The 71,102-nt window shown below is 40.0% G+C and overlaps 3 protein-coding genes across 3 annotated transcripts in view; 1 reads left to right on the top strand and 2 right to left on the bottom strand.

The window, feature by feature from the left end:
- The first annotated feature begins 12,959 nt into the window (after positions 1 to 12,959).
- CCDC93 (coiled-coil domain containing 93) lies at positions 12,960 to 45,424 on the top strand. Its single transcript, XM_059852601.1, has 23 exons — positions 12,960 to 13,109; positions 14,136 to 14,249; positions 15,954 to 16,048; positions 18,545 to 18,656; positions 21,114 to 21,212; positions 21,907 to 21,963; positions 24,046 to 24,146; positions 25,253 to 25,292; positions 26,570 to 26,662; positions 27,130 to 27,180; positions 28,131 to 28,217; positions 31,224 to 31,340; positions 32,766 to 32,828; positions 33,010 to 33,083; positions 33,638 to 33,719; positions 34,092 to 34,163; positions 35,269 to 35,340; positions 35,610 to 35,718; positions 38,183 to 38,265; positions 41,321 to 41,358; positions 42,252 to 42,336; positions 42,996 to 43,109; positions 44,255 to 45,424. The coding sequence occupies exons 1-23, from the start codon at positions 13,068 to 13,070 to the stop codon at positions 44,306 to 44,308; spliced, it is 1,854 nt and encodes a 617-aa protein (XP_059708584.1). The 5' UTR covers positions 12,960 to 13,067; the 3' UTR covers positions 44,309 to 45,424.
- LOC132330381 (5-hydroxytryptamine receptor 5B-like) lies at positions 41,953 to 57,734 on the bottom strand. The gene is made up of 2 exons (XM_059852602.1): positions 56,693 to 57,734; positions 41,953 to 49,930 (listed from the first exon to the last, which is right to left on the bottom strand). Exons 1-2 carry the CDS (start codon positions 57,464 to 57,466, stop codon positions 49,598 to 49,600), a joined length of 1,107 nt encoding a protein of 368 aa, XP_059708585.1. The 5' UTR covers positions 57,467 to 57,734; the 3' UTR covers positions 41,953 to 49,597.
- A 5,469-nt stretch (positions 57,735 to 63,203) lies between these two features.
- Positions 63,204 to 71,102, bottom strand: part of DDX18 (DEAD-box helicase 18) — a 10,138-nt gene continuing 2,239 nt past the window's right edge. The window contains exons 4-15 of the mRNA XM_059852600.1: positions 70,917 to 71,051; positions 70,258 to 70,393; positions 69,848 to 69,948; positions 69,551 to 69,750; positions 69,349 to 69,463; positions 68,377 to 68,516; positions 68,016 to 68,177; positions 66,986 to 67,138; positions 66,212 to 66,325; positions 65,710 to 65,766; positions 64,553 to 64,730; positions 63,204 to 63,933 (exon numbers count right to left, since the gene is read on the bottom strand). Of these exons, the coding sequence (XP_059708583.1) occupies positions 63,791 to 63,933; positions 64,553 to 64,730; positions 65,710 to 65,766; positions 66,212 to 66,325; positions 66,986 to 67,138; positions 68,016 to 68,177; positions 68,377 to 68,516; positions 69,349 to 69,463; positions 69,551 to 69,750; positions 69,848 to 69,948; positions 70,258 to 70,393; positions 70,917 to 71,051 (1,634 nt within the window). The 3' untranslated portion in view covers positions 63,204 to 63,790. The remainder of the gene's footprint in view (positions 63,934 to 64,552; positions 64,731 to 65,709; positions 65,767 to 66,211; positions 66,326 to 66,985; positions 67,139 to 68,015; positions 68,178 to 68,376; positions 68,517 to 69,348; positions 69,464 to 69,550; positions 69,751 to 69,847; positions 69,949 to 70,257; positions 70,394 to 70,916; positions 71,052 to 71,102) is intronic.

The raw sequence follows: 71,102 nt of genomic DNA, 5'->3' as shown, positions 1-71,102 counted from the left end.
AATATAAGTGAAAATTGCATTCTGCAGTAGCTCCAGTCCAAATACATATTTGTAATACAAGCCACAGTCTCCTTCACATTTGCAGCATAAAAATAACCCTCAAACAGAAACATTAATTGAACAGTAACTCAGATTAATGTTTTGTAATATTAGTTCACAATTATTACTCTCAGCTAAGGTCAAGAAGTATATAGTTGGATATTCACAAAGAAATGACTGATTTAAAAACAAAGAGCTCTAATGGAATTCAATAGTGCTTTTCAGTCATTCCAGTTGGCATCTCTATTACCTGAAATGATTCACAGTCCATTATGGGAGCTTCCATGCTAATAGAATGTCTATCTTCTGTAATACAGACACATCAGGGCACTAACTGAGAATCTGTCACAATGAATTTCATCTAGATTTCACTTCATCTCTTCATGGACTGTAAAATTTGCTCTTGTACAATGCCTAAATTTACTGTGGGTAATTGAGAGAGATCTATAGATGCAGCACACAGTAAAAAGCAGTATCCCAAAGATCTATTGTAAATTGTGCAGATTTGGTTCAGTTGGGAAAAGATTATGAAATGCTGGACACCACTGGCTGCTAATTAAATGTTTTTGGTGAGCTCTGAAAATATTTTTAATGGATCACGACGAATAGAAAAGTGAAAACAGCAGCCTGGGTAAAATATATCTCTTGCAGCTAGAAAGGCAATGAAAAAGCTTTTGAAATCTAAGAAACCCAAAAAAAGAGATAGGCAAATGAGTAAAAGCAAGCTCCATTACCCCTTGTAAGACTTATGGATCATATCAAGTAGACCTATGATATTTTTTATCTCTCTTGTGTTTACATAGTGCAAAGTGGGATATTATCCACTTAATCTGACTTCTTCTAGTTCTTTAGAAAATCCTTCTTACATAGGCAGGCAACTCCATTTTATTTTTGCAACTGAGAATATCCATCCTATCTGAAAATGTTGATGTTAAGTTCTGTGCATGGATTCTTGATAAAAAATTAAAATAACGTTTAATGCGCGGTTCATTTTTTTTCCCAGATGAATACTTGCTCCTCTGCTCATGAAACAGATATTCTGAGCATTTTCAACCATTTCTATTTTTTTTAAATTTTACTTGTTTCCTTTAATAGCTAAACAAAGTTATTGGTATCCTTCCTGATGACAGACTTTAATATTTGTTAGCCAATTGCAATTGTGATATATTCTATAGCTTTTTTCCTAAGCCACAAACAGAATAATAGCATCACGCTTCACTGCAAGTGAAGTGATCTCAGCCTTTACATTAGGAGAAAATCAGAATGGTATGACTGCAGTTCATTACTGAAATAGGTAACTGATGAACTGAAAAGACAAAGGGCATTGTTAAATGAAATGTCATTATTAGAGCTGCTCATGTTTAACAAATGTACTGTAAGTTAATTCAGTGGTGTTTTCTCCAAAGTTCTCTGTAGGACATTCACCATTCATGCTTATGTCTTCACATGTTCAAAGTATTTTTATTTTCTTTGTGGATATAAGCATTAACTAAATCTTTAGTAAATACCAGTTAAACTGTTGTTAGAAACACTACATCAATTTTTGTCCAAGGTTTACTTCCAGAGCTATGGCTCACCCAGTGAACTCTGAAAGTCAAGCATTTTTGAATGTTTTTGAGTGTTTATTTATATTATGTTTGAATAAATGCCTTGTTTTCCTTGAAGAAAAATAGAAGGTAAATCCAGAATTTCATAGGAAAAAGATTTAGTCTTTAGACTTCCATTCAGCAATTTGTGACTATGCAACAAAGCACTTTGGCTCGTGTTTAATGTCAGGACCTGAAGCATCTGTTTTAATATGTTGCTGAATTGGGACCTTAAAGCACAAGCAGAATCTTGGAGCTTGTATTTTAAGAGCTGTGTAAAAAATGGTGTTCTGATATCAAATAAAAAACATATCATACTTTCAGCATCTGTAGGAAACTGTTTGCATTGCCCCAGAGGTGATAAAAATAATTTATGGACTCGGTATTTTTCACAACAAGGAAATGACCTCAGCTTTGGCAATCTGAGGTAGTTAGTGAAGCTTTTCTGCAACATTTATAGATTTACTTGAGTTACATATTCTTTGACCTGTATTTGAGATTTATTGGCAGATACAGAAGTCACAGTGAATAACCTAAAAAGAAATTGATGCTCTGTGCATTTTGTGCATGGATTGAATGACAGATTATGAAGGGCTGCTTCTTCACAAGTGATTGAGGCCTGTGCCCTTGCTTGTTATAAATATGTCTGCTGGGGTGTCATGTGAATTTTTTAACTAGAAGTTTAAATACAACAGGAAGATTAAAAGCATATTGAGACTATTGGATGTGTGAATATGAGCTTGAAAAGAGGACACATTCTATGGATGCCACAATAAGGCATCAATCCATCCAACTCTTGGGAGCAGCCCTCTCTTCTCTGAGCAGTCCCAGTGTCCTGGCACCTCTCTTAAGAGCAGGAGTGCAGAGTCCAAGTCTGTGTTGCAGAGCATTAGTGATCCAAAAGAGCAGGGCAAGAAAGAGTCCTCTGGTTCCTCTCCTCCTGCTGTATCAGTAGTGACACTCAGGTCAGCCCTGAGAACAGCCAAGGCTTCACCCAGAGCTGGCTTTGTCTTGAAGGGGTTTTGAAATGAAGTTCTGGGCCTTTGAGGTACATATTCATGGCATTCCTCAGTGCTCTGCATGATCCTACAGGATTGAGTGATTACCTTGGTATGTGAGGGAGGGAGAGTCCTCCTGGCTTTCCTCAGGTGGATCGAGCACTGAGCAGTAAATAAGGGAAGTAGATTCTCTATTTATGTTGTGGTCTAGCATCTGACTGGAAATCACCGACCACACAAACACCTTTTTTTCATGACACTGCCATGGAGCCAAGCTATTAATGACATTATGTAGATATCCCTAATATCTTTTCATCCCTTTTTCACTTTGGGCAAGGAACTTAGAAGCTGCAATCAAATATCTGTACTGACAGTTCCATCATTTGCCTGATGGAAATTGGAAAACTAACAGCCCCCTCTCCCATCCTGCCGCCAGAAATGAGAATAATCTAAAGTGCAAGGCAAGAGTGTAAACAAAGTTTACTCTCCGTCTCTGTTCTTGTGGCCTTAATAACCTTTTCACACAGTATTTTGGCAGCAAAAAGTAATTGGCAATATAAAAGTTTTAAAGAAACCCATGGTGCTGTATCTTCATTGTCTCAAAGGAAGCACAAGACATAATAAAGAGTAGAAATTTACTCACTTGAAACTGAGTTCATCCTCATATGTTCAGCTATGCATAGATTTTAAATGTATGAAAGAGGGATGTAAGAAAGAAACTATAACAGATTCTCTCTGTTCTGCTGTCACCAAAGACATCACAAACAAAATAAATTACTTGGACTACAAACAGCTATGGATGAATTAATATTTCTGCCTTCTGAATGTGCTTCAGGAGATCTCTGCATTGGAAATCGACCTTGCACTGTCTGAATATGCCCATAGCTCTCTGAGCTATCTGCAGCAACACTAGCTACCAGGCAAAGCATATTTTCTCGACTTATTTCCACTCATTTGTTTAACTTCACTGCCATCTGCTGTTAAGGAAGAGAACCTGGCCTCCAGGCCTGGGAAATAGCTGTGATGTGCCCAGGTCTGGCTTGCCAAAGCATTTCCAACTCTTACCCAATTTTACTGTATGGTAAAGGCAGGAAGGAAGCAGTTGTTCTTAAGGTTTGTGCCCTGTGCAGCCTTACCTCATCCAAGGGAGTGTTCTATCCCTGTCACACCTTGTGAATACTCCAGCAGCACCAAGCTAAGTCATGCCATCATTCTTTGGGCACGTTTTCCTTCTGCATCTTCCTCCCATTTTGCTCATGTTCTTTTTGACAGCACTATTGCCCTATGTTCCTTCAAACAGATCCTGGAAAATCCCATCTTTTCCACCCAACATAAAAGTACATAGAATAAGGGCTTGAAAAGTAATCAGTAATTATCAGTAATAAGCAATATCTCTCATTTTGTGCAATGGAAGCACCATCAGTTTATCAGGCAGAGAGTGCTGGAGCAGATGGATCATCAGCTTCTGACATTCGGTATGTCAGGAAGTTCCTTCCAGTGTAGTCACTTCATCCTGGCATTTTCACTGCATCTGAAAAATAACACTCAGTGTGGATAATGGGTTGCATCCAGGAAAAAAAAAAAAGACAACCAACTGAACAGCACCCACTCAAAAAACCCCCAGAAATATATATATATATATATATATATTTAGGCCATGAATTGAAAAAATAGTCTGCTTATGGAAAAAGATGTCAAAAGTGGAATATATTCTGCTACTGATGGGTGGAGTTAGAGACAGGAAGTCTGTAAAAGCATGACATTTTCTATTGCTTCCTATGTACATGTTTCCAGCTTTGACTCAATGACTTAATTCTTTGGCCTATTGAATAGAAAACAACAAAACTTTCCTTTGACCCACAGCAGGCTTTGGCTGAGACTTCTAGCAAAATCACAGTGGAAGATAAAGTGATACTTGAAGATTAACATAAACGTTGTGTTCAGATAGTTAACCTAATGGCCTTAAAAGGTTATTACAGTTATGCACATTTATTTCAAACAGTATATTTTTATTCTGCAATGTCAAGAATAGGCTCTTGTCTGTGGCAGTTTACTACTCTGATATTAAATCTTTCCTCATGGCAATGCTTTCAATCTCCTTGCTTTTCTGATTTTCTTTTTTTAATTACTAAAAGGGCTGATGATCAGTACAGATTTAGAAAAAGCAGGATACAGTCTGTGTCCTCTTAAGTCCAAACAATAAAATTGCATTTCAGTCCTGATCTCAGAATATCTGTCGCTATCAAAGCTAAATTATGAAGTAAAATTGTAGTTCATTTTTCAGATACTGTGTTAAGTGCAGACCAGGCAGTTAGAAAATTTTATTCTGCTTTATAAATGGGGTGAATTTGATATGGAGTTCAGTGAAGAAGCATCAGAATGGAACACCAGTGTGTTGGCTCCTTAGTAGAAGAACATCCCCCAGGGAAACAAGATGTATGTGAAAAAGTCTTGTCCAGCATTTGGTAACTGTTAGCACAGGAGTGTGTTCTGGTGGACAGAATGCAGTGACAGTCAAACTCTTGTCCAGATCTCCTGAAAAACCTCAGAATGAAACATGGAACGAAAGACTCTGAAAATGAAAGAGTTACAGAAAACACTTTGCAAAAAAGTTGGGCTAGAGTTTACCATGGTCTAAGGCCAGAGATGTTGCATTTTTTTTCCCTTTATGCTTTATTTCTCCATAAAATATTTCAAATACTTTTTCTGAACCTAACCCTTTCCCATGCATTTCTTTGTTTCCTCAGTTTCTCCTATGAAACAAATGGATGCTCAGCTGAGAACATCCACTCTTCTGCACAACAACCAAGCATATGTGGAGGCAGAATTCATGAGATAAATCTCTTCAGAACTGGCTCAACATTTGAAATTCTGTGTGTTGGCAAGTTCATGGAAAATTACTGGTACTTGATAGTTTTGACTTACTGCATGGCACAAGAGCCACTGCTGTCCTTCTCACTTTGGAGCTCCCAGTTCACTTTGTCTTCCTGATAGCAGGCTTGGCTGTTCTGTCTCACAGACCAGCACAGACCTGTTTTCTCTGAGCCACTGATAGGGCATATGCACTCCATAAAATGCACTGTCAGATTTTTCTTTAAATCTGCAGTAAAAAGGGAACTGGGAGGTAGTTTCAGCAGAAGAGATGAAGACAGAGAAATGACTTTAAGCTGAGTATAACAGTAGGCAAGGTAAAAGGTTAATTATTCCTTTGGTGGAAGTGATAGTCTCTGAATTAATGGGAGTGACTTCATCTCCTCCCTAGAAGCAGTCCCTGGATTCAGTCATTTCTGCTTCCCATGGCTCCAGTTATGGCACTGCTCCGTGCTCACTGCTCAGCTTCCCACCAGCCCCAGGATTCCCAAAGTGGAAGGAAATCATTTCTGCTGAGTCGATCTGTAGGAAATGAAGAGTTTGGCATGGCTTTTTAGTTTACAAAAAGTCTGAGTAAGAGAAGCAACACATCTCTACAACTGCAGGACATCACAGCCTGGAGTATGGTAAGTTGTCAGAGCAAGGCCAAGAGATGGGAAGCTGGAAGAGGTTGTATTCCCTCACAGAGACAGATTTAGGAACCAGGATGTAGCTGCATGTCTATTTCTTATAGTGAGTAAAACTAACATGGACCCCAAGAAGGAAGGCAGCAGCAGTGGGCAGCAGAGCTTGAAGGAGTTTGTAACACTTGCCTTGTGACTGAGCTGTGGCTTTAACAGCCATTCCAAACAAACTGTGCTGGGCCAGCACATGGTGCTGTGTCCAGGTGTGCCTCAGGTGTTTGTGTACCTGTAGGGACTTTCCTCCTAATTTCAGAAGTCATGGAAATTACAAGGTATCCTTTTCCACCTTGTTTCTAGAAGGCATAGTTCCTGATAAGAGGGCATGCCTTGGAGATAAGCAGTGTAACTCCAAATGTATTTCTCCCAGCCTTTCAAAATCACGAGGATATGAACTACTGGAGACAGTAGAGGAATTGCTAGGAGAATTCTACAACAAAAGACTTCATTAGCCTTGAACTGTAAAAAAATCCAACACAGCCACTGGAGTCAGCCATGCTGCTGCTTTTGAGGTGACTGATAAGGAAAATGCTGACAATCTTAGAGGTAAATCTTTCTCCTGAGTGGCCCTGCATAAAGGATGTGAAGTTGCATAGTAAGGCATTGACAATTCTTATTTTTATTATGAGCCTTGCAATATTTGATGTTTGTTTATAGCCCAGCTCCCAGAATCAAGGGATTAGGTGAAAGTCTCTGTTTAATCATGAAACAAAGGTTTTCTTCCATTTTTCCACTCACTGTTATGAGATGCTGGGAGGAAGCACAACATATCACTTTTCTTTCATGGTAAATATGAGATACTCTGTGCTGACTTATTCAGTTTTATGCTAGGTGACATTCTGAGGATAATCTTTACACTTTGGAGATTATCTTACTAAATAAAAGATCAGTATTATGTGGACCAGATTAATATGATAAATTAAAAAATAATTTGGTAATTACATGACCATTTTTTCATGAATTACATACTGAATTACAATTAAGAACTTTAATGGTTTCAACATTTTTTACCTTTACCTAGTTTTTGGCAAGGTTCCCTGATGTTTAGGGAACAGCTTTTGAAGGGTAAGAGAATCAGTCTGCAGAAACTCCTGCCTTAGAAAATCAGTTCTTTGCAGACTTAAATTCCAGAATGTGTTTCCTAAAGTTACTATAAACACTAACTGCTTTTATTAACTCCTGATGAAGCTCACATTAGCTTGCCCTTGGAGATTAATGAAATGGGTGCCATCAGCATTGAGATGAAGAATCCATTCAGAAAAATCATGTATTTTATTTGTTAGCATATTTGGCTTCTATTTGTGCTGAAATGAGCTATGGTTTGCAAATAATAGTTAGGTTAAGATCCATCCTTTTTCCTTGCTTCTGAATAGCTAGAACAGCAAAAGGTAATTCATTTTTCTTAATAATTGTTTCTGTGGAAAAAGAAAATCTTTGAAAAGACAGCTCAGCCAAGTTTCTTGAACACTGTAAGAAAACACTTGGATCACACTCTGAAAAGCCTTGAACTGTCCAGTGCAATAAAACTTGGGACTGCATTTCATGGTGCCCATAAAACCTGCTCCAAAGCCTTCTAAAAAATGTCTCAGAACAATTCAGAAAATGTTTGATTCAAATTACAAGAACTCGGTGATTTAAGAGACAGAAGTAAGGTCACTGTCATTCCTGATTTGTTTTCAGGACGCTCACTCTTGTACTTCCCTACGAATAACCGAATAATGAATTAAAACCTACTCAATAAAGTACATCCAGGCGGCTTTCCAGAGCCCCGCCCGTGCTGCAGGAACGCATTTCCTGCTGGCAGCAGAGCACAGCGTGTGCCTGCTGTCACCAGAGGGTGCTCTCCCACCATTTGTCACAGTGGCTGCCTGAGTGGAAGCAAGATTTGATTCTTAAAAAGACTCGTGTTTCTACTGGCAGTTTTGGATTACGCCAGAATCCCCTGCTTAGAAGCAGTCTGAAGATGGAGGGAGTGGTAGTGAATGGCAGCAAAGTTTGCTTTTCACTTAGAGTTAAGTTGCAGTCAGGCTAAAATTCCTAAAAAACATTGCTTGGTAGGACTGTTTCATTTCAAAATGCACACATGTATAAATTACTCATGTTAAACTGGATGTCTATCAAGATGGTACACAGCCATTTTTTTTCCTGCAGGCTATTTTTCTTTTTGCTTAGTTCTGTCCAAGGTTACACTTACAATGCTCACCTCGAATCTCTACAGTTCTGTCTTTTTCATCTCTACATCACCGATATTTTATCTTGCTTCTCTTACCCTCATCTGCCTTTTCAATTCTCTTTCAAAAATCAACATGGAAGAAGAAAAGCTGAAAAAACTCCTCCATCTTAGATCATCATTCTCTTGGGAGTGTGGTGTACCTTTGAGAGGTCTGTTACTGTGTCAGACTCTCTCACTCCATTGGGAAATCGACTGTTCATTCTTACAACTATTTTAAGTGAAGGATGTGTCATAGTATTATGGCATGTAGAAGGTAAAGTCTAAATCCACATATTTTATTTTGGCCTAAGAATGCCACAGTGAAAATATACACCTCTCTGCCTCTTTGTAAGGATTTGTAAATCAGTTATCCAATGACCTGTAGTCTCTTATTCTTTGAACTTCAAGTAAATCTTACTAGTGATTCTGTTTGGAGAAGTTTTACCTTTCACAAATATATTATAAGTGCCTGGGCATTTTGTTTTCCAAAAATTCCATATCAGATTTCCTCAGTCTCAATATAAAAATGAAGGAAAACATTTCTTCACAGAGCTGTGATCTGAAATTTAATATCCTGGCCCAAAGCAAGGAGTCTGTGATGCACTTACAGTACAAAGGTTCTTATTTCATTTGTTCCTTCCCAGGTCGAGGCTCAGTGAATCAGATTTAATTAGTTGTTCCATGGATGATATGTGAGTTAGAAAGACCCATGTCATTCTCCTGGAGATTAATTTATTTTGAGCACAACAGCTACAGATGACCTGAGACTTTCAGAAAAGATGTGCAAAGGCACTGTCCCAAACAAATCTCTCTGTGGGTGACTACTCTGTGTCAAGGTGTGCTGTGCCTGTCCTTGCTTGGACTTTGTTATGCACACTCATGTAGAAACTGAGAAACTCCTCAGCATCCTGGTTTTCAAAGAGAGCACAGTAACACTCTCTGAAAATCCAGCCTCTCAAAAATTGAAATACCCAAAATGATTGGCTACTTCCATATGGTGACTACAGTCTTTGAGTCATGCGATCAAAATCATGACACTGCAGAAAGAAAAGTCTGGTGACAACTTTATATTCATCACATACTTAGTTATAGTATTCTCATTTCTCTCCAGGAGACTTCTAGATTTGGCACAGATGAAATTATAGAGAGGACTGGCCACCAATTCTGTCAAGTTCTGTCATGTAGACCATGAGGGAGCTGTGATTTTTTTTCTTACTAGAATCTCAATATTTCCACTATCAGATTACCTTTTCCTCTACAAATTTCACAGGCCACAAAATCTTTCCTATGCCAAGTAAGTGAGCTAAAAATGTTTGTATTCATATTGCCAATCTTACAAAATAACATTAAAATTACACAAACATAATTTTCAAGAAAAATATGTCTTCTTGTCTGCCTGTATATTTTAAACTATTAAGTGCTGAAAATAGGAATTGCTCAGAGAGACCGAACAGGACCTTGGCTGGACTGGACCTTCTAAATGTCACCCATGGGAACAACAGTGAGCATGTTTAAAACACTACTCCTTCCTGTTATATGTGAGTGCTGAAAGGGCACAATACCTTGCAAAGAGCATCAGCTGGTCTGATGGGATGCAATGGTCTGCTGCAGCCCCTAACACAGTGGCCACTGTAACAGGTCTGTGACTTTTTCATTTCACAGTGCACAGCCTCACTTTCACTGACAATAATTGGGAATTTGCAATTGCCCATTGAATGGTTCTCTATGCGTACTACATCTCAGGAAAGAGATGAAGGGGAACTGGGTAACTGTAAGGAGATGGGATACAACCAAGACAACAAATTAAAAAAAGTAAATGCATGCAGAGGAAAATATTTGAGCTGTAGCAAACAGTACTGCTGATTCCAGAAATCTGGATGAAAACCTTTATCACAGGAGTAATTTAATTAGGGAGCAGGATGGAAGGGATCTCTGTGCTGGGGCTGCCAGGCAACAACATGGGTTGAAAAAAGAGCCCTCCCAAATTATGAGCCACAGAAACTAATGCAAAATCTGATACTGAGTTTGGAAGGCTTGGGCTTAGTTCCTTACAAGTGGCTTCAGCTTCTCCTATAAGTAGGAATCCAACTGGGAAGATGCAGTCATGGCAGCATGGATGTCCATGGCCTGATGCAACCACTGAGATCCTTTCCATTTACTCTGAGATCTGTCTGTTACACTTTATGGTATCCTTACAAGAACGTTGCACCCTAACAAGAAATGCTGTACAAAGGACCATTGCACAGGAAGTTATACATACTTTATTTTATCTATCATGCAAAATGGAAATAAATCTCTTTTAGGCCTTCTCAGAATAGTGAACATTGGAAAGTTACTTAAGTTACTTTGTTTGTGTCTGCTCTACAGACAGTGGAGCCCTTGCTGTTGCTGTCAGGACTCCAGTTCATGCTTTTATTTTTATTACAAGAAGAAACAAATATGTGCTAAAAGATACAGTGAGATCGACTGCTACATTTTCAGTGGTGACTGAGTTTAATGTTGTCACAAGTCCAAGCTGAGCAGCAAAATGAATCACATGGCTATAAAGAAATGAGGAAGCTTTTTAGCTCAGCTTTGTGGGATCAAGATTAATGAAATAGAAAAATCAAGACAGGATTGCTGAAAGCAGCTGCACCAAGAGCTAGAGCTCACTTACCTTCACAGATCAAAATAAAGTAGGGAAAGGGAAAACTAAGCCTAAATTGAAACTGCTAGAGATTTGCAAGCACAAAATCTAAAAATCTGAAGGAAAGGAGGTTTTTCTTTTTTTGATGGTACCCCTCTGGGGACTCCTTTTAAAACTAATTGGTATTTAGAAGATTGATTATCCAAATTTCATAGGGGACAGCAGCTCTGTCTGAGTAACTGAGTGAATTTGCATCACAATGAGGTGTTGGGAAGCAGTGCTTTCGCAAAATATTTTATTGAGGTTTAAGTGATCCAAGATGAGTTGTAATAACCATAGATTTTTGTATTTTCATGCTTCGCTCTTTTCTTTCCTAACTACATACCAGATGAAGGAAAATTCCAGCATATAAAGGAGAAAAATGTTTCCAGTCTTTGTTGTCTCATAGACATAAAGCAAATGAAAAGAAACTATTATATTTCTGTAAGCACATCATTTCAAGCCAGCTATGTGATTTTGGGGGTCAGATGCATGAGTTTTAAAGTTCATAGCAGTTAATTAGCCCTGTCTCCCTCCCTTGCCTTACTGTGCTTTAAAAAGTCAGACAAACAGTTCCATTTCCCAGTGTAGGTTAGTTCCCTTATCTGATACTCAGTTACTACTTAAGCCCCTAGTTCATAATACCTTTGGCTTTTATTTATAATTTTTGTTTATTTCTGCATCTACATCCCTCCCTAACATTCTCCTGTTTCAGCCCTTGCCTTTGCTTTTTGTGGGCTTCAGTCTTCCTCTGCATGGCAGTCAAATTAGAGCCATGCAGTTCTCTGTGAGGAGAAGGCAGACAAAACACAGAAAGCCCATATTGCTGTGGTAACCACATTAACCTCTGGGGCTGTGGAGCAGTGTTCTGCAGCTCTGTTTAAGATGTGGCCTGTGGTTACACCAGTACATGGCCTGAGCTGGTCTGGTCTATTTTTGATCATAGTAGATAATAATAATAATAATAATTCCATAATGGACTGGCTCATGTATGCTCTGCTGCCCTCCAAAGGATGGGAATGCTGCACTCTTGTTCATCTTATTGAGATGCTTCCAGCCACAGCTGAGTGCAAGGTTATTTTTTTTTTTTTTTTTTAATATTCTGTGTGTGGTGAAGAATCTGGACACAGAACATCTGTGATAGACTTGAAAAAACACCACCGTCAGGTATTTCCTAAGCCATCACCAACAAGCCATCACCCATGAAATGCTGCCATGGTTTTCTCCAGCTGTTCAGCCCATCAAATCCCTGTGCTTTGGTGTGATTTTATTGACGAACACAACGTGCTTAGGGAAGTGGTGGAGCCACCGTCCCTGGAAGTGTTTAAGGAAAGCCTGGAAATGGCTCTTGATGCCAAGGTCCAGTTGACATGGTGGTGTTCGATGCTGGCCCTGCTGATCTCAGAGGTCTTTTCCAACCTAATGGATTCAGTGATTCTTTGACGTGTGTGCAGGGGAGAAAAAACAGAATTAAACCCCGCTTCAGTTCTTAGGACACCAAAGGAAACACGGCTGACAACGAAGAAGTGTCAGCGCCCAGCGCGGCATGAGCGGCCGTGAGGGGGCTCGCAGTCAGAGCACTCAGTAATTTGTCCTCCATGCTGGCGGGAGGCCTCAGGACCCCTTGCAAGACGAAAAATAAGGAGAAAAGAGCGGCGGCCGAAGGGCAGCAGCGCGCAGGGGAAGCGCCCGAAGCCCGCGGGGAGGAGCCGCGCTCTGAGGGGCCGCGGGCACGGGGGCACCCGGGGGCGACCCCAAGGGCGCAGCCCGCGGGCGGGGCCGCGGCCGTTGCGCTCCGCGCAGCCAGTCAGTCACATGAGCCGCCGCCCTCCTTCCCCGGCACCCCTCGGCCGTGAATGGCACGGCCCGGATGCGCTTGTACGCAATGAGGGTGCGGGCGAACCATTGAGCGGGGGCGGGGGAACCCGGCAGCCGCCGGCCGGGAACACCCCTTCGCCGGGGCGCTGCGGCGGCGGGGAGCGGACGTGACAGCGGCGCGGCCGGCGGCGGAGGGCGATGGGGGTCCCTCGGGGACAGGAGCGCCAGGCCCCGCAGGAGGTACCGGAGCCGCGTCTCTCCCAGCCCCCCGTGCCCCGGGCGCTGCCGAGGCGCGGCCGCTGTTCCTCCGGCCCCGCTGCACCGGCGTCCCCGGGATCCCCGCCTGCTCCTGCCCCGGTTCCCGGCCCTCGCCGGCAGCGCGGGGGTCGGTGCCGCGCTGGGCGCGGGGGACGCGGGGAGGCCTGCGGGGCTGCCGGCAGCGCTGTGCGGGTCACCTTCGGTGCACCATCGCCTTGCCGTGTCCCCGCTGCAAGCCCGGCTGGCCGGGTTCCCGTGGCAGAGAGCGGAGAGGAGGAGGGTGGCCAGAGGGGTGGAGGTGGGAAGGGTGTGCAGGTGGGTCCGTGCAGCCCCTCGGGGCAGACCTGGAGCGCTGTGAGCGGCTCTCCGGCCTAGGGCCGAGGTGCTGGGGAGCTCTGTGCCTCTAGGAAATCGCGTGTATCCCCGGGGCTGGGGGGTTTCACCCTGTAAGGCGGGGATAAAAGCCCTGGGACGGGCTGGCTGTGCTGGTGAGGCTTCGGAGCACTGAGGCTCTCCGGGCTGCCCGTCACAGTTTTACTTTTGTTACTGCCGTGCTTTGAAATTGCATTCCCCAAAAAGTGGAATTCCGTGTGAGCGTCTCCTCCTGTTCTTGTAGAAGGATTAGAGAAGCGTGTCCTGGTTTCGGCTGGGAGAGGTTAAATTGAGGTGTGTGAGTTTATGAACCCTGAAATTGAAAGAAATGTGTGAAATGGAGAATAAGTTAGCTGGCTTATGGCAATAGGACAATCTCAGTAACTAGAGGCAAGCAGTGGACCAGGAATTTGAACAGCAAAAGCAGATTAAAGTGTTTAACTGGGTGAAAATATATGATGTTAAGCCCATGTAGAAATGTGTTACCTGTTTCTTTAACATCTTTCAAATTGACAACCAATTTGCTAATGGAAGGCAGGTTTCCCCTCGTATGCGATCTGTGCCAAGGCTCGAAAAATGCTCACTCTTCAAATGAATGAGAAAAACTGAATTAGTGTTTTGTTGTTTGTTTGTCAGGTTGAAACAAGAGAAGATGAGGAACAAAACATCAAATTGACTGAAATCTTGGAACTGTTGGTGGCTGCTGGGTATTTCCGAGCAAGAATCAAGGGGTTATCACCCTTTGACAAGGTGAGGCCATTACAATATTTCAAACGCTTCTTTTAAGTATAAGAGGCTTATACGTTTTGCTGGTTTGCTTAGCAAGTCTGGGTGACTTTATAAAAGACAGTTGCAACCTATGAGGCTTCCCTGTGTGAATAATTCTGCAAATGACCTAGTTTCAGACAGACAGGACCTCCTCAGTCTTGGAAGACAATTTTTTGCAGCAAGGCCTGTTTTAGAGGAGACAATTGGATGCAAACTTACTGCTGTCTGCTTTTTTGGGGTGCTATGGCCTATGCTAGAGTTGTGTGCAGGGAATTTTCCTCTCTCTCCCAACAGCAGTTAGAATAGCTAGTCTTTGGATACTTGGAGTCTTTGGATACTTGGAGATAGCATGTTAATTTTAAAAATAACATTGATGAGAAATGAGGAAGTATTTGTGTGAAGGAACAGTTAGCCTGGTGAGATTATTTTGAGGCTGTTTTTACATATCTTTAGAATGTCATATTTGTTAACCTTTCATTGTTCTAGACAGGAAGTGTGTGATGCTAACAGTGAGCAAAGTTCAGGTTGAAGAGAGATTTCTGAGTTGCTTTAATGCTGAGTCTGTGAGAAATTCCTGGACCAAGGTTTGAAAACACGGAACTGCAGCAGCCTTGAAATGGATTCTTCTGTTTTCTGCTCTCTGTCTGATCATAGCACAGCCTTACTTTGCAATGCAATTTTATTTTATTCAATCTCCTTGGTATTGCTAACAGTTGCTGCTCAGGAGTCTGTGCTCACAGACAGAGAAGTTTCAAGGAGACTGCTTTTGGATGTAACATTGTTGCATTTATGTGTAGAAATCACTTATAGGTACTTAAATAGAATTGCAAAGTTACCATTCTATTGCAGTGCCCAGCCTCGCCAAAATGAGCCTTGCTACTGAAAATGATCACACTGCTAATGCAAAAGGGATATGTAGGTTATCACAGAGGGGAGTGTGAGAGGGGGAATATGTCAGAAACCTTGTTAGAAACCAAGGTTCCTAATTTGTTGTGTGATAATGGCAAGTTATTCCACTTTTTAATCCCTTTTTCTCTTCTTTGCCTTTGCATACATTTAGGTTATTTTGCACATGTTTATGCAAGGTTGTCTTTAAATATTTATGTAAAGTTGATGAAATGGCTCAGAAGTTTAAATATGCTCATGTCAGAATAGGGCCTGAAATAGAGATTTCTGCAGAGCTGGGGATTTCCATTGCTGTGCTGATACTGTGTCTAGCACTTAGTGTCACATGTGTCAGCGAGCAATAAATAATAGGAGCAAAGATGTATATAAAAAGGTAAATATAAGACTGCAGTAATTATGATCCTTGATAAAACTTTGATATGGTCCCTTTTTAGAGGTCATGACTTTTAACATACTGTTGTGTTTTATCCTTTTGGTTGGTTGGTTTTCTTTTTTCAATCTGAGAGCTATTTCAAAACTAGTATATAAAGCTAAGAGAGGAATTCAGATTGTCAATAACTGCTGGGTTGGTTTCTGTCTTCTTGTGCACATGTATTGTGTATAGTATTGTATGAAGTTGGTATGGTTTTGTTATCTGAGTCTGTCCTAGAGCAGAGAGGATACTGAGGATGGTGAGATTACTGAGATGTAGTTTCTAAAATAAATAAAGCCTCAAAGATGTATTTGGGTTTACCTCTTCAGTTTAAAATGGCCCTGACCATGCTGTTGCTCCTTTGCCAGGTGGTGGGAGGCATGACGTGGTGTATCACTACCTGCAGCTTTGATATCGACGTGGATTTATTATTTCAGGAAAACTCTACTATTGGTCAAAAAATGTGAGTTAATTAAATGGCATGGGGGGGATTTTTCTTCTTCTTCATCTTAAAAAATAAAAAGTGGGTGGGGAAGGGGAAGTTACCTGCTGTGTTTCTAAGAAAGAGTTTTAGTTCAAATTTCCTGCTTTTGAGGACTGCCTGTTTACAAAGCATTGCACTGGTTTTTGGGTTTCTCAGACTGTAGTTCCACAAATTCTAAATCCCAAAAGAAGCTTATCTCAAAGAAGGCAGGGCTGTTCCCTTTGGGCTGCCATGTTCTTATATCCCAACTAAGCACTAAAAGTATTTATGTGGCTCCACATTGAACTGTATTGGGAACTGATCCAAATTAAGACCTACAAAAAAAAAAAACCTTGAAAACCAAAACCCAAAAGGAAAAAAAAAAAGAAAATAGTTTTAACATGAATGAATTCCTGGATCCAGTTCTCTGTGCAGCTGTACAGATGCTTGTGCTGGCACAAGGGGATGATGCAGAGGCCAAAGCAAAGGGCAGAGGGAGACCATGCTGCTGGAAGCTGGAGTGCAACATTAGAAGGCCTTCCCTGAGTTCCCTGTGTCTGCAGTTCTGCTGTGTAAATAACCTCTGACTCCCTTTTATGGTTCTGGGTTAGAATTGTAGGCATCAGCAAACAGAATTTAAAGCATGTCACTGTTGCCAAAATAGTTACCTGCCCCATACTGAGGGGGAGGATTTCCTTCCTCAGGGTGACCCAATGAGAACATTTTGTTTTGATTCATTTCTTATGCATGGAATTTGCTCATAAGCCAGCTAGTTCCTGTGCCAGGGAGCTTATAGACATTGTTTATGCTGGGAAAGGGAACACATTCTAAACTCCATTATTTCTTTATGTATATCTATGATAAAAGAGGCATAATTAAAATTTGCAGGAAGTAAGTTTAGCCTGATAAGTTACAGTGGCTTATTAAGAGACTTATTTACTCAGTGTAGTTAAAAAGAGCATCTTCCTGTGTTTTCTTGAAAGTCATAGAGCATTGGCAAGGGTTTTCAAAATAAATATTTGTGGGTATTGCAATTGCATTTGGAGACACTCAAACCATCATAGATAGCTAACTACATAAAGCATTGCTGAGTGCAAAAAATTAATTAGAGACTAGGAATGAAAATGATAGTGATAGTTTTTTGTTTTTGCTATCCTTAGGAACAACAGGGTAGGAACTGGTTAAGTTGTTCTCAAAATGTTCTGTTATTTTTCCAGCTGACTGGATGCAAAACTGGCAAAACAAAAACCAGGCCTCTCCCAGATCAGCAACAATTATTTATTTGTAAATCTCAAGTGTTCATAACATAGGAGCATAGGCTGTTTTGATGTCCATGTAATGTTTGTGTTGGTAGAGGCTCAGGGCTTCTGTGGTGTTTTCAAGATAAAGAAAAGTTAAACTGTGTTTTCTCAGTATTATTCCAAAGTGATGGTGTTACACCATTGTGATGCTGTCCTGTTATTTATTTGCTGGGCTGAAATAAACATGGAAGCATACATTAGGAGAGGATCTTGCATCTGTTGGATAAATAGCTTTTTGTTTTAATGGCATCTGCTTTGATTGTGCTTCACTTCCTTTTAGGATGTAAAGTGTTTCAGGCTCTATTCCCATATTTTGGTCACTGTCTCATATCTCTTGATCCCCTTTTTTTCTTCCAGGACCTTAGTTGTCCATTTGGACAGTACTAAATATCAGTGAGGTCAGTACTGGACCAGTTAATTTTTTTTCCTTCATGGGAAAATAGCTTTGGTTTTCCAAGTAAAGTTTTCTTTCTCAGTGGTTACACCTGCTTTAAAAATGTACTTGCCAACATTGACAGCAAAAGAAAATTCTTGCCCTAAAATTAGGTATTCAGTGGAAACAGGATGAAGTTCTTGCAGATGGATCCCTTGTGGCAGGGTAATCCTTTCACTTAACCAGCTCTTACTGAGCTCTAGAATGAGATTGCTGCCAGCAAATTCAATTTTAGTCACTTGAAAAGTATGTGAAGTGCACTGTGTATTTAGCTTTTAAGTGCAGTATGTATTTAAATTCAGAAAGTTTCAGGAGTAGCATCAATATTTATTTTGAGAGTTCTGCTAAATAAAGTTTTAAGTCTTTACATTTGTTTCTGGACTTCTTCTCTTACTTAATATAACTGTAAAGTTACTCTCTCTTCATGTTGGGTGTACCCTATAACATGCAAAGGTGTTTCTGGTGGTGTATTTTATGTGGATATTTTATCTGTCCAGACATGCAGATCTTGAAATTTTCTGTAGTAGTTAAATGAATTTCCAAGGTAGGAGCCTGTAAGTGGGGCTTAATCACCTCTTCACAGACTGGTGATATAAATAGTGCCTGTAAAAGCTGTTTTGTAAATAAGTTTGATTGCTTTTCATTATATATAGTGGAAGTTACTTGCGGGAATCTTTGATCTACTGTGTTTGCAAAAATAATCTGTAATTTACAAAAGAAAATTGTAGCATACATACATCTGTATTTTTGTTTTTATATTAGTGCCTTAACTGAAAAAATCGTGTCAGTATTACCAAAAATGAAATGTCCACATCGTTTGGAACCACATCAGATCCAGGGTTTGGATTTCATTCATATATTTCCTGTTGTACAGGTAATAATTTCATGGTGTATTGATACTTTGCTGAAAAAGTCATAAAACTTGCATAAAAAATAGAACAAAGCTTTGCATTATTGTTTGGCTCTTTATTTATCTTTGGAATAAATAAGCACAGAGAAGTAGTTTGAATTAACGTTTTTAAAGAATGAAGTGACATTATGGAAGATCGAATTCTTAAGTATTGTTTGATCCACATTTAGAATGTAAACAAAACAAACTCTGAATTCTTTGCAGTGGAGTCAGATTGTGCCTATTGTGCAATGCCTGCTTAAAGAAACTGAAGTTTAATCTTGTTGTGGAATTTGATAGTCTGCTTTGTTAGATTAGGAAATAGAACAAATACTTTCCAGTCTGTGTTTAAGCTTATGGAGTAAGTAATGCAGGTAGATCTTGAATCAGAAGGATATGAATAAGGCAAAAGTCATTGGGGTAATTTCTTTAAGCATAATTTATCCTTATTTCCTGTCACTTAAAACTGAGTTCTGACAAGTGATCCTCTTACTGTGTATTTGTTGAGCACCACTAACTCACCATGTGCCTCGTTCTCAAGTTTATTATGATTTAAGCTAGCACTTGATGTGTTCCAGTTACATGTGGTATTTTGAGAATCCTTGGCATTTTTTGATTTTCCTTTCATCTGCACACAGAAAGATATCTTTGACAGATAGGGAAAATGAAAACTATTAAGCAAGCTTCTTTTCCATTAAATATCTCCTTACCTCATGCCTGTGAAGGAATTTAGCAAGTAAGAAGAATCTAAATTTCAGTCTGTAAGAAGTGGGGAAAACTTCCTGGTGCTCTTTCCTCTTATGTTCTAGTTGGAAGCTCTTGAAGAAAACCACACTTAACTGCACTCCCCACAAAACATTCTGTGGTGTGTGCTGCTCTTATGCAGCTTTCAGGCTGTAATCATGCTGCTTAAGGTGGAAAGTTTGTATCTTGCTAATGTGAGTTTTTGCTTCTGAACCCTTATTTCCTACACAGAAAAAAAAAAAAAAAATCAGCCCAGGTGAGTTTCTTGCCCTGGTCACTGGATGGCAATGAATGGTTACATTTATCAAATACTAGGCTTCTTTCATAGGAAATGTATTCCTCCTTCTGTAAAAACAATAGCACTAGGTGTTCTTTTTTCTCACCTGCTTTATCCCAAATCCTGGTGTGGAATATTACTTCTAGAAAGGAGAACTATTAATTCTAAACAGGGAGGGAATCTAGTTCTGGGTTTCTCTGAGAGCAGTGACTCTCAGTATTTGTAGCTAGCCAGTAGGTGGTAAAGCTGACCCATACAAGTCTATTTTGATGAGCTTAGTTTTTGGTATGTAGAGGATCTTGGTTTAAAAATTGTGGCTTTCTGTCAGGTCCCTGTGAAGTTCTGCCTGCTCCACATACTGCAGGTTTCTCATTTCATCCGAGCCAAGACAGACTTTCAAGAAAAGTTGTTGGTGTCACGAGAATTCTGAAAAAGACCATGCAAAATATAAAATGCTGATTACACCATGTAGGAATTATGTATTTGATAATGGCACTTTATTCAATGCCCTGTTAAAATCAAGATTCCACTTGCTATCTGTGAATCTCAAATCAGTTTTCAAATACTACATATACTTGCTCTTAAGTCTGGCATTCTGTCCCATTAGCTCTTGCAATGTGCAAGAGTTTAGATGGATCCTTCCCTACAGGAAGAAATTAGGCTGAGTTGGCTCACTGCCATAGACTGTAGCAGAACTTAAAAAAAAATAAATTTAAAAATCTTACAAATATTCCATTGGGCAGAAATGTCATTGTTCTTCCTAATAAATTCTGCATATGATCACAGGCAGAAGTATGTACACAGTCTTGTGTTGAGATGTTCTTGGTAATTAATATTCTTCATTTTCATCTCTTGTTGTCATCATGTTTCTTTCACTTTCCAGGGGTTCATGGTTATAGCACAGGAAACAGTTGTTGGTTCAAACTTGAATCCCACAACTGATCTCATCTCTTCTGTGACCTCCTGCACAGGCTGTCAACAGTCTGTAAGATTTATCTTCTCCAACATTGTTTAAAATGTACTTCAGTACTTTGTGGCTTTTTGTGTGGTCTTATAAATGTCACAAGAAGCCTTTTTTCTTGCATAGGCATGTGGTTCTTCAGGAGCACTTCATAGGCTTGAAGATCTGTCTGTTCATGGTGGAGCTGTAGTCTTTTAAACCAGTAATCTACAGTAGGAAAATTTCATACAAGAAACGTATGCACAAAAGAAAAAGAAATGTTTATAAAGTAGCAAATACTGACACATTTTGTTAGGGTTAGGCCAAAGAGTTGCCATGTTTACAAATAAATCACATGCTCTTGTTTCCATGCCTAAGAATGTGCTTTTAGCTTTTATCATATATTAAAAAATTAGGCAGCAGTATGGTGCTTGCTGCTACTATTCTTTTGTTTTCAGCTAATACAATTTTTTTTTTTCAGTGGCTGGTGAAACGTGCAATAGAAACAAGGGAAGAAATGGGAGATTATGTCCGTTCTTACTCTATATCACAGTTTCAAAAAACTCACAGACTGCCAGAGGTAAGACCAAGGCAGTTCTTGTTTCTGTTAGCTCAGATCTTCAGTTGCAGTACCAGCCTCACAGCTCTGAAATCTGCACACTTTACCAGAGTAAAGTGCCATTGTTTAGTGAGTGTTAAAGGAATCCCCTACAAATTTATCTGGGAAAAAATTGAAGCATTATTGTGACAGAAATTTTGTAGATTCTGGTTAATTTTTGCCCAATGATTGCCCTAGTTTTTCTGCAGTATTTGGTATTTTTTTTGTCATTCTAACTGTTCAGAAACACTCAGCATGCTTTGGAGAACCTAATGTAGTTAATTGAGAATTTTTTAAAATAATTATTATCTTTAATGCTTAGAAACTAAATAGTAAAGGAAACTTCTCTTTTTCACATCAAGTCTATCTCAGCTTAATTTCTTAATAGTGTATTAAAGATTAGAGGTGCCAGTAGTGGGCTGGGACTGCTTTTGTGTCAGGTACTGTCTGAACAGAGAGCAGCCAGGCTGCTGATCTGGACACAGTTTTGATGACCTATCTCCCATCTGAAGGCAGAAGCAAGTACTTTTCTTGTTACAGCAAATCACTAACATTTCACCAAATCACTGGGCAACTCAGAAACTGTTTGGCAGCTTTGTTTCACAGAATCATTAGAATGTTTGAGATTTAGTGTCCATTCCTTTTATTTTTAATTACCTCCACTAATGTCTTTCAGGATGATGAATTCATGCAAAGAAAAGAGAAGGCACTCAAAACGGTTACTGATATCTTTGTAAGTATAATAGATTTCTTTTTTTTTATGGCCAAATGAGTGGTTTTAATGCTGAAATGGAGGTGGTTAATTCTGGTTAATTGGGTTTTATCATGAGAAGATCCCAATTAAGTTACATATTGATCTTCATCCTTAAGACGGGTCTCAAATGCCAATATATCACATAGGTAGGTCAGCACTGTATGAGGAGATAAACCATATCCTCTGCCTGCATGGCTATGTGGAATCCCACACTATCAAACAAAAGTCACAGGGTAGCCTACAGACTATTAAACCCTCAGCAGACCTAAATATGTGTTTGAAACTATCAGCAGTTGTGCTATTTGTCTTGAAATTAGTTAATATGGTGATGATCTCAATTATCTGCATTTCAGAACTTGACTTTTTCACTTCTTGTAATTAGCAATGAAAGTAAACACCCTCCTTCAGGACTGTTTTCTTCAAGTAGCAGATGTTGGTTGGGAAAAGTGGTCTCACCTGTGTTCTCTTTTCACATGCAAATCTTCCAACTCTTGGATAAACTGTATATATTTTTTGAAAGCTTGATCATGAATGCTACAGAGAAGTAAAGTAGTAAAATACCTGGGCTCTCACTGTCATACCTGAATTCAGCTGTCTGGCTGGCAACTGGAGTTTCTGTCCTTGCTTTCTGATTTCCTCTTTGCTTGCGTCCATCAATTCACCATTTCTGACTCACTGTAGTTTGCTACTGCTTTGGGGGTTTTTTGGACCATCTTGATAAATTCCAGGGCAGCATGTGACAAGAGAGGAGAAATCTGGGTTTGCTTTGAATGGGACATTTTCAAGGCTCTTCAACAGAAAGTGAAACCCCGCTCTCCTGAGAAAATCACTGTTTTTTCAGACAGCTCTAGCCAGGCACCCTGAGCTCTTCATGCATAGATGGAGATGTTCAGTGCTGGTGTAAGGAGCCATATGAGAGGTTGTATAATGGGCCAGACAAGTCACCTTACTCTTTTGTCAGGTTTTGGAGGGAGGTAGTTGTTTTTCTGTACAAATGACCTGATTGCTGCTGAGTGTAATATATGTGGTTGAATTACACCATGTGTTTGTAGAATAACATTGCAATGTAAGTCTCCAGGTGATGACCAATGTAGGTTCTTTGTTAATCTACTTGAATAATTGTCCTTGCTTTGGAAATCTCAATTAGTTTCTAAAGTGTTGTTACCCATGTTTCATTGTGTTTTTTAATTATTGGAAGGCTTACAATGAGTCTTTTACTCCAACTGGAAACACTTGCCTTTCCAGTGAGACATGTATTCTGTTTTACACTTAGCTCACCCTCTGTCAATTTGTACTTGTTTGAAATCTCCATTTTGGGATTCCATCTTTGAAAAAGATGGAAAGGCATTTCAGCAGTTTTATGTTGTAGGAACTGTTTGTTGAAAATAATAGTTTGTGTGGTATGGAAAGCCAGATTTAAAAAGAAATGTTCTCCCTTTTGTTTTTAAATTGGAAGCAGCTCTGTCAGTACAAAATAGTAATTGGGAATTCTTGTTTTATTTGATGGGCTGTTGTTGAACTATTGGATTACCCTTGGATAGCAGGAGGTTAAAGTCATTTTACTACCAAACTCCTTGAGACTTTTTTTCCCTTAAATTGTAATAAAATTTGCTGTAATTCCATTGTAACCCGTGATCATTGAGTAAATAATAATTGCACTTAATTATCTAATCAGAGTTTAAAAATAGAATTAACTCACAAAGAAGGTAACATTTCTAGACACTGACATTAGCCAAATCATTTTAACAGATGTTGAGTGTGTTACTTTTTATTCTTCTTTCAAACATGACAGAGGAGATGGTTGAGACATTGTTTCATGTTGAACAGTCATTTATAATGTTTTTTTAAACTTAGAAAATTTCTGTAGCAAATTGCTTAGAAATTAATTCAGTAAGGTTTTATAATGTAATTCCAGAAAGAGAAAATGAAGGATGTTTATTTGGGTAAGTATATTGAGTTGGAAAGCAAACAGTGTGTATATCACTTTGGATGACAATTCCTCCTTTATTTTTTTTATAAAAAACCCTTTTACAAGCTCTGAACTCATTCACTGTCTTGCAGGAGGTTTACAAACCCCAGAGAAAATACAAACGTCAGACAGGAGCTGAGGAACTGCTGGATGAGGAATCAAAGGTTCATGCTACACTTCTGGAATATGGCAGGTGAAAGGCTTCATTTAGCTCTCTCTGGGTCTTATAGTGTATATTACAAGCAGTACAGATAAAATTTGGATTGTGGTAGGGTTTTCCTACTGCTTCAGAATTGAGCTATTTCAGATTTACTCCTGTTTGGTCTCAGATTTTGTTTCCTTACCCTGTAAGTTCTCTGGGGACTGGACAGTCCTCATATTTGTGAACCATATTTTGTTCAATGGGAGACCAGGCTTTATGCTCCTTTTAGGGTGTGTTTTTTTAACATACCTGTATTTTATAAAAACAGCTTAAATACATCATCCTTCCAGATAGTGTGTGTCAATCAGTATTAGGTTTTTGCAAGCAATCCACTGAAAATTTGATGGAAAAGGACCTGCACTTGCTGTTGCTTCTGTTTCTCCCTCTCCTGTGGTTGCTGCATCAGGAGGCTGAATCATGGTTGAATGTTTTGTCTTCTCACTTTCCTGCAAACTTTCATTCAGAGACAAAGTTACCAAGGCTTTCAATTTTCCATTATCTCTGAAAGTCCCTCTGGTTTACTGAGAGCTCTCCAAACACATAAAAATGAAGTTACAGAGCTTCTATGTCTAGTTTCTATTTCCTGTTTTCTTTTCACAATTTAGTGGTAAGAACATCTTGTCTGCTGTCTGAGCTCTTATTACTTAACAAGTGCAGATTACATCTGAATTCCATTTTGTATCTTCTGGGGCTTCTTTTCCCTCAAAGTCATAGATTTTTTGATTTTTTTTTTGTCTCACTGTTTTGAGTACTTTCCTTTTAACAGTAACATGGACTGCAGTGTAATAGCTCAGGATTAATTTTCAAATGGGAAGAGAGCATTGCCTTTTTCTCTCATGAGATTGACATGATAATATTTTATGGAAAGTCAAGATTTGCAAATCTTGATGGGATATGGAATATTCAGATAATGGATCTGAAACCATTCTGTAAATATGCTCCAGTACATGCTTATTTAGTTTAGTCAAAACATTCCAGAACTAATTTGATCCTGGCTCTTGGTGCATATCTTATGTTGAAAACTGATAAAAATTTAATGTATTTGTGGAAGTCATAAACAACAGTATTTTTCCTTCATGTTACTATTGTTCTTTTAGGAGATATGGATTTAGCAGACAAGCAGGAAAAACAGAACAGGTAAAAAATATACTAATTTAAAATGCTCAAATTGTGAGAAGAACTGCATTGTTGAAGTGTTGGTTACTGTTAAATCTTAAAAGAATACAGCAGAATAGACAGCTATAACTTCTACTATTAACAGATTTTAGAAATGGCTAACTGCATTTAAAAATCTGCATGCCATGAAAGGTGTAATTGATTACCCTTTTTAAAGGATTTCCTTCATCTCTGCTCACAGATCACATTTGCAAAGTGCTTTTTTTGTTTAGAAGAAAGAGGATTGGGCATTGGGTTTGTTTTGGTTTGACTTTTATTATTAGGTAATGACATATTTTGTCTGTTTACATTTTTCAACTCAGTGTTCTATAATATGATCATTAAAGGGTTTTTCTTTTTAAAGAATCATTCAACTTGGTAAGAAATATTGTAGACTTTTATTACAAAACACTTTGTTTAATGTGATAGAGAAACATATACATCAGTAAAATTATAAATAAATCATTGTCCTTCTTGAAAATTAGCATCCTTGCTGTGCTTTTGACGATTATGGCATCTTAAAATGTTCATAAAATGCAGGGTGTCTGCAGTTTTGTGATTTCAGTGCAGATATTAATTTTGCTACAAGTCTTTATTACAGAAACAATGAAAGTAATACATTAAAGTTGCTCTTCTTCATTATCTCAATATTCCACATACAAATGTCACATTTATGTTTTTATAAATGGAGATATTTCTCAATCTAGGCATGCCTGTTTTCCCTTCAGAGTCACCACTAGTCATGTTTATAGGGTTCATTTTGTTTCTTCAAAAATTCTGTTGCCTTTGGGATATTGTGTATTAGATGTTCATCATGGTTGCTGTGGAAGCTGAGCCTCCAGTAAGGCAGAAGTGGACAGTGAAATATGTTAGTGGTGTGGTAGGGTGACCTAGAAATTGAGTCTGACTGTCCCCAGTTCTCTTTACTTCAGTGGTGCAAATTCTTCTAACTAACCCAGGCGTGTTTGCAACTTTTAAGTTGTATGTTTGTTACACCAATATTAAGTTGCAAAAACGATTTATTTAAAAAAAAATATTCAGATAGTCCCTAGGAAGCCAGAGACACAGTTGGGATACTTGTGAGAAATCAAGAGGGCTTACATTTCAGTTGGCATGATTTGGAGGGTGAGGGCGTTCCAGCAGCTGAAATGTATTCATGTAAACAGAACAGCTACATTCCAGTTTTCTCCTTGATGTCTTTCTTGACACTTTAGAATATTTGAGCTAGGTATAATAATGTCTTAATTTTTGTTTAAAAGGCTGAAGATAAAAAAGCAGTGCTACCTCCAGGGCTTGCAGCAGCAGGGAAAGCTGAGCCTTGTGATGAAGATGACCTTCAGGCTGCTGAAGAGGTGAGCCCCAGACACAGTAGGCATGGGAGTTACTAACCTGGGGGGAGAGCAGCAATTTTCACTGCCCAGTCATTCTCCAAAAGAAGAAAAATGTCCATTCTTAGTTGAAGTGAGAGTTGCATCCCACAGGAGAATACAGAGCATGAAACTGATCAACCAAATTAATGCTTGTTGGTGTTTAACACCCAAAACCTCTTTTTTATTTCTTGAATCTGAGCATTTTTTAAAAAGATTGATTTTTGGTTGACAGTGGGAGGTGAATAGTCTGAGTGAAAATTTACTGTTACAAGAATTTTTCCTTTTATTTGGTAACTTTAGCCACCTCTTCTTTCACAGACTTAGGGCCCCGTTGCATGTTTTAAAATACACATCATATGATAGTAATTTTATGTATGTGTTCCTGGCAGAAAAATAGCTAAATAATAGAAGTTAAATTGTTATGTATAATTCTTCATGTTTTGCTGTAGCTTCGCATTAAAACTCTGATGACTGGAATGGCTGCAATGGCAACAGAAGAGGTCAGTAGCTGATACAGCTTTCTTTACATTATGGTTGATTGTGGTAATTATTCTTAAAATCAGGCTGCTGATTTGGGTCTGAAGTCATGGAATGACTGTGTTTAAATTTTCATCGGGAGAGTGCATAAAAAATGGTTGAATTAGGAAGACAGTAAATTTTACAAGGCTAATTAGTTCATCATTTGCCTTGAAATGATAATGACAATATAAATGAATACCTATTTCAAATGGTTTCTATAAGAATTCAGGGCAAAGATATCACTCTGCAGCTACCCAAGATGCACTATCTTACTTTATTCATCTTGTGAAATTATTCAGAGGGTTACTGGGGAGAGTGCTGGAAAACTGTGCCTTTCAAGGTTCTTTTCAAAGCACTTATAAATACAACATTAGACTAAGACACAGAAAATACTGAATATGCATCTTCTTTTCTTAATTCATTGTATTTAATGATATAGGAGAACCTGTAGTCTATTCTTTGATTTCTGGGTGAAAGGACTGGAAATAATTTCAGCTGTTAAACCTTGTTTCTGTTTATGCTGGAGTCATGAAAGAAAAGGTAATAATTAGTCTAGTCTCAGAGTTGACTGACATGCTTTCTACTGAAATCCACTGTAGAATTCAGTTCTGTTTGAAAACTGGCTTTATACATGCATGCAGTTTAAAGGTGAATTCTTGCACCTGCCTGCTTGTTAAGCAAATGCAAAATTCAGTATAAAGAATAAAAATTAAGTTTGTAAAATAAGAATAATTTGCTAAAAAGATTTAAGTGAGAAATTTCTATCAGCAAAATTACGTTTGGAGGGTGGAATGTTTCCTGGACTTTTCCTATGATTAGAGACTTTTAGTCATTGTGCAGATTTCTGTTTAAAATTAGAACTTACTGGACATTACCATGTGAAAGTACAGGCTTCTCCAAAGCTCCAAGCATTCTCTTGATACAATTTCAGGGCAAACTGACAGCAAGCACAGTTGGCCAGATTGTTGGACTCCAGTCAGATGAGATCAAGCAAATTGTGTCTGAATATGCTGAGAAGGTAAGTGTGTTACCTGAGTGGGTTTAACCACGTGGTATTTGATAGCATTTTAATTTAGGCTTTAAGCTGCCAACTTCATTGCCATGACTCTCTTGAAACTCACTTTTTAATACATGCTGTGGGCAGCAGCACAGCCAGAGTTCAAGAAAGTACTTTAAAGAGACTTAAACATACCCAGGCTTTTGGTGGGGTAGTACATATCCCCGAATTGCATTTGTGACTGATTTGGGTTTAAGCACCTGCCTAAATGCTTTCATGGATGAAGAGAGGCCTGAGTTGTATCTATTCAAACTAGAGGCCTAAATTCTTGATATGCTCTAAAATGTTCAGTGTTAAGCACAGAAATACAGTTCTGTGGGCCTGCTCAGAGAAAAGTCTAGGCCTCCTGCACTCAGATTTCCAGATATTTGTGCTGGACTCCACTTCTCAGTCATGCCCTGGATCTCAAGTTTTGAATCTCATCTCATCAAACCCAAACCTTTGTTGCTTTGAGAAGTCAAAGCAATTAAATGTGTGTTTGCTCCAGTTACTGTGTTCAGCTGTGATTGTTTTTTGCAGTAATGTGAAAAGAAAATCTGGCTCTTCAAGCAATTAATGCATCCAATACATCACTGCCAGATAAGAGTTATAGGTCGTTCTTACTTGTCCAATAGTCTTCTCATATTTCTTCCTTTTTGTTGACACATTTGAGGTATGGAGCTTTCCCATTTTGGAGATAAACCCTATAGCTCAACAGCAAATTCTTGGCCTTTCTTTATTATAAAAGATTGGAAGAACAGAAGCCCAAGGGTCATATTTCAATGTTACATTTCTTCTGTTCTGAGAGAAGGGAGCAGGACCTTGACTATTATAGTAGAGCAATGATTAATACTCTGAAAAGTAAGAACTGATTCAAGTCAAACCAAAAATAGATCACTTTTCAAATCTATGGGATGTGATAAAAAAAATAGAATTTCTGTGCACATATGCATGCACCAGGAAAAGAATTAAGGATGTTATCAAGGAGTTTATTGAAGTATCAGCAATGTTTGGATGTAATTCTAATAGTCTTAGCCCCTGGTAACTGTGCATAGCCTGAGAAACACAGCAGTGCTTATTTGTTTACCAGAATCTTAATAGAATCCACAAGCCCTGTAAAGATACCTGACAAGCCACATTCTAGGTAGGAGGTCCTGATGCCAGGGCCTTTCTTACAAGAGGCATTTTTGCACAAGATCAACGCTTAGAATTTCCTGCATTTGCCCCTCCATTCTGCTGCCATGTTAACCTGCAGAGTGAACTGGAGGAAGGATTGTAGTGTCATTCCTCACCTTCTGAAAATACTGGCAGAAAATTATTAATGAGTAGCAAATTGATCATCTTTAAACAGCCAGAGACATTAGTGATGGTTCTTTCACATTTTCAAAAAGCAAGCTGTAAAGTTCACTTCTTGAAATATGACCACTTTTTTTAATGGCAAAGTTGTACTGCATGGATTTTTACTATTTCTGCAAACATCAGTCTCGGGCTAGTTTAGCTCGTGTTTGTTTCTCTTGCATTTCCATTTTTCTCCATTTGTATCTTATGCATGTGAGAGGCTAAATGTGGTGAGAAGGGTAAGGTTTTGAAATGTATAAGATGATGAAGGAATGTGATTTGAGAGGAATAAGTAAGACTGAGTATATATTTGTTAGTTCAGGGTCACGGGTGTTGCTTAGAGGCATTTCTTTCTTTCCTAACAACAAAAGCAAAGAAAGCCACTGAATTGTTGGGTTAAGCCATCAGAATTGGGCTTTTCTTGCAGTGGATGTAGAAACATAACAAATCATTAAGCTGCTCTTCAATATGAATTACATAGAAAATGTAGAGGTGGAAGACAGGCTTTGCTTCTTATTTTCATTTAAAATTAAGCTGCTTACCCATATGCCTGGAGTGGAACCAGGAGCAAATATGAGTAAAGAGTATATCACATTCCTTGTAGCATTTTAGCTAATTATGCATTGTAGCAGTTGTCAACATTGGGTAATTATTCAAAAAGCACTTAGTATTGAAATCTTTGACAGACTATGAATTAGCACTGGAGGTACTTGAAAATTAACTGGTTTTCTAGTGAAATATTGGAAAATGGATTAAGTGAAAAAAAGAAGTCTGAGTGCATGAAGCAAATTACAAAAACAGATGGATGTAAGTATCAAAGACTTTCGAAAGGTACAAATAATTTTTAGGCAAATACTCCCTTAGAGATCAAGATATCACTGGTTTTTAATTATTCTTTTGACTACTGCAAATACACAATTTCTATTCTACATGTTATTTTTTATAAAGAATGTTTCTGTCAGCTTTGCTTTCACAATTCAGAGAGACGAGGAGGCTGGATCCAGATTGCTGTCTCTGTTACGCATTTATGAGACGCTCTTGGCAATGCATGCTGGATGGAGTAGTTCTCAAAGGCTGGTGTCAGCAGTACATGTGCACACACAAAAAAACCCCCCAGAGTGGTAAATGCATCTACCACACTGAGTATGTCATTGTCATTCAGCATGGAGATGCATCCAACCCTCTCTTTCAGAATACATTATTATCAAGGCTTCTGAAAATTCTGGAGCTACTTGTTGGGGTATGGAACATCTCTGATTCAACAAGTTCAGTGAATACCATGGCTTAAGGTGTTTTTTAGTATGCTTGTATTTTTTCCATTGAAGAGCTCTACCAGGTTTAACCATAATGCTGATACAAAAAAAAAAAAAAAAAATCTGTCTTCTAGTACACTGTAGTACTTACCACCTGTCCCAAGGCAACTGACTTTTTTAGCTTACTTTACTTGCAAATTTTGGAATATAATTCAGTTGTTCAGCTGCTTCCTTATTTCGATGTGAGCTAAATCAGTAAGTCATTCTTTTGGATAGTGAGACACAGTTCTTGATAAGGGAGATCATAGATGTGTCCCTCTTTGGTATTTCCTGAGCTTCTGAAGAAGCAGAAAACAGTGCTGTGAGGTCCAAAAGGCTGTTGTTGTTGGTTTTTCAGCAATCTGAGCTTTCTGCTGAGGAGCGACCAGAAAGGCTTGGAGCTGCCCAGCAACACAGAAGGAAGGTGGCCTCTCTCAACAAGCAGATCCTGCAGAAAACCAAACTCCTCGAAGAGGTAAGTATTGTGTGTGTAGTAAAGAAAAAAACATTGATAAAAGTGGTTGATAACAAAGTCTTTGCCATCCAGAAAATACCTGCAAACTATCTTCTGCACCAGCAATTTGTCATGCTGAACACTGATTTCTCTGCTTGCATTGTCCTTGGATTGTGAGAACAGGTTGTGTTCCTGGGGGCAGTTAGCTCAGCCTTAATTTTGGGAAGGACCATGATTTTAACAGTTGAGGGCCCTTTAATTCTGTGCAGCTTGTTTTCAGTACATAACAATCTCAGTGCTGTTTTTATATGGGGAAAAAATGTACTGACAGCTGTAAGCCAAATATAATCCTTTTATCACTTTACTAAAGTAAGAATTTCCTGGCTGAATTTCATTTACCACTTGCCAAAAGCAGCTTTTGAAATCAGTGACAGTCAAGAACCCTGTCTTTTAAGAAATATTTATGGAGTTCTGGCTTCAATACTGCAGTAAGTTTTGGCAAGATTTCTCAAAACTAACAATTCATGTCAGTTTTCATGAGATGTGGACTTCAGACTTAAATTTTTTTACTTAGTTAGAATAAAATTTGTTGGTGAACTATTGGTAAAAATTCTGAAAAACAATGAAAAAGCTTTATTTTTATAAATTTGGAAAGGGAAGAGTGGAGCATTATGTCACAGCTCTGTGTTGTGAACAGCACACTAAAATAGCATGAAAGGAAGTGGAACTGAGCTACATGTGCATTTTTTGTTTGCTTGCTTTTGCTCCACTTTTGTAAACCATGTCCTATTTTTGCTGTTGCTATTTGCCATGTTATCTTAAATCACAGGAAATTTAAAGAAGGATGTTCTTCTAAAATTAGCTTCTGTAAATTAATTGACAAGTGAAATATCTAGTATTTGTTTATAATACATATTTTGCTCTCTGCCTTATTAGACTTTCCATAGTTGCACAGAAGAAAACCATAAAGCAGCTTGGTTATTTGGTGTGGAGGTGTCTGTGGTTTGGTGCCATGGTGCTTCTGTGCAAGTCTTGAATTGCCCTGACTTATTTGGAGAAGTATAAAATGGGACTCATTCTTAGCTCGGTGTGAAACTAGGCCAGTACAGCCAGGCTAGAAAAGTTTGAGCAGTTTAGCAGAGATTCTGTCCAATAAGTCACCATTTTGTTGGCCTCTATTTTGGAAAAGCTGTTGTTTATTCTGGGACTTTATGGACCTAAAGGATCAGGTGATAAATGTTTGCTATTAGTAATTAAATATTCAGTCAGAATCCTTGCAATCAGTTGCAAGAGTAGCTGACAAGAAAAGACAGTGTTTGTTATGCTTGGCCTCCTGTTTGACAGACAACCATTATGAACAGCTCAAATATTCTCTCTTCTCCATTACAGGTGTAATTAGTGTGAATACAGAATCCAACTCTATTTTTTTTTTCTCTTTTGTAACAGTTGCAAGCTAAATGTGCTGATCTGCAGGCAAAATGTACCAAAGCAAAAAAGACATTAGCAGAGGTAATCTTTGGTTTTTCCTGTGCTGTTTGTAGCTGAAACTTTTTTGAGAAATTCTGTTTGTGAAGGGATGTATTAAACAGTGAAGGTGTTTGCCAGCTTAACTCATTGATCTCATGGTGTGGGAAAGTCAATTTATTATTAATCAGTTTAGTGTCAATTTATTATTAATTGTAACCCTTAGGTTAAGAGTTACAGTGAAAAGCTGGACAAGGAATTGGCAGCTTTAGAAACAATAGAATCCCAAGCAGATTCTAGGTAAGTTTCTTCGTTTGTTACCTTTGAAATTCTGAAAAATAATGGTTTTAAAATGAATCATTCAATGTTTCTTGGTTTGTCAACCTTAACAAATAACTAAAATTTAAAAATTAAATTATTCTCCAGCTTGCTTTCCAGAGACAGGGAAACATTGCAATAGCATTCAGTCAGAATGAAAAGTGTCAGTCTGTAGTTCAAAATAATTGTGGGTGTTTAAAGCAGAAGAACCCTAGACACATCTGACAAGTAGATGAGGCCTTCTTGATTCATTTTGTTCATATTTGAAGCCTTCATCTCACATAAATTAAGTAGAAGTCTCTCAAAACTTTCATAGTAATGAGGTTAAAACATAACAAAGCCATCAGAATATTCAGTAAAACACTTCATCTTTATTTTGACCTTGGTATATCAGTGCTGATATTTGGGATTTTAATTTACCCAGGTTTTATTGTAAATTTATTTAAAACTAAGCTTGTTTTAATATATGTTAATTCTTGATCTGTTTAAATTAGAAACTAAAAATCTAACATAGTTTACTGGATCTTCAAATTTAGCATTTTACAGAGTCTGAGAGCACTGGTGGCCATGAATGAAAACCTAAAGAGCCAGGAGCAGGAGTTCAAAGCACATTGTAGGGTAAGTTCCAGCGTCTCCTAGAAGGATTCATTTGAAACTTATAAATAAGCACTTTCCTGGTGTGTTGTGGTGCTGTGTGTGCCTGTCATCTGTCCCACACCTCCAGGTACTGCTAACTCCAGGTTTATAGTGAATATTAGCAGCCCTGGAGCAGGGAGGAGTGAGGAAGGATCTGAGCTGGTGTGGCCTTCCTTAATATCTTAAGCAGGGAATGCTGTTTAATCTTCCAAATTTAAATACTATGTGTCCAAATTTAGATATAATGTGGTCAGCTCTTAAACTTTGTTAGAAGTTGTGTTGTCAAGATCCTTCCCTCACCTCTCTTAAGAGAAGAGGTCTCAGTTAAATAAAAAACTTCTGCTTGTTTTAAAGGAAGAAATGGAGAGACTACAACAAAATATTGAGACTCTGAAAGCTGAAGCAGCAGAAGATGGGGAGGAACAGGTAATAGCAAAAGCCTAAGTTCTTATTTTCAAATTACATTTTGGAATGTTTGTTTAGGTCTTTCTGACTCTGGGACATTCTTGTAAGCCTTAAAGTATCTGCTGGAATATTTAAAAAGCTCTGTAAAGCCACAGTTCAGGCTAATAATCCTAGAAATACAGGAGTGTGCAAACAGCAACAGCGTTGTCTGTTCTTTTTGCAGAATCCATGGGGCTCTGCTCGTAGATGCTTTTGTGCCTTTTACTTCTTTCTTTGTAGTACCAGAGAAGAATCTCTGGATGTTGTGCTAAAAGCTGTGCATATCTCTGACAGAAACGTGTCTTCCTCAGAAAGAATGTCTGGTTTGGTTGTTTTTTTCTTAGAAGTGGGGTTATCTGAAGGATGAAAGCACGAGCTTTCAGGGGCTCGGTGCACTGCATGCAGTGAGCAGCTGTCAGAAGTTAGACTTTAACACAAGTGCATCCAGACTGATGGCAATGAATAATGAATGAACAGAAAAGGAAAAGCTTCAATGACTTTATTTTCAGTGGGTAAACATTTGATGCATTCATACCTCTGGAACAAGGCAGATTACAACTTCCATGATGCTGCTGTCCTCATCAACACAGCATGAAAAAAATTAAAGTGCAAACTGAAATCTTAAATTTTTCAGCAAGAAAAATTTAGCTTGAAGTTCACATTGCAGGAAGTTTAGAATAAATGTCAGAGGATTTATGTTCTGTTCAAGTGCTTTGTTTATTCTTAACCCCACCAGTGAATCAAAAAGTATGAGCACTCAGACAGGGGTACTGACAGTCTTTGAATTTGTTTCTTCATTTAAAGTGTGACTGTTGTAAAGTAGTGCAAAAGCTACTGATAACTCTTAAAAACTAAAATATCCAAAGTTAAAAACCATTTAAATGTCCTTGTTTAGAGTAAATGATGTCAGGCTTTTAATACAGATAACAAATTATTATTCTAAAAAAACCCCAAACAATGAATGGTGGTGTTATTGCGGGAGCCAAAGATAGGCAAAACCAGAAAATAAACCAAATCTGCCCATTTTTGCACTGCAACTCTCGTATGCTACTGTAATACACAATTGTTTTGGGTTCTCAACTTCCAGGAGCCAAATAAGATTATAGAACAGCAGTACAAAGCTGAGAAAGAGAAACTTCAAAAGATCCGCCTGCTACTGGTGAGTTACTCATTGTGTCCTTACTTGTGCAAAATTGCTGATGTTTGTCTTATCTTGGAATTTCTAATACTTTATCTTGTTGTTCTAATTTTAACAAGTGTTTCTATCACAAATCAATTGCAAAAAAAAAAAAAAATTGATCCTCAGCCAAAGGTTTTTGTTTTTAAAATCAATTGTTTAGTAACAAAGTATTGCTGGGGGGGCTTCATCCATTTTAAGAAGAGAACAAGAAGAGGCTTTGTTTTCTCCCCTCCTAACTTTCTATTCAGGCACGAAGAAACAGAGAAATAGCCATTTTACAACGCAAGATTGATGAAGTACCCAGCCGAGCTGAGCTCACACAGTATCAGAAGAGATTTATTGAACTGTACAGTCAGGGTATGTATATCAAGCAGGACCATCCTGCTGAAGGCTAAAGCCCTGAAGGGAGGGCAGTTGCATTTGAAGCATATGGCATGTAACAACAGCACCTACTAATTCGGTATTCATGTTACACATCATATTTTTGAGGTTTTATAAGCTGGGCTTTAAGAATCCTCCTGAAGGTGAAACTCAATGCACAAGATCTCTGGACTAAATTTTATCTGCAGCAGGTTCTGTCATTTAGGTTAATGGCCAGTATGTTCTGAAAGTCCTTAATTCACCATTTACAAATGAGATTGCTGTAAGTTTGAATCACGTTTAATTAATTTGCCTTACCATTAGATTGCTTTTATTGTTTCCACTAACTGGTTCTGAACCAAACTATGTCAAGAACTACAAAGTAAAAACAGTCTCTTGAGGGGATTGGTTTCTTTCATTTTTAATTAACACAATCCTGCTTTGTCTTGGTAGGAGCAGAATTGTCTTGAACTGTTATGATCAGGACTTAGAAAATTGGAAAAGGTGCAAATGGAAAAAAATTTCAAAGTTGTTCCATTAAACTGATAGCAGACCAGTATGCTTGCTGGTGTATATTTAACTAACTTGTGTGTTAGCATAAGAAAACCTAGCTAATGATTCAGAGGTATTCTGCATTTATTAAATATATGTGTGAAGCAAGCTCTGGAAGGGTGAGCAGTTCCAAACTTGTTATCTGAGTGGGATCCAAATCCCCTGCCTTGGTGAGGCATCTCCAGTGGCACAGTTCTGTGCTGTCCTCCATGGGTATTGTCCAAATACATGGAACAGATGTAAGTACAAATCACAGGCTCCTTCCCCCCTTTGCTGTACCATGCAGTTTATTTAATCCAGTTCAGCTATAAAGAGCTTTGTTGTTTTTCCTTAAATTATCTCCACATTCTCTGTCATATCTGGTCAGACCTACTTGCTCAAAAGGTGGAGCTTTCTTTATATCTGAAGTACAGAGAGATTAGCATCAAAGAGACTTGGGCACTTTGAATGTAGATTTAAGCTTTGAATTTTATGGGACTTTATTTTCTAAAGTACAAAGTGTGAGTAGTATCTCAGGATAACACACTGCTCAGTCATGGTTGGGCACCTGCATTGCACAGGCTAAGCTTCTAGAGAAATGAGCTGGAAATCTCTAGACAGTTCTTCTGTGAATTGTTGTGTTTTTAGAGGTACTTAGAGGCTTTTCATTTAGCCAGATTCAGGTGACCTTCAGTTGCCAAAACATGTTTTTTCTGAACTTTGCTTCAAGGGGTTAGACAGGACAATCTTCAGCACTAACCTCAAACCTTAGTGATTTTGTGATTTTTGTACCAGAATCCTTTTCAGTTCTATTCAGTGTTTTGGTTTTGACCTAACTGAACCTGTTCCATTGAAAATGTTTAAGAGAATCAATGAGCCAATTGGTTCCCTCTTCCTCTTCCCCCTTTGTTTTACCCTGCAGGGGTTCTGGTGTGTGCCCATAAGGCTCCATAAGTTGGCACAACTTTCCAACACAGGTGAAATGTTGAAAGGTTTTCTGAGTTGTTTTGTGGAACCCTCTCATGAAAGACTTGTGACTACCAGAGCTGCTGGAAGAGCAGAAGGAGGTGCATGAAGGAAATGGTTTGGGAAAGGCCTCTTTCATTTGGCAGCAATTCTGCAAATCCCAGACTAATGAGCAAGATTGATCATTTTGAGCCCTTACAATTTTTCCAGCTTTTGGTTTCTAGCTGGAAATTACTTTTGCTGCCTGTTGAACTCCTTCCTTGGGAGTCACAAATATATTGGATTTCCTTAGGCATTGAACAACTAAAGACTCGAGTAGGACTCAGCAGATTTGAGTATCATCTTGTAGGCCCAAAGGGAAGGCATGTCTGAGCCTTGCCTTCCAGCTGAGCTCTGACCAACACCTCCTGTAACCACCTAAACCAGAAAGTATTATTTAATTCTATCACCACACACAGATTATAAGAAGATAAAAATACTTTAAAACAGCAAAAGCTTTGTTGGGCATCTTGCATATGTGTAGCTTGACATTTATAGTCTAATGCTCTTTTTTCCACACAGTACTACCAAGATTATCTGCTCTTCCCTGTCCCTGCTGAGCCTGTGCCCCTCCAACAACCCAGGCAAGGGCACTGTGAGCAGCACAGCTGCCTGGGTGGTGTCAGAGTACAGCTTGGGAAGGAAGCACAAACTGGCAGCTGATGGTGCCAACATGGGTTGGCAGAAAGAGCTGTCAGCAGCTGGGGCTTAATTTTGACACTGAGCTGTGTTGTTCTTATAAGAGATGATAGCTGGAACCCTGCTGAGAGAAACTCTGGGAGGATGTTCCCTCTGCATGTACATTAGTGACTGTGTTCCATTATTGATAGTGGAAAATATGTTACAGAAAGCCTACAGAGTATTTTTACAGATTCCATTTTACCTCATATTCTTTTATTATTCTACCCCTTTTTTTTGTTTGCAGTCTCAGCAACTCACAAAGAAACAAAGCAGTTTTTTACTCTTTACAATACACTGGATGATAAGAAAGTATATTTGGAAAAGGAGGTAAGAAAATGTTATTACTATTTTCTAAGTATTCAGTCTGTGGGGAAGGAAATAAAAAGTTTTTGCATGGCTTTCACCATATGCAGTCCTGTTGGAGCAAACTTACTGGTCTTTGTAAACAAAAATGGAACAACAGATTCATAGGAATATTTGTAATCGTGGAGGGGCAATGGTCTGTGTTGGAAAAGAATTGCTGTTAGTACAGCATGTTTAAACACTCACTGTGCTCTGAAAACATGAGTAACATTTGATCAGCAAATATCTTTGTAATCATAGCACCAAAATACCCTTTTCTCTCTTTTTAGTCAATACTTTTGTTATGAACCCAGACCACAGTCAGTAACTTTGGAGAGCAAAATTAAGCTGCTGTCAGAAGCATCAAATTTAGTTCTCAGGGTCTGAGCTGCCTACACTTTATTTGCTGGTGATTTTACTGGTTCAGAAGAGTAGTTTCCATGGAAGAATGGTTTTTTCCACTCCTCTTTTCCCATCTATGTAGTGTTCACTTCTTTCTTGGGCATAATTGAGTGATTTCAGTCTTCTTTTTTTGCAATGACAAGTGTCTGATTTCAGTAAAGATGGAGAAATAGGAGGAAACAAGAGGAAATAAAAATTACGACTTTGCTTTTAAAGTACATAATGTTTTGATACCTCAGGTTTCTCTATTTATTCTAATAAAATAACAGATTAGTGAGTTTTGCATTATTTAGGTATATTTCTTTAGTTTGTGAGACAAGCAGTGGTCAAATTTCTGATTATGTAAAGACACTTTTTCAGTGTCCTTTCACGTCCTGTTTTGGAGATCATGAGCAACCATTTCCTTCCCTTAAGCAGCTGATTCTAATCCACATTAGGTAGTTTTCATTTTTTCCATTCAGAAAAAGTCATATACCATATTTTAAAAAATGCATGAAGTACAAGCTATATTACTTAACATTACTTTAACTTCTCCCCTACATTAGTATTTAATACAGATTTATTTGTTGGGGGTTTTGTTATATTTTTGGTTTGGTTTTTTTTTGAGGGCAAACCTGAAAATTTATAAATTATAGAGAGACTGGTTTTGAAATGGGGACATAAAAAGCAGATTATAGACATTATGGAAACAGAACGTAGAACAGATTTACTTCACTATTGTATAAACTGGGACTACTCTTGCCAAAATAAATCAGTGCCTTTGGGGGGTTCACAGGGGGAATTCTGAATGTCTTCTGATGCCATCATAACTTAGTTAAATATATTATATCATTGAGATTTCCTTGAGATGCATTTAATATTAGACCCAAGGTTTCAGCAAGTAAATATTGTCTAATAATGTATAAAACATGTCTTTGGCATCTCTGCTTCACAAAGATTTCTGGAATATACTTGCACTTTGTCTTGTTTCTGGGTTTTTGGGAGATCTTTTTCCCCTTTTTCCTCCCCAGACCAGCCCTTTTGTAAAACACACTGAGCATCATTGCTTTAAAACAATAATAGTAAGAATTGTTGTACAGTTGAATTTTGGCTATGAGGGTTTTAGTTCTGACATGAAAAGTTTCTGTGATCATGGCTCATATTTAACCCTATTTTGAGAAAGATTCATTTTTTAAAAAGGTTTTAAAAGTAATATTTTTCATAATGTCTTTCAATTTTGGGGTGTGTATGCTGATTTCACTGTAGTGTGACACATCCACACTCTTCCTATGCCATGGTTCTGCAGCACTGCAGTGCAGAGCTACTTTTCAGGGCTTGAATGTTTATATATATATGTATAAACTGTAATTCTGTTCTCAAGCACAGGCTTCGTGGAAGTATCTTGAGGCAGGGCTGTGAACATGGCAAATATTGATAAGTAATGCGATATTTTCGCTGCTGTAAATTACAGAATTCTTAAGCACCTTGGCTGCTTGGGAGTCTGTTCAGAATTTGTTTGAATTTATACAAGGGAAGGTCAGGAACACCTGCAGATTGTGCCATGGCTGCTTATTGTTACGTCCTTCAGGTGGAGGATTATAGATTTAGGAGATGAGTTCCCTTTTCTGTGGCAGTGGGGCAGGTGATTTGTTTGCAGCCCTTGGGTTTGCTTAGTGCAGAACTCTTCAAGTACTCATCAAAAGGAGAAACTGCTTGGAAGGCTTAACCACAGGAGACTTGCAAGATGTATTCAAAGCTGAGAGAAAGGATCACATTAATTTCCAGTTGTTGAATTTTAATGCTCCAGGCAATATTTAAAAAACAGGAAAAAAAATCAAAGACAGTTACATAGGATGTATTCCATGTAGTTTTTATTAGTTGGGGGAATTTATACAAGCAGCAAAATATTCCTGGGAATAAATGTTATAAATGTCTATTTTTGTCTTCATTCAGTGCAATGTTACTGTCTTGTAAGAAAAGCCACACCTCTGAAATGCCATTCTGTACTTTTTGTTAGTTCACCTTTTAGCAGCCAGTAAAATACACATAAGCAAAGTGACTAATGATGCATGGCTTTTAGGGAATCTCTAAACCTCATCTGCACAATAAAGCAGTGCAGGAATTCACCTGCTGCTCCTGCACTGCTTGGAGATTCTCCAGAGCCCTGTGTGGAAATAGGATATGTTGAGTGGTTCCCATCTCAAAGGCAAAAGTGTTTTTTTCCTGTTTATTTGTGATGTGCTTGTGCACATGTCAACAGTCACTGTTGAACACTGGACCAGAATCTGCTTTTATGTCAAATTCCAACACATGCTGAACACATGTACAGGCCATTTTACTTTATTGCTTTAGTCTGGGAAGGCATCATGCTGGAAAACTCTCAGTGCTATAATTGAGTGCCAGTAAAATTAAAAATATGTTGTGGTCCAACACTTCTACTTCTGTCATTCAACCAGTGGGATAGATTTTCCTAAATCAAAAGGATTGTGGTTTATCTTCTGAAAGAAAACTCATGGTGATTTTTGTAGATCTGTCTGCTTTTGAGGGCATTATCTATATAGTAACTTTTTTTAAAAATAAAATTCATCTTATTGTCTGTGAAAACTCATACCAGAAAAGACAAATGTGTATTTTTGTCATTTTTTTTTCCAACTCACAGGTTAATTTACTGAATTCTATCCACGACAACTTCCACCAGTAAGTTATGGTTCTCTAACTATTATGAGTTATATCTCATAATAGTTGCAAAGAGTGGTACAGCTGGTTGGGAGTGGGCACCAGTTATGGAGACTAAAAATTTCTTAGAAGATTTTATAGTCATAAACTGATTTGTAGAATAGTTTATTAACTCTGTTTAAGCCAGTTTGGGGAATCACAGACTTGGAATTACATAACTTTTATAGCCAACATATGTTTTTAGTATCTGACTCTTTAGATGTGGAAATTGTCATAATTTTCCTGGACTTAAATTAAGTATTTTCCTCCTTTTTGTGGAGTTGTGGTTATTACATTATGTACAAAACATTAGACTGGGGCATATTTCAGACATGTTTATTATAACCTACTTCTGTATTTGGAGATTTTGATAAATTGTGGAGACTGTGTAAAACTGTGGTTGCCTTGGAAGTTCATGGTCAAAGATCAGTGTGTTAATCAGCCAGTGTTTATTTTGCTCTAATGATTTCGAGGTCTAAAATGACTTCTAGGTTTTCCCTATTACAGTGTGAGAGTGTACAACATTTGCTGTTCCCCTAGACCTCTAGTCACCTTCTTACTATTCACAACAGAGGCTTTTCTTTAAAAACTATGGTTTTATTTAGTTATTAGCAGTTGATTTCTGTACAGGACATGAGAGCAAGGAACAGACTTGGGCTGACAGGGAGCACACCTGTGATGGGCTCTGAGCTCTGTGCCCATCTCTTTGGTAGCTGAAGAGCTGCACTGTCAGTGGTACCAGTGGTTAAAAGGATGAATTTTTACACAGAGCACTAAGCAATGAGACCTTTGGACGTGGGTGGATGTGCAAGACAGCAGCAGCTGAGACACAGTGTCCCACATCCCTGTCAGGTGTTCCATTTTCTTCTTTCCAGAGCCATGGCATCGTCCGGATCTCGGGAGCAGTTTTTGCGGCAGATGGAGCAGATTGTAGAAGGCATCAAACAGAATCGAATGAAGGTCTGACTCCCCTCACTTTCTTTGCTAGAACCTGGGAATTATCTCAGCAAAGCCTCTTGGATCTTTCTGTGCACAATTATTATCCATTACATGAGGTGAAAATTAGGCAAGCAACTAAAAAGGATTATTTCTTTTCACATTTGTCAAAAACTTCTCGCCACTAGATGTCAATGAATAGAGTATGACAGAGGTGTTGTAACACCTCTGTCCTGACAGGAATCTTATACCTCTCTACTTCATTACTGGCACTGAAGTGATTTAAATGCCTGAGACAACTGAATGCCACTGAAATCAGTGAGAACTCTTCCATTTGGACTGTGTGGGGACAGTCAGACCTGCACCTCAGGCATGGTTTCTCAGACTGTGGGAGCTGACTGAAGCTTTCTGCTGCTGAAGAGGGTCAGCAGCACCTCAGAGTCCCAATCATCATGTGCCCTTGTCCCACTTGCACCTACAGTGCCACTGGTACTGCGACTTCAGCATTAGGCTCTTAATTTTTAAGAGCTGACCTAAATGTTCATTGCATTTCAAGCACGAGCTGGGGGTATCATTTGTGAAGTATCTGTCTCCCCTAGTGTGTTAAAGATAGCTGTTCCTTATGCAATGTGTCCATGTGTATCCCATACATAAGATCTCTTGCCCTTCCTGCATACCAACAGATGGAAAAGAAGAAGCAAGAAAACAAAATGAGAAGAGACCAGTTGAATGATGAATACTTGGAGCTTCTAGAGAAACAGAGGCTTTACTTCAAAACAGTGAAAGAATTTAAAGAGGTAAGAACACTTTTGCTATGTTCAACTGTAGTGTTCTGTGACCTATTTTGATGTACTTGTGCATTAACATATCCACAAGATTTCCTGATATGATGCTTATCACACCATGTTCATGATGTATCTTGGTCATTTTCTCCATGTGACTCTTGGACTGAATTTGATTCTGGGAGTTCCTTCACTGCTAGACTGGCACCTCTCCATGTTACAGGGAGAGGTTATCAAGCAAGTGGTGTATTTAGGTTTTCAAGTGGAATCTCTTGAAGGTCTGTGAGCAGTTAGTTATTGGAGCAAAGAGGTGTGTGGAAATGCAGGATCTTGGTCATTAATCTTCAGGAATCAGCCTTGTTGCCTAATGGTTGTGAAAGCACTGTGTAACATTTCATTGATTTAGCCTTTCCCAAGCTTTTAATCATCATGGGCTTCTGTTACTTGCTGTCTCCATGAGAATGAATGAATGAAAAGGAATGCTGCAGGCAAAATTGTCATTTGGCTTCATATGTTCAAGGAAAAACATCTTTGTGTAATTATTCCTGCTTTGTTCTGAGACAGTTCCTTCCTGTTTCAGACAGTGTACTCTGGCAGAATGACAGGGGCTGTTCAGCTACTTGTCTGACATGCAGAATTTTACATCCTACTTGCAGAATTTAGGTAGATTTATTCTTAGGTTTTTTACCTATTTTTCTTCCCTTGCCATGTGAGGGAATTTCTGTCCAACTCTGCTACCCTTAAAAATGAAAAAGTCATAGTTGTGGTACTGAACACAGGTGTACTTGTGTAAATACATTTCCTGACCAAGAGTTGTTCCCTGAGCACTGACTCTTTTGCAAACTGTCCTGAGAAGTTCCAGATCATCTACAAGTAATGTCCATTTCAGATTTGTTCTACTTATAAGCTCAGCAAAAATTTCAGATGGTTGGTCAGGCAGTGTTCCTTCTGGCTTGCATGTCATAAAGTTTAATGAGTATTGCCATTGGAATAACATTATGGATGAATCAGAATTACCTTTAACTCATCACTCACTCCAGGCTGCTTTGGATTGTGGAGATGTTTCAAAATGAAAGAAAGGGTTTGGTTCTGTTGATGTGGAGATACAGGTAGCAGAGTTAAGAGCAATTCCTCCTTACTTGTTTGCTCTCTGTTAACAGGAATGCCGTAAGAATGAAATGCTGCTGTCCAAACTGAAAGCCAGTTCTTTCTGAAGAGCTCCAGCTGGGGAAATTTAGAGAAGATTGTTCAGTCCATTGAATCTCTTTTGTGAGGTGACAGTTATAACTGCAATGTAGATGTATATATATAGATATATATAAAAAATATATATACACACAGCTGTAAAAGTCTGGTTTTTCCAGTATGTGTTCAGTTTACATTCCCTCATCACATGGCTGTATTATTCATTATTGCCTCCACTACACAGTAAAGAGAGAACACAGTACAGCAAAATAGAAATATTGTCTAATTTTATTTATTTGGGTTTGGGGTTTTTTTTTTTCTACAGTAAGGACAGTGGGGAATAGTTTTTTATTTGGGTTTTAACACTGAATTAGGTGAAAATTCTGGAATAAGTTTACATGTACTGTGTGGTATGTCCACCACCCCACAGGATGAGCACTGCAGAATGCAGTAGTTTGTTAATTTTGGCCCAAAAAAACCCCACAGAATGAGATTCTTCAAACTCGCTTTTCCAGCTAATAACTTCACATTATTTTAGTTTATACTCTAGCCATATATAGGAATTCCAGAGGATAACAATTAATTTCTAATGGCTAAGAAAATGAAAACTTACCTTGGATAATTCCTGGTGTAAAATTATAGATCTATATTTTTATAAAGTCTAGCTGTTGTATAAATTTCTTTGAAATTTCATTTTTATATATAGAGAGTGTGCTTGTTAAATTAATAGCTCCAGGAAAAAAACACCTTAATACTAGGATCACCACGTTATCCCTGGCTGGGATGAAAATCAGAGTCTGTCACCTGTAACATAGGAAGATAAAGATTGAGACATTCTGCTCTAATGAACTGATGCTCACCTTTGAAGACAACAACCTACTTACCCTGCTGAAGATTTGCTCTTGAAAGTTCAGAAACTTTGTGGGACACTTTCTGAGACATTTTTATATCTGTATATACAGTATTTTATAATTCAAACAGTTGCTTTTTGTACTTAACTCCAGGATTTTGGACTGACTTCTTAATGTACATGACATCTTCAGGAGAAGAAGTCTCATGTTCCTTTTTGCCACTGACACTGATGACAGCGCTGTTCGATTACTGTCTATGGCAGCAGATATAAAATAAAGGATGTTTGGAATCCAGTGACATTCTGATATTGTGTTTTTAAGGTGGAACTTGCCTCAGAAGCTTCCCCAGGCTCCTGAATTACAAGTGCATTAAAAGATGAATCGTGTCCATAGTTAAATGAGTCACTGTTTTTGTGATGTCCTGCAGCACAAACAGAAAGGAAACCTTCCCACTGAGCCAGCTGGGAACTTGCTCCCCCACACTGGTTAGTGAGAATATAGATCTGGGCTGCTCCTCTTGAATCTGTTCAAAAAGTCAGTCTGCCCAGGGCTAGCAGAATAATGAAGGCAAAATCAGATTCCAAGTCCCTTCAAAGAAGGAAAAATTTACATTCAGCATTCCTTCAAAGAAGGAAACCTGCATTGAATGCTGCTTGCATACTTTCTGTGGTCAGCTTTGATATAGGAGGCATTGTTTCTGTCTACAAACTTTGCCCTCTATAAAAACTATGTAGGCTCTTTCCAGTTTGTAAATTGAATAACTCAGCTTTGGCACCAAGGAGACCTGCTTGGGAATTCAAGCTGGACTGTGTTTGAATACCATGCAACTCTGAAAAAGTAACTTGAATGGGCATTTCAATTTGGGATTTATCATTTTAATCTCAATAGCTTTTTAGAATCAAGCAAAATTTCCTAGGTATGGTAAATAGTAGGGTAAATAATGAACTTGCATGTAGAATACATTATGTGATTATTTGTTGGGTATAATGCTAAAATTTATGCTACATGCTATTAACAGAGTAGCCTGGAAGCTTCCACAAGGAATATAAAAATGTTGATCTGTTGTTCTGACTAGGATTTGTGTGATTTTGACTAAGATAGAAGTCTGAGGTTTGTGAAAATGCAGTTGTTTGCTCACAAAGGATAAATCAGAGTCCAGATCATAACTCACTGTTTGCTGAAGATGGAGCCTGGGGCAGATGGGCACAACCTTTGGTGTGAGGCCCATGTGAAAAGGAGAAGAAAGGAGCTGGTGAAGGTGTGAAAACAGTTCCATCAGCTGTTCTTGCTTTCTGGCACAGGCTCTGTGTGTTGGGTGCCATTTCTCCTCAGAGCTGGGGACGAACCGACAGCAAGGAGAATCTGCCTTAATTCTCCATCTCAGCTGGTTGCAAGCAAGGAATTCTCAAAATTTTTCTTCAGTATGGCTGGATTTCCGTGCTGAAAGAGAAAGGTCTTGCCCTGAACTCATTTGCTGTTACCTTGTAAGACTTGTAAAGTAACATTTATATGACTTGCAGCAAAATCTAATTTCTTTATTAGGGTTATTAGCATAGTCTGCTCAGATTCATCTTCCAAAGCCCTTTCATTGCTGCACATTCTGGGCTCCCACAATGCAGCTGATGCAGGATTCTCAGAGCCTTGCTGCAGGATGCAACTCTGCCCTTCTGCTGAGCAATAGGCTTCAGTAAATTTTTCTAGGAGCAAATTCAGTGTCAGGAAATAAAGTTTAAAACTAGTAGTCCACTGCTACAAGCAGAGATGATAGGTGTACTCCAAATTGGCAGCTTCTATTGGGGAAATAAATACACAACATCTAAGCTGTGCCAAATGATGTCCCTTTAGAATATTTGAATTTTTTTTTTTCTATTTGGATAGTCAAGGTACTGTGTCATTAATCTTAGTTCATGTAGGAGCATCCAGCAGGTTAGGCAGCAACCACTGATAACATATTTTCTTTGCCCCACAGCAAGCTGTGATTAAAAACCAGAATTTTAAATCCTGAATCTATGCTGCCACTCTTCTAAATGCAGTCTGCATTTAGAGCCAGTGTGGGAAGCTGATTTTGTTGAGAGCTTTCTAAAGCCACTGCAATGAAATGAAAGCTCTGCTAGCCTCTCATTGCCTCTGGGTGCGTACGCCCGTCACTGTAACACACTGCTGGCACAGATGCTTGGGTGGGCAGAGCATTGGCTGCTCAGCTTCAGAACTTCTCACTGCAACATTCCAGAGGCCCAGCCTTGCCTCCTAAGGGAGCTAAATTCATCCTTGAGGAGGGGAGCTGTGTCAGTGCCTTGCTGCTGCTCTTCTGCTTGCTGAAGGCACTCTGCTGCAGGTCAGTGTCTGCAGCAGTGCCCTGCAAGTGTGCGGCTGCAGGAACTGCACAGGGGCCTTGCAGCTCTGTGATGTCCTCCCAAGTTCCAGAGGCCAAGCCATGGTGCCAAGAAGATGCCTGCACAGCCTGTGTTGCTTCTGGAACTGGAGATGGGTGCTGCTCCAGTCAGCTGGAATGTGCAGCTGGAGGTCACTGCAGCTCCTGCAGCCAGACTGGGATGGGCCAGGGCACCAGTGTTGGCATTGGATTTGTGGGACAGTAATGGTTTGGCTTACCAGCTCAGGGAGTACAGGCACTAAAATTTGTCCAAAACATGATTACTAGAAACTTCAGGAGTGCCACATGCAGATTTGTATGCTTTTCAACACCAGCTCAAGATGACCCCTGCATTTCCTCCTTCCATGTCAATCTGTCTGGATTTTAAAGGTTTTAGAGCAGTGACTCTCCTACATGAAAAAAAATCAATTGACTTGAAAAAATTGTCAGTGGTTCTGAATGAGGCTGCAGGTTTTAGTAACATCCAGTCTCTTATATATGTGCCTTCCTTCTGGTTTAATTAAGCCTCCAAACACTGGTTTGAATGGTAGCTGTTCCATATGCAGGCAAGTTGAGAGTCACAAGGGAAAGTTATTTAAATCAGCATTCAAGTCTGAGTCACAGTCTAACAACTCTTTGAAATTCTAGGTAATTAAAACTCCTGAATTCCCACTGAAATTGAAAGAAGAATCCTCTGCAGGAATGCAAGACACACAGGTGGCTGTGGGCACAGCTGGTCACACTGGACTGTCACAGCACTGCAGGTGTGAGGTACAGCACCATACACTGTGCTCTTGAGATGCAGCCAAACTCCCTTAAGCTTCCTGGGACTCTGTGCCGTGCTAGAAATACTCAGAGATGCTGTCAGCTCTCCCACTCAGAGCAGGGGAGGAAGTAAAACCCACCAGAAAACAAATATGGAGCAAGATGGACTTGGCAGATGCAAGGAAATAGATTATTTGTGTATATATTGTTGGGTTAGGGATGTTTGTCAGATCTTGGGAAAATGATTTAAGGCTTAGGTTTGAGTCTCTTTGGGTTTTGGGGAGTACCTCTTAAACCTGGCAGCATCAACAATTTTGTAGGAGGAAGTTGATGCCAGCTGACAAATTGTGGACTTCACCCAGGCTGGGTGCTGAGCACATTGATGGTGCAGGCACTCACCTACCCCTACAAGCAGCCACACGCTGCTGCCGGCACACCTGGTGTGACTGAACATCCTGTATGGAGTTTGTAACACAGATGCCTGCTCAGTTTTATGGTAGCATGAAATAACCACGCAAACAGTCCCCATTCACTTGGAGGTGTTGGTGTTTATCTTGAGCTCACCTGGGTTTCATAAAACAGGGAGAGTCTGAGCCTGGCAGAGTGAAAGAGGACAACACAAGTGAAAAATCCTCACTAGATCCTCCTGTGCAAGCAGTGAGAACGCATTCTCAGGGGCTCTGAATAATTCTAGGCTTTCCTCTTACGTTTCACTTAACGCCAGGGGACACAGCTGACCCCTGTTTGACCAAGCCTGCCCATCAAGCCCTGCTGCTTGCAGAGCACACAGCCCCTCAGTCCTGGCAGGCTGTGTCGCTGAGCTGCTTGGTCATCCACTTTAATTTCACATCAACTCAAGGACTGATAGACTGCAGCATGTTTATTCCCTTCCAAATAAATCTCAAACCCGAAGCCAGCATCCTGTTGATATCACAAACATGTCAGGATTGGTCAATTAGCAGCTCCCCCCGGTGCCTTTGCTAATGAGGAGAGCTCCAGCAGCGCCCCGGGGCTGGCTGGGCGGGATCAGCCGTGTTGGGCGTGACAGCGGCGGCACCGACACACCTCAGCCTGTGATGATTGAAGAGCAGAGGGGAGGCATTCCCTGCTTCCACCTTCTTTGCCCAACACTGGCGTAGCACATCTGTATTTCTAAGTGGGGACTGTAAACTCTCAGTAGGTTTATAACCAAACATCTTCCATCTTCTTTTTCACTGCTGCTAAATCCCCTCAAGTAGCTCTTGTGCATGGAAACTGTTCATATCACAGGCATGTTTCCCTCAAGAAATCCCTCTATTATGCAATAATCGTTTTCTCCTCCGTGTCCCCTTTTATCTTTGCTTTACAAAAAGGTTCTTGAAGGCATTGTTGTAATTTTTGTTAAATGCTGTATAAATGAGAGGATTAAAGAAAGAATTTGAGTAGCCAAGCCAAAGAAAGATGCTTTTCCAGATGGGCGGGATGTTGCAGGAACAGAGGGGACTTATTAATTCTGTGATGAAGAAAGGGATCCAGCACAGTACAAAAACTCCAATTAAGATGCCAACCATCAGAGCTGCCTTTTTCTCTTTCTGGTCTCTCCATGTTTCTCCATCTGTCTGGAAAGTGATAGCTGCACGACGAGCTGTAAACACCATCTGTGGTTCCTGCGAAGCTTCCTTCACCTCAAACAAAAGAAAACACAGTTTCTTACCAAGACAGTTTGTTTGAGTGAAGTATTACTTTCAAATGACAGCACAACATCTGTGCACCTACCACAAAAGACCTGAACTTCTTTCCTTCCATGCTAAAAGAAAGAAAATGCCCCAGAGTGCAAAACTCATTACAAAGGAAAAGCTGCCAAGTGTAACTGACAAACAGAGCTAAATAAAGAGTACCTGGTACCGTGTGTGTTGAGGGACACTTTTCAGTTCATTGTACTGGATGCCTTCAAAGCTAGGGGGAAATGAGGTTAAGGCAGGCTAACAAAGGCCTGTGTCTGCTGCCTATCCCTGCACCAGACTCATGCTGCTACATGGCCTTCAGACCCGCTCTAGGTGAACTGCTTCAGCAGGGCTTGGACTAGATCATCTCCAGAAGTCCCTTCCAAGTCCAACCATTCTGTGATTCTGTACTTTCTCAAAAAGTACACCATTGCCAGAAGAACACCATTTCAAATGACCTTCAGTTCAAACTCTGGTTTCAGTAGAGGTTATACAAGAGAGGAAGAAATTTCAGCTACTCCAGGCTGCCGCCAGTGCTCCTTGTCTCCTCTCACTGAGGGCAACAGCTTCTGGGCAGAAGTTATTTGTGTGGTTTGAGTCTGACCAGATGAAGACACTCCCTAGAGATTTTAATCTGAAGATGGAAATGTATGTGATATTAAAGTTCTTCTAGGCACTACAGTTATGAAGAGAGCACAATAAAAGCAACAGCTTAAGGCTGTAAAATTTGCCTGAGTGGTAACAGGCACACCAAATATGGGCCGTTGTTAAATTAGCTACATATTGCACATTCATGGGCTACCTTTGTAATAGAAGGAGGGCCTGTACTGAGTATGAGCACAGCAATTCAGACAGTGGAGCACTGGCAGTGGCTGAACAATCACTCTTCAAGATGGATATCCCTGTCTGCACCCTCAGACACGAGCCTGGGCTGCAGAATGTAAGAGCAGCAGATTATGGGCACAGGCAAATAATGGAGGAAAATGAAAATCACATCTGTTCCGACAATTAAAATGGGACACCCCTCATGTAGCAAGGATCACACCATTTGTCTGCAGAAGGACTTGCTCTGCACATCCTTAATCACACTCTGCAAAAAGGGATGAATGTATGACACGAGGACAAATCTGTGACAAGCAACCCTGAAAGATGATGTCTTAGACCTGAGGAACAGTTATGTAAGTGCCTCTTGGGAGCAGCCATACAAAGGACTTCCTTGTGAGCAGCAGGCACAGTTTGGTACTGTATTTAACCTTCAACTCTTGCTCAGAAGATAGAGCATGCTGTATGCCATCATCAAATCACAAAATCAAATCAGAGCCTTCTCACTCGCACTACTTCTGACTGCAGAATTTCCTAGCAGTGACCCTTCTATCACTTAAGAAAAGGTTATTTTATTTCCTTTGCTAGAAGATACCTCAGTCCTCAGGTGTTTTCCACAACGAAGCGTGCATTTACAGCCTGGTCAAGCCCCTACTGAAGTAAGAGGAGTTTTTATAAACTTCCCTAGTTGTTAGGTCAGGCCTCTGAAAACAAAACAGCAAGTGAAACTAGATCACGGTATGTTTTGTAAATTACTTGCTAGAACCAAATGCAGCTCTAACTGTATCAAATCTGCAGTGCCAGCCCCAGAGGCTTCTCATGACTCAACTTTCCAATGTAAGTCACAACAGCTGACCTTTATCCCCATACCACACGGAACAAAGGACAAGTATAGAACCTTTGCCCCCATTTTGGGCATACTGATGAGCACTAGCAAGCAGGCTGTGACAGCAGAGGTGGTCACAGACTGTAAATTAGAGCAGTCCATGGAGATGCCTTGGGTTTTGCTGGAGCCATCTCTGCAGTGCTGCACACTGCTCTCACTCCGTGCCTAGCAGCACACTCTGCCTCGGGCACAGATTTCCTTCCATCTGCCCAGGCACTGCTCCAGGAGCTGCGAGTCAGGGGCACTGGGGAAATAACTGGCATGAAAGGACTGCTCCTCTGAGGCCAGAATTTGGTTCTGAACTCATGAAATCAGCTATTTCCAGGACAATGGGCTATGAGAGCTGCAGAGATAACTGCTGTTCTGTGAGACTAATAAAAAGTAAATTAAGGAAATGAGCTCAAGTGCAAATCCTTCTACAGTCACAAAGGGTTTGGTTGTAGTCCCAGAATTTATTCTTCTGTACACTGATCAGCAATTACAGTTCAATGCCTATTCTCTTGTTTTTCTGTCCCCAGTAAATTACTACTCCTAAATGGATACATGTTCCCAGAGCTGTATGTTACCAATTCCTGTATTCCTAGAATGTCAGAAAACATGCCACCAAGGAGCTTCTGACAAAATCCCTTGATTTAAAATGTTCCTTATAGCTTTAATGATTGTTATTACTGGTCCTTCGTGGCAGGTGCTCTGTATCTGTCCTGCACCTGCAGGGTCTGCAATGACAAAACAACAGTAATGATAAACATCAATCAAATCAGGCTTAGTACCACAGATTTAGAGCTTTGCCTATCACAGTGTGGTTCAGCAAAGGTCATTATGCCTCAGTGCAGCCCTGGCACACTTCTTGCTCTTGGAACAAGAGCACAATAAGCTAAATGCACAACAAAGGATCAAAACAAAGAAAGGCCTACACTGTCTTGGATGCTCCAACATGACAAACAGCTCATTTGACAGGCAGAAGAGCACCTGCTTTCTCTCACAGGAATTTCTTCTGCTGTAAGCAGGACTAACTGTATTTCTCCTAGGAAATAACTACCCACCCTTGACTCACTTTGCTTCCTGACCCACTCTTTTCTGGACATTTTTTGCACCTTTTCTGGACAGCTGAACTTTGTTTCCTGACCCATCTCTTCTACTTGTACAGAGGCATAAATAAAAAATAAAAGGCCCATGACCCCTTCAGAAAAGGAGAATCTGATTTTTTTCCTCCCACATTATCCTGACTGGTTAAGTGACTTGGAGAAGCTGAATGGGCCAAAGTGTAGAACAACACAGCACCTCTGGAGCTCTGGGGCCTGATGTTATTCAAAGGGGGAAGGACTCTCACAAAACTCTAAGGTTTGGACCATGCCTAATGCTTTTATACACTATAAAAGAACTTTGAGTGGGGAGAAATAAAAAAAAAAATTAAAACCAAAAAACAACAACAGAAAAATGCACCAAAAAAACCTCCACCAATCACCAAGAGAACTTGATTTTTAACTCTTCACAGGAAAATTTAAATCTGATTTTGCAATTGCTACATGTAAGTAATGCAGACATTCAGATCCCATCATCCTTGGTTTTGCTGGGCTATCCCTATGCTACAAGTGATTTCATTGATTTAAAAGGGCACTATCCAGCAGAATCTGCTGGTTTTCAAGCAGTCTCATTTATTTCAATTTGACTGTTTAGAGAGAGAATTATTGCCTGCTGTCAACCAGGTGTGACAGAGCATAGCTCTCTGTCAGTGATGATATGTCACTAGGTTTTTAATGAGGGTCACCCACGTCAGTGTTGCCTGCAGAATTCACTTTTCAGGGAGTTTCATAATTGGCAAACCAAAAATTATAAAAGCACCAGCTTAACTTAGGATCCCAATTTGGCAATTAATTTATTTCAAAGAAAAGCAAAAACCAACTCTCATCAAAACCAGAAGCATCTCAGGTGTTTCACACCCATCTCCCTCACATGAATTTTTTCAAAGGTTTTGAAAAGTATTTTTCAAAAACACAAGTAAAATTTTAACCAAAGAATGACTCAGAATAGTTATTTTGTACTTATTCTATTCTGCAGCTCTGTAAGAACATAAGGTATGTATGCCAACTCCCACTTTGAAAGGAATGCCCTTTCTCTGTGAAAAAACCCCAAACCATTATATACATACATATATACAGGCAACCTGCAAAGCACTTTAGTGCCTGACTCTGCTGGCTGACAAACATCAAAGTATCACCCTCACTTGGTGCACTGGTTTTTCTAAGATACCCCTACTGGCATCTGAGTGCTATGAACTCAGACCTTTTCTGTCCTTAGATGTGCCAGAATTAACCAGCTGGTTGTACCTCAGGCCACCAAGTGCAGCCCTGCTGTGCAGTTCCAGTCCAGCACCACCTGACAGCTCATTCCTGAGTGCAACACAGACACCTCTCCCAGCAGGGATCACTGCTGTTACTGCTCACCTCCAGACTGGGAAGCACTGCCAGCCTTTGGCATCGTCTGCCAAAAAATCCCTGCTAATATCCCCCAGATCAACTGGTGCAGGGCAACCTGGAGTGAGGACTGACATAGATGCAGAGGGGAATTCACATCCAGAGTCACAGTGACAGAAGGAAAACGTTGCCAGGGTGAGCATGACAGGTGAGCATTCTCTGAGAACAGAGATGGAAGAATGAGAGGGAGGAGAGACATCAAGGGAGAAAGAATGGGAAAATCAGAATGAGCTGATGGGCAAACTATGAGAAGCAGAACAGAATTTGCCCCATCAGAGAGGACAGAGCTGCTGCTGACAGCCTGATCACCCCTGCGTGCAGAGAAGCAAAGCTTGGCAATGTTGCCTTTGTGTTTGCATGTTAAAAAAACAGCAGAGTTTTGCCAAAGAACAGTAGTGATGTGTGTGAAGATTTCCCTCCAGAATTCACTGGGGAACTGCTACTCTTCCTGTGAAAGTGATGGATCCTACTACCACAAGCTTAAAAAGGATCAGGATAACACTCAGTGAGTAAATCTCAGTATCTTAATTTAGAAAGAAAACAAGAAATGCATCCTGAATGCCAGCTTGCTTGATCCACAAGTTCATTTAATGTACACGTGTGCAGCATCAGCTCTTCCTTCAGGAGAGGAGTAAAGTTTGCATCTGAATCACAGAAGTCTTAATTTACATCAGCAAATGGAGCTGCTGGGACAACAGAGGAAGTTGCCACTACACACCAATCGCAGACTCAAGAATCCCTGTCAGGAGAAGTCAATCACAGTTAATATGTCAATCACACCAACGAGAAAGGAGACCTACTGGCTTGAGCATCTGCTGGCATTGCAAGAACCCCTCCAAAATGGGTGTGTAGCTCACTGTGACAGAGCCCTTTTGTCAGTGCAGCCTAAACCAACCCCCAGACTTTGCGTCACAAAAAGCACTCACCTGGCAGCCCTGCTGGGCCCACGCAGGGCCTCCTGCAGACAGAACCATGACATTTTGCAGCCAGACTCAGTCTTGCTGAAACTGCCATGTGATGTGTCTCTCCACTGGCTTGAGCAGCAATGCCTCAGCTCATTTCGCTTCCAGGAATTTTAGATTCCAGACAACTAGTCCTGTATGGGTATGTGTGTATGTAAAAGATAGAGCTTGCAAAAACACTACAAATAATCAGCTGGCTTTTGTGCTTGAAGAGATTATGCATTAACTCCAAGCAATACTTTCATTGTACTTAAAACAATTTGGAAGGAATTTGGTGCAAACTAGGGGCTGAAAATCATAGGGAAAAAAATGCCACTAGAGGAGACTTTCTCTACTTTTCTAACAAATATTTTGCTTTTTCATAGAAGATACCTTCATAAATCAATATATATTAGAAGTAGCTTCAAGACATTATGATCCAAATCTGTGAGTCTAATCACACATAATTGCCAGTGCATTATGCAATTATTGCCAGTGCAATTGTGCAATTATGTGGGGACACAACCTACAGACTCTTACTTGTGACCACCATAATGAGCTTCCTTGCCTCCAGATCAAAGACAGGATTTTGCAGGGGAATGAGGCTCCGCAGGATTAATCTCAATGGAACAGAAATGTTCTCTGCAGGTATCTCTAACATCCACACATCTGATCTTTGGCTACTGGGAAGGGACTGGGCTTAGGAAGTACAAAATGTAATCACAAAAACATAAAGACTGGCAGGAGTGAGAGCAAGAGTATGTGACAGAAGGCAGGGAAAGTTTACAGAGAGCACAGCCAAGCACGGTGGAGGCACGGAATGGGTGACAGCAGCATCATGCAGAGAGCCTGACTTATGGAGCACAAGGAGCCAACCCCAACCCTTCTGAAGGGACACAGCTTTCCTGTCAGCAAGGTGTATCCCCAAAATGAACAAGACCTCCCAAATGGCTAGGGCACTGTAGGATTACAGACAATCTTTGGCATAAGGAGAACATGGTTTTGAAGCCAGCAGAAACGATTGCTCATTGCTTCAACACTAATGCAGTGAGCACCATTCAAGGAAAAATAGCCCAAGCACATCAATATATATGTTTATATTGTGTGTAGTGTGTAATTTCCTTACCGAAATCTATTCAGACACACAAAGTCTGTGCTGGTAGGTAAATGCACATTTATCTCAGTACAGGACCTAGAGATCTGTTCATGTCTTTTTTTACCCCACTAATGCTATAAAAAACATAAACAGGGAAAAAAAAAAACCAAAAACCAAAACCCAAGGAATGGCAAATTCAGAACAAAGAGACGATTTTCAAATGTCTCTCCCGACTGGCAGTGAGTGCACCCGTCCCTTACTCTTATAACACAAGGAAAAAAAATGAGAATAAAGCACTTCTCCAGGAGCTGCACTTTTTGACTGGCTAATTACTGCTCACGTCCAGTCTGCGACAAAGTCAAACACACGGGAGCCCCAGGGCGCCTGGCAGCCTTCTCGCCGTGCCGAACCCACCATGGCAGGGGTGAGGGCCGGAGCTGAGGAGAAGCAGGACCGCAGTGCCCAGGGGAGCAGCGAGGGCTCCCTCCCCTTGGCCAGCCTTACCTGGGCAGCCTCGGGCAGGGGCACCACGGCGTTCCTCCTGCGGGCCCCCATGTGGAACTTGGACGCCTTGTAGATCTTCCAGTAGACGAAGAGCACCACGCAGAGGGGCAGGTAGAAGGCCCCGCCCGTGGAGACGATGGTGTAGGACGGCTCCTGGCTGAGCTGGCAGCGCTCCTGCTCGGGGCTGTAAGTCTCCCCCCAGCCCAGGAGCGGGGCGAGGGAGATGGCGGCGGACAGCAGCCAGGTGAGAGCGATCATCACGTTGGAGATGCGGCGGCGGGCGAGCAGCGTGTACTGCAGCTGCCGGGTGACGGACCAGTAGCGGTCCAGGGCGATGGCCGTCACATTCCAGATGCTGGCCGTGCAGCACAGCATGTCGAAGCACACCCACACGAGGCACAGCTCCCGGCCCAGCCGCCACCGCCGCCCGGCCGACAGCTCCTTCACCAGGCTCAGCGGCATCACCAGGGCCGCCACCAGCACGTCCGACACCGCCGTGGAGGCCACCAGGTTGTGGGGCACCCGGTGGAAGGCCTTCACCCGCAGGATGGTCGCCAGCACCAGCAGGTTCCAGAGGAAGGTGGCCACGGTCAGGAGCACCAGCAGGGTCAGGACGAGGACGGTGAAGATGGAGAAAGGCTCCCGGCCCCTCCACGCGCTGCCGCCCACCACCGAGGAGGAAGCGTTGGCGTCCACGTTGGCAGACGAGGTATTGGCGCCCATGCTGGGCTGGCACTGGCCCCGTGGGGAGCAGGGGCTCACGGTCTCCGCCATGCCTGGGACCAGGGCTCGACCCCTCACCGCTGCCCCTTCCCAGGCCGCTGGCACCGTCCCCAGCCCCGCTGCCGGCGAGCGGGAGCCTCGCACCGGGACGCGCCTCAGCTCAGCGGCCGCCCCACATGTGCCGCAGCCCCAGCGCTGCCCGCGACTCCCGCCCGCGCCCGCCGCTCCGCACGCCCATCCCGGGCGGCTGGAGAAGGGATGCAGGCTGGAGAAGGGAGGGAGGCGCGGCCAGGCTCCGACATGGGCAGCGAGGACGGGCGGGCGGCAGCGCCGCTGCCGCCCCGCCCCAGCGGCCGCCTCGGGGGCGGCGGCGCGGCCGGGCCGTGTGGGGAGGGAGGCGGCGCCTCCCCGGCCGCTGCCCGCGGCCCCTGAACTGCCGCGGATCTCTGAACTGCCGGGCTGGAGGGACTTCTGGAGATCACCCCATCCCACCGCCCTGCCCAGGCAGGGTCACCTCGGGCAGGTGTCACAGGAACACTTCCAGGTGAGTTTGGAATGTCTCCGGAGAGGGAGACCCCACGCCCTCCATGAGCAGCTTTTAGTGCGCTGCCACCCTCAGTGTAAAGAAGTTCATCCTCATGTTGAGGTTAAACTTCTTGTGTTTTAGTTTTTCAGTGGTGTCGCTGGGCACCACTGAAAAGAGTCTTGCGCCATCCTCTTGGCACCTGCCTTTGAGATCTTAACGTGCATCAGTGAGATCCCCTCTCTGTCCTGACTTCTCCAGACTAAACAGGTTCAGCTCTTGCAGTCTCTCCTCGTAAGAGAGATGCTCCTGACCCCCCATGACCTTTGTGGCCTCTGCTGGACCCTCCTCAGTAGCTCCTTGCCTTTCTTGCTCCTTGCCTGATTTGGACACAGTGCTCAGATGTGGCCTCCCCAGGACCAAGCAGACAGCAATAGTCTGTGTCCCCACAGCCCCAGGTAGTGACACCCCCTTCTCCCCATGGACCCCATGAGGCTACAGGACACCCTCTTCTCTTCACAGCCCTTTCCTGCCATGTTCCCTCAGAGCTCCCACCAACCATTTTATTGCTCTTAAAATAAGGAATCAAATATGTGACCAAGGGCTCGGAGACAGACAATAGAATCAACAGTGAATACAAGGGAATGTCATCTTTCCATCTGGATGTTTGGTGCTTTGTGGCGCTTTTGAGAAGTCTGAGGGATGCAAAACACAAAAGGGTGGAAAATTACAATCTCTTCTAAGTCTAAATACTTCACATCTTCCTTTGCATCTGTTCTCACTTTTCCCTGTTGACCTGAGAATTGAGGAGAAAAGGACTTGTGACAGAGGGGAGGAATTGCAAAGCATATTTACTAGTCCTCATCACTTCACCAAACATCACTTCAGGACTCTCTAACTGAATCTTTTTGGACTCAGTCTTGTCATACTATTTCTTTCTGTCAGTCTGAAAGTTCTTCTTGGCTTAACCCTCCCTGCATCCTTGTAATTCGTGTCCATGCTCCCCTGTGCTCAGCTGTGCTGAGGAGGTGTCTGTCCTCCCCAGGGAGCAGCTGCCCAGGCCAGCGTTGTCACAGCACCATTTCCAAGCACGTCCAAGGACACCACACAGCTTAGTAACAGCTCTGGTGGGTGATGATTCATCCAGAGATAACAAAATTCCAGCCCATTTTGTGAAGTGATGCAGTATTTTTATAGCAACTATATAAAATTTAATGTTACATTTTCCAGAAGTTTTTTTTTTATCCATTACAGGCAGATTATTTTTAGACCATTATAAAGGGACTACACTGAACTTGACTCTTTACATATTTTCCATTTTTTGTTTTAGATTCAAAAGTGCTAAAAAAGGTTCTAGCAGATGCACTTTTATTCCATCTTCTTGAGTAGAAAATCAGCCTTTCTAAAGCATTTTTAAGAAAAGTCAGTTATATAAATCCTGCAATTCATTTGAGAAATATACAGAAAATTTCGGCTGAAGATGAAAAACAAATCTTCCAAAGCTGACAGCTGGTTCCATACTTTCACGATTGACAATGTGATGGAGAATCTAGATATCACATGGATGCCAGGTAGTATTGATTTGATTAATAATGAAAACATTCATAGGTGATTGCAACCACTCATAGAAGAGCCCAGAAAGCCCTGGGTATCTCAATATCTTCAGCTGACAGCCAAAATAGAGAGGAGAGTTTGGAAGTTTTGTAACTGTTATACAAGATTTTGCAGAGCCTACAATTTTCCTTTTTTTCTTTTTTTTTTTCTTTAAATTCTGACCAACTGGGAAAAAATAGTAGATGGTTATGTTTTTCAGTGTTGCAGCTTACAAAAGTGTCTGGGAAGATGGACTGCTATTGAGGAGTATGCTAAGGTTTTGGGGTTTTTCTGAAAAGTGAATGCAGTTCTTAAGCTGGATGACACCCATATAGCAAAGTGAAAGTGTTTCTAGACAGGACCCTGACTTTCCATTTGTCTTCCCTTCTTCTAATGGCATCTTTCCTCCACCTGTCCTCACAACTCCATATCAAAATTTTATCACAGTGGCTAAGAGGAAAAACCAAAAGTAATCTCTTCCCCACGTGGCTGTGCAATAAAGAGATTTGACAGAAGCAGCATCATGGTATTTATGACTTTGATGCAAGCCAGCAGATTTTTTTACCAGCTAAGAGCATTTCAGCTCAGGAGGCTGAATTCTTACTGTCAGGGCTCAACACCTTCTATAAATCTAAAAGCATTGGACAAACAAAAGCCTCAGTAAGCATTGCATGAATCCTCCTGTCAGCTAAAATCCTGAGATAATCAAGCCAATAAAGCAAAAGTCAGGAGCAGTGATAGACTTTATTCTGTATGCTTAGCCCCTTGATTATAGGCTTCTTTCAGCATTAATTTGAAAAAAAATTAAAAAACCCAAACCCAACAACCAACCCACCTTTCAAGGGCTAATAACTGTCTCTTTTCTGGCTGTTTTCAGGGCTCTGTAAAATCCCTTCTAAGTTTTGGGCACTTGAAGTGACTGGACAATGATCTCCTAAGCAGGGCAGTGGTAGAACCAAAACCAAACATCACAGACCTGTGCAGTATCCGGTCAGCATCACGCCTTCCTTCACTGTGGGACCTCCATTAGAAAATTATTTTTTTAAATCACAATGCCCTTTTCACCCTTCCTGTGAGTTGCTTTCCCTGAGCTTCAAGTCACTGGCTTGAAAGCAAATCATCAGAGCTTTGGTAACTTACTTAAATTGAGTCATCAAGTCATACATCAATCACAAAGGCTGATTACTGCCAAAATATAAACATCTTATTTACAGCAGACCTCAGTAGATATCTTACTCAATTCTCAACTACTCTTGCTCTACAGTGTCAATAAAGGTGCCTTCTACCTGTGACATTCACCCTGAAAAATTTGATGGCAACACCTTCTGACCAGTGTTGTGCTTGTCTGTAACTCTGCAGCTTTATGGCACGGGAAACTTGGACCATGACAAGATTTTTCACAATTATGAGCAGTAACTCGGTGGCAGAGTGCTCCTTTATGGGCCTGTTCCAGGAACTGTCAAAAACATCTTCCAGTTCAAGCAGGACAGTTTTGATCACCCCCTTAAGTGGTTTAAAGAGCCCAATTTCTTTGTCAAGGTTCTCAGAGGAAGAAAGCAATTTCTCAAGGCACATGGTATTAGTCCCCGAGCGATTGGTCACTGCTGTGAGACAAGCCTTGAGAGCCTGATGGCCGAGGTCTATTAACTGCTCACAAGATTGATAACAGGGGAAGCTGCAAAGGAAACCTCAGAATTCCAGTTTGATAATCTTTTGCACTTCTTGCAATACCATGGTGGAATAGATACTGCCCAATACACAGATATTTAGTCAGAAACTGTTTGTCATTTACGATTTCATAAACAAAGCAAAAGGTAATTGCATCTGCAAAAGACAGGAAGCTTTTGATTCCCACTTAGTCTCAGCTCATGAATTTCTGTTCTGCTTAATCAGGAAATTAGACCTGACTTTGTAGCTACTACAGGCAGGGTGGATCCATTACACCTCTTTGTTTAAGTAACAGTGTAAACTTTTTTTTCCTTCAGTGAAAGCTACTATTACTCTAGAGCAATAATATCCAGTCCTTCCACCTCCTACAGAAGTTTGTTTCAAGGATTTCTTTGTATTAGAAAATTAGGAAATACAACCCAAGCATCACAGGGAGGAGTTGCACAGGCTCTTTGTCAGTTTTTCATGTATCAGACTTTAGAAGTGGCAGGAATTTTGATGCACTTTTAAGCCCAGCCAGTTCTGGCCAAGAACACGAGGTCAGACAGGTGATCACTGACGCCATATCCCAAGATTTTCCTGTTCCAAACTAATACTCCACACGACTGCAGCCACTGCTTGCACCCACACAACCACACTCTGATCTTCACACTGGTTTACTGCAGCTTTGCTTACATCTCTTTCCCAGTAATTAATTTTGCAGTTCATCTAATGAGTCCCTCAGCATTTCTTTTGCTTTAATGAAAGATAATTCCCATACAGTAACTGCACAGCTGGCAGGTATAAACAGAAGCCTTAAACTATATGAGATGTAGATCTCGGAGAGAACTCCTAAGATGTGCTATTAATAAAGGCATAAAAATTAGTTTGACATCTATTGTTTATAAATTTTTAAGAAAACCCAGAATCAAAGATTAGAACTCAATGAGACAGGCATCATACTTAGCACTGCTTATGCTTTAGAGAAGATTTTGCTATTACATTGCAAGCTTAGAAGCACAAGACATTCAAATTCTAGCAACAGAATTATTTTGACATTAGAAATCTTAGAAGTCCATTAGGGTCTAAGGTCAGCCATTTCATAAGAGGGAAAACCAAACAATGCTCAAATCTGAATGGTGGAAGCACTAGAAACAGAATGGTCCTATTATTTCTCCCCATCTGCTTTCCCCAAGGATAAAAAGAAAGTCCACTGATTTTTTAAAAAATATTTCAATGCATGTATCAGTTTTAAATCTGACATGCTACCTCAGAAGACCTAAGAAATAACAGTCCAATTTGCACTGGAATAACTACTTATGATTTTGTATTTGTAACTGCTCCAGGGTTACATTTTAAATGTAATTAAAAGCTGTTTTACTGTAATCACTGATGGCCCACGTTTCTGGATTTTGTGACATTTTAGTCCTTCCTTGACACATGAACACTTTTTAAACACTTCTCACCACCACTGTAGCCTCATAAGAGCAGTTACCTACTGCTACAATGGCAGAGAGATGGCAATAATACGTGTAATACAATTACTCTTTTACCCAACTAACGTATTCTTCTTGTACTGAAGCCTCCACGTTTTTTCCTGTCTGCAATGTGTATTCCACCCTCTTCCATTTCAGTTTTTTATATTCCTCCTTCAAAATGACCTTCTAGTATATCTATAAGCCATTTTACTTTTTCACTTACCGAGTCTCTCCACCCACCCAGTCCTGTGGCAGTATCTTTGACTTTGCTCATTGCTGACTTGATATAAAGACTTGAAAGCAATTCACTTTTGTAATTTACAAGGTACAACTGCAGAACTTCTCAAAGCATCAAGGTTATGAAGCATCTTTAAAAAATACCTGGTTTGAGTGCTTTAATTTATGTAATCTGCTTTCCTTAATTCTTTGCAGACACTAGACGTCCCCAGATTAATAAATTCAGATTTAAACATGACGGAAAACCAAGTATTTCAGTATAGTGTTACCATTCTATCACATTAAACCAGTATTAATCATGTACCAGAACTGATGTAAGATATTTGTTTTATTTTGGACACTGTACTTGTTATATGGATACCATGTCTGAAATTATTCACAAGCTCATACAGCCTTAATTATTCATCCATGGTTCAGTTCTAAAGGAATCTTCTTATATTCTTCAGCATATTTGATGGCCAAAGCAGAGCTCTGTAGCATTAAAATCCCTTGCAATGATTCATGTGAGCAAAACCTTTTTTTATCTCACAACGTCCTTATGTTGTCCACTCTAACAATTTTCAGAGGTATGCATACAAAGAAGGGTAAATGTAAAGCAAATTCTTCTATAAAACCTAAAGGTATTCTCTCTTTCTTTAATAAAAATCTCTGTAGTATTGACTTCAGGTAATTAAAATAATCTTCTTCCTTACAACCAGTATGGCAAAATTCCCTGGCCATATTCTCCTTTAGCCACAGCTCTGAAGACTCTTCCTGAAGTGAAAAAGGTGATGTTTCCAGAAAAGAAAGAAATCCTTAAAGAGACCTAAAAATGGGAAAGGAGCTGTTTAAATTAGAAGTAACTGCCAGATGGCTTTGATCAAGGTAGGCTACTCCAAGGCATTTTATTGGCCAGAATTAACGAGAAAACTGCCGATTGTCAGATTTCTTGCTGATGTGTTTGAAGATTTTTGCTTTGTGGACGTTCTTTGATTTCTGATAGCCAAATCCCCCACCTCCACCTCTCTTCTGTAGTCTTCTGCCATGGTTGCTGTTCACATCTGAAATTTCATTGGTTAAAGAATTTAAAAAGGAGTAATTTGAAATACTGCATTTTGGGTTTACTAAGGTTATTGATGTGAGAAAAAACAGAGAAAAAGTTGAGCTGCCTAATTAGAGAGAAAGCCAGAACTTTGTGCCTGTGGTTCTAAATACTCCTCCCATTAAACTGTCCAATGCACTACTGCTTCAAATTCCATCCACTGTCAGCTTTGACAGTAATTTAGATACAGTCTTCTAGTTCCTGCTCTTGCCCCTCTATGCCATTATTCCATGACTATGAAACTTAAACAAGTACATTTCAATGAAAATAATTTTGCATGGAGGAGAACAATACTTTGGAACATGGATGCATTCCAGAATCTGCCCCAACAGCAGCTGAGGCCTGTACAGCATGGACATGTGCTTCAAGAGATGTTTGTAGGCATTTCTGCAGTGAACATTTACATTTTCTTTGATAAAGTACTGTTGGAGCATGATGCATTTTTATGGTTATTAGCAGAAAAACTCCAACCCCAACAACAAAACAGCAGAACTTGAGGTAGCACAGGAATTCAGCAAGTTGCACTGAACATTTATAATGCAGAAATTCAGCTTTGAAACACTGCAGTAAAAGGATACTGAGGTCAACAAATGGAGGAACTTTAAAACCAAACGAAAGGCAGACTTTGGGAAGATCCAAATTATTGACATCATAGATCTGCTTCAGAGAATGGGAGTCATAAGCTCTGATGTAAGCTTTGTAAGCCTCCTGGGCTGACTTGTGAAGGAAGTAGTTCTTCTCTATCAGTTTTTCCAGCTGGTGAGAGAAAAATAAAACCATAAGAGACATAAACAATTATAGCTGTTAAAAGTCTATATTCAGACATTTTTACTGTATGAGTGCCAATGACATTCACTCCTCACTTCATCAAAACTGCCCTGTGACAACAAAGTGCACGTTCAGGTGTAAAAATGCTTTTATAAACAAGTAGAGGGACAAAAAATCCTGAAGCTGACTTACAGTATAAACAAAGCCTCAGCAATATGAAAACTTACAGAAATATTACACTGGGTTGTCCCAAACAAGTTAATCAAGGACAATACACCTGCAGCCACACCATGAAACCATGTGTATGAGAACTGCCAGCCTGACATCTGAACTGTGTGATTCCATGCAATTCCATGCACAGTCTGAGCTATCATGGTGCCAATGCATTGTGAAATCAGCAGTATGAATTCTAAACCAAAAATGAAGATACACCAGGGTAAACTATCATTTTATTTGATGTGGGCCAAGTTCCCAACACTGACTAGATCCCAGTGTTTCATTTGATGTTTAAAATACATTAACTCAGCATTCTAAAAATAAGCTATATTAGGCACCACTTCCTCCTGATTGTGCTTAATTAGGAATCTCTCTCTGTAAGGACTGTCTTCACTGCTTCCTTTACTTGCTACTTTAAATTCAAGCTACTGCAAAGAAACTTTACAGGACTCTTATCATAAGAATGATTCACAGAAGTAATCAACAGAAACTCACATCTTCAGAATTATCTATGCTATTCCGTCAACTCTGTGTTCCTTGGCTATTTTTGCAGCACAGGAGCACAAAAGAATTTTAGCTGATGTTGGGCTTTATTAACACCAGATAATTAAAAACACACATGGGCTTATATACTAACATTCCTGAAGAAGCACACACAGTTTTGATTTGCAGTCATTACAGACTGCAACATTCTCCATGCAAATTATAACAAAGATATTCAAAATAGTTGAAGTGTAAAAACATGTCATACCTGAGACTGGATGTCTGAGATTTTTGACCAAGAAAACTCAAATTCACTTAGTGGTACCTAAAAAACAAAAGAAATGAAGTATCAACATTATTTTCCCTGTGAAAATATAGTGAATGTGTTTAAGACCAAGGACAAATAGAAAACAATCTGATAGATAACAGATTTTTTTTAATACCACAGCTGTATCTGTAAAGTGCCTTTACATCAATATGACAGTATTATCACTTCCTTTAAGCCAGAGTAATAGAGACACTCAGTATGACACCATTTTTTACCACTTTTGCTTTAGAAGTTAAATCACTTTAATTAAAGTCACAAAACAAGTCGAAAAGGAGAGCAACCAAGCAGCTCTGTGCAGTTCTGTTAAAATGATTACCTTTAAAAGAAGACTGTTCTTCTTTTGGAATTAAACACAATGAAACTGATAGCTGAAAAACCAAACCACACCAAACCAAACCAAACCAAGCCAACAAGTTTTGCCTTTAAAAACTGGACAGTTTACCCTGGCTTGTTTGAGGTAACGAAGGAAGCCCAGTTCTTCTGGTCTTAAGATGAGCAGAGCATGTCCTCTACCGTTTATTCCTCTGGCAGTCCTACCAACACGATGGATATATTCCTTCGGGAAACAGTAACAGACAACAAGGTCAGGCAGTCTTAATTATCAACAAAAAATACACCAAAGTTAACCTCAGTATAATGTAATGCATCATTCACTATTTGGTAAGACTTTTTCTTGGCATTGACACATGGATAAGGGAAAACAAATGCTGAAGGTGTAAAGCAACATCAGGCTGAGACATAGCCCCTGACTGCAGCATTTTATCTTTTACTGAAGCAAAAAAATTTTAGTCTACAGTAATTGAAAATTAAACCTTGATTTTTGACATCTTTGAATCTCCCTTGTTTACAGTAGACTTTTAGTCAAGTAAGAATATTATCTTTAAACAAAAAGCAAATTTCAACTGGAAAAGCTCAGGGATGCATACATAAACTCCCCCTCCTCTTGAGAAGTGTTTGGCTGTTTAGCTGATTAGATTTTAATTTCACAGCACAAACAATATTTTAAAATGCAATTCTTAAGAAGGCAACCAAGGTCTTGGCTAGGAGCAGCATTTCCTAGGAGTTGGTGAAGGGCTGTGAAAGAAACCAGCAGCTGGATATGACCATGGCTGAATCCTGCCCTCTTTCAAGCAGCAGTTTCAGCTCTTCTCTGCAACTAAGTTTGTAGTCAGAATTTGATTTCTTGCTGTAACACTTGTCTACATCCTTAACCTACCTTTGGATCATCTGGAGGGTCATACTGGACAATCCAGTCAACCTCAGGAATGTCCAGTCCTCTGGCAGCCACATCAGTGCACAGCAGTATCCCAGACTCTGCATTACAGAACTGGAAAAACGTTGTAGTACGTTTGGTCTGCTTCTGCTTGCCCTGAAAGGAAACAAACACACTGAGGATGAAGTATCAACTAATAAAATAATTTGAGACATCTTTCCAAATTGTGGTTTTGTTTCTTCACCATTTGCAGTGAAGAAAGAAAAAAATAAACCGTACAGGGTTACAAGAAATGGCATCCCTCAGAGATTACAATGTATCTCCTAAAACATTAAAAATTGCATAAACATTCTTCTCATGAGCACAACATGCATGTTTCAAGTCCAGAAAAAGGACATTTGCAAGTCTGGCAATATGTTAGACAGATTACAAGTTATAAAAGCAAACAACCAAACAAAACTGACACTTGTCACAGTTCTATCAAAGAATAGCAAGACATTTCCCCTAAAACAAAATAAAAAAGGACATTTGTGATTAGTGACAACTGTTTCATAGACTTTCAGTCAATTCTTTGTTCTAAACTGTGCATTCTGTGGTTTTGACAAAAAATTTACAATGCTCATCCAAATGGTAAGAATTAGCATAGTAAATCCAAACATCACGCAGGCCTTAGAAAAAGCATCAAACACTTCAGGCATCAGACTCTGGATTTCTCTGACAAGAAATTCACTCCACGTACTGAATTTTAGTGCTTGTGAAAGGTAACTTCTTGGAAGAAGACAGAAATGTTGCTACACAGAGAGCATAAATTAGTATCAGTGTTCAGCACTGGTTCAAAAAACAGCAAGTCTGATTACTGAATGTTATTACATAATCTTTGCTTTATCTCCTTTACAGACTAATCATCATCAGTTTTATGAGCAGGCTGTCAGTTTATCAGAAACTGGACTGAAACAAACCAGGCAAATGTAAAGCCAGTAACAGCTTACAGATGCTACCAGCTTAATTCAAAATCTATGAATAAGATACTTACATGAATGGCCAAAACAGGCAGATCAATGTAGTTGAGTAATTCATAGTGGTACTTCACTGACATACATGAAGAAAAAAATACCATCAGTTTCTTCTTCCTATTCTTCTTGAGGAATGTGAAGAGCAAAAGGAATCTTTTTTCAGATGGACAGACCACATAACCCTGCAAAAATTTTAAACATTGTTAAATGAAAGTAGTAGGGAGCAAACTTGTGTTTTAGGAACACAACTACATCAGGGAAGGGCTACTTTGTGAAAAAAAACCTCACCAAGCAGTTCTACATCTGAAGCACCCCAGGTAAAACAAGCACAGGGCTTGGTGTGTTCAGAGATCTCAACCCTCCCACTAATGTTTGCCTTACCTGCTCCAGACCATCTACAGTTGCTGTCTCCTTGTTATCATCAACCCCAACATACAGTGGCTCTTTCTTCAGAGAGATCTTGGCTAGGTCTTCCACCTTTCTGGTTTGTGTGGCAGAGAAAAGCATTGTCTGTCTGCGCTCTGGAAAATATTTGAAAGACAGCTTCACTTTTTAAAGAATTCAAGCAGTGATTCCATAAAATTTAACTGTAAACTTCCCTGGGCAAATCTTCCAATTAAATTCTAATTCAAACATAATGCTACTGACAAAGAAAGAGGTGTATTTGTATTATGTGGTGTACACCGTGCTTATTTCAGCTGTCCCCATCCCCAAAATCCTAACCACTATCAAAACCACAGTGTTCTTTCTCTGTAAAAATGTTAATAATCATTTGCAATCCAAATTAGACACAAAACAACACTGAGATCAATCTTCTAATTTGAAATTATTTTCCAGGAATACTACAATATTTTTGTTTGAAAGAACCAATTCAGATTGTGTCTAATACATCAATTACAAAGAACAGTTACAGGAAAAATTAGGAAAAGAAAAATTTAAGGTAAATACTTAAACTTCTTCAAGTTACTGGTCTTGGACATATCAAAAAAGATTGAACTGCAAGTCAGAAGCCCTTTTTCCTTGAATTTAAACCTTATTAGGAAATAAAGAATTGCAGGAAATAAATAGGCAGAGGAAGATGAATGAGAAAATGGAAACATTAAACTAAAAGGATTTTATATGAACAGAATTGTATCTCTGAAGGGCATTTGAAAACTCTGTTCTTCAGATAAATGATGTTGAATAGGTAATATACACTGACTAGTAGAAAAAAAGGATAGAGTAAGAAAACTACTATGAAGTTCATTTACAGAACTATAAAAATTAATAACGTCTCCTATAATAATAGAGTCAGAAAGAAGACATAATGTTAGTCAAGTGATTTCCAGGAAAGAGACTTTTTTTTTTTCTTACTTGGTAAAAGTTTTATGATCTGTTTCATTTCTTCTTCAAATCCAACCTCCAAGATTCGATCTGCCTCATCAATTACCAAACACTGCAAGTTCTTGTACATGAAACCTGGAGTGTTCTAGAAGAGTAACAAACTCACAGTCAGACAGGGAAAGGAGTTTTATTATGTTTTAACAACCAGATTAAACATCAATATTTTATCTACCTGCATATGATCCAGCAATCTTCCTGGTGTGGCTACAATGATGTTGATTCCATTTCCAAGCTTCTGTGCTTCTGCTGATCTGTTACTACCCCCCATTATCAGACCATAGGTATGAACGTGATGATTCATAAGTTCCTTAAGAACTCCGTAGGTTTGCATGGCCAGCTCTCGGGTAGGAGAAAGAATAATAACACCTGTTCCTAAAAAATACATCAACCAGAGAGTCACTTACAACTCATCCAACCCTCTAAATGGCTTCTTTGCAGTAAAATTCAGCTGTGAAATGAAGAGCCTTACCATTCCTAGGCATGAATTTCAGCTTGTAGATGAGCTCTACTGCAGGAATGAGAAACGCAAGTGTTTTTCCACTGCCTGTTTTTGCAGCTGCTAAAATATCCCTGTAAGCAGCCAGAGAAAAAGAAGTATTTAGTTGACCATACCAAGAGAAGAGAAATCGCACTCTGATCCATGCTGACAATGTAAAAAACTAAGATGGCTTAAAGAAGACCAGTGGAGTTGGTACTAGGCGCTTGCTGGCAGAGGCAGGTCACAGCAATTCGTCACTGAAAGGCTGGCCTCAATGATCATGGAGGTCTTTTCCAACCTTGATACCATGATTTGATTTTATGATTCATGTATGGAGCTTGCCAGCAAAATTTACAAAACATCTGGGGTCATTAGAGTGACTAAAAAGCCCTACTTCTTACCTGCCTTCCAGAAGAGGCTTAATACTTTTATGTTGAATTTCAGTCATGTGTGTAAAGCCCATGTCATTTATGCCTTTCAATGTATTCTCACTGACAGAACCAGCCAGGGAAGCAAAGGAATTGTCTTCAAAAGCACCTGAAGTGAGGGGCAAAATGAAAAATATTTAAACTTATTTCTTCTATTTCCTCTGCCGTCTGAGATTAACCAGTTCAAATTGACCTATACGAAAAAAATCAAAGGACTTCTTATTGCATTCTACCACAAAATCCAAAGACACTGGCAAAATACTCTCTATTAATGAGTTCACAAGAAAACTACATAGAGTTAATAAAAATGAAGATGAATGCACTGCTTTTTCTGTCAGATTTACTAGTTCTACACCTCCAGCTTGCTCTTCATGGACTTCTTTCTTTATAGATAAGCATATATGTATATAGGTTTAAAAACCACTTTCACTAGTAAAGTAGGACCAAGAGGTGTGTACATAATGCAAATTTCCAAGAACAGCAGGAGGGTGAGAGCTGTACAGCTGCCAGTGTCACATCATGTATCCAAACACCTGACTCACAAAGCTCACTTGAAAACTGCAACTTGCTCTGGAAGGAAAGGGTTAGACCTTGGGATTTTGCCTGTGCATGAAAAAGAGAACACAAGATACCTGTTACACCTAGTGGCAAACTGGGCACTTCATCCTCCTCCTCTTCCACTTCTTTCCCTCCAGAGTCCTGTTTATCTCCATCTTCTATCTCTGCAGCTTCATCTTCTTTAGTTTTTGCTTTTTTGGTTTCTATTTCTAGAGTGTTATTTTTACAGAAAACAAGTCAGTTAGAAATACAAAGGTCAT

The sequence above is a fragment of the Haemorhous mexicanus genome, chromosome 8 (genome assembly GCF_027477595.1).
Source record: "Haemorhous mexicanus isolate bHaeMex1 chromosome 8, bHaeMex1.pri, whole genome shotgun sequence".
Lineage (NCBI taxonomy): Eukaryota > Metazoa > Chordata > Aves > Passeriformes > Fringillidae > Haemorhous > Haemorhous mexicanus.
The sequence above is the reverse complement of the archived record's forward strand: the minus strand, read 5'-3'. Positions and strand labels throughout refer to the sequence as shown.

What these genes read in the sequence shown, in the direction of transcription:
- CCDC93 (XM_059852601.1), top strand. Translation starts at nt 13,068, where the DNA reads ATGGGGGTCCCTCGGGGACAGGAGCGCCAGGCCCCGCAGGAG. An exon ending in CTGCAATGGCAACAGAAGAG is followed by an intron (nt 27,181 to 28,130) that starts GTCAGTAGCTGA and finishes ATACAATTTCAG; the next exon opens with GGCAAACTGACAGCAAGCAC. An exon ending in CAAAAAAGACATTAGCAGAG is followed by an intron (nt 32,829 to 33,009) that starts GTAATCTTTGGT and finishes TGTAACCCTTAG; the next exon opens with GTTAAGAGTTACAGTGAAAA.
- LOC132330381 (XM_059852602.1), bottom strand. Translation starts at nt 57,466, where the DNA reads ATGGCGGAGACCGTGAGCCCCTGCTCCCCACGGGGCCAGTGCCAGCCC. An exon ending in CCCTGCCCGAGGCTGCCCAG is followed by an intron (nt 49,931 to 56,692) that starts GTAAGGCTGGCC and finishes CTTTTGTTTGAG; the next exon opens with GTGAAGGAAGCTTCGCAGGA.